Source organism: Mus caroli, unplaced genomic scaffold (genome assembly GCF_978045245.1).
Source record: "Mus caroli unplaced genomic scaffold, Mus_caroli_1 scaffold_2, whole genome shotgun sequence".
NCBI classification, from domain to species: domain Eukaryota; kingdom Metazoa; phylum Chordata; class Mammalia; order Rodentia; family Muridae; genus Mus; species Mus caroli.
This window is the reverse complement of record NW_028227257.1, coordinates 154,664,491-154,723,474: the sequence shown is the minus strand read 5'-3', so window position 1 is coordinate 154,723,474 and position 58,984 is coordinate 154,664,491. Positions and strand designations below refer to the sequence as shown.

Below are 58,984 nucleotides of genomic sequence, written 5' to 3'. Positions count from 1 at the left end.
CACAACACAACTAGAAACCGGTTTTATTCTCAGTAAATAACACAGTCTTGGGGTTCACATTGTGATCAAATATCCTGCACCAGGGAGACATGGTTGGGAGACAAATACAGAGAAGCTATTTGGTTTTTAATGGTCACCAGAGGGTGAATAAGCAAGACAAGGGACCAGAGAGACAGGTAGGGAAACTGCCTGGGGGTAGGGTGGGGGAAGGCAGTCATGAGAACGGGACTAGCTGCTTCTTCTTCTTCTTTCTTCTTCTTCTTCTTCTTCTTCTTCTTCTTCTTCTTCTTCTTCTTCTTCTTCTTCTTCTTCTTCTTCTTCTTCTTCTCTTCCTCCTCCTCCTCCTCCTCCTCCTCCTCCTTCTTCATCATCGTCGTCGTCGTTGTCGTTTAAATTTTGAGACAGGGTTTCTCTGTGTAGCCCTGGCTGTCCTGGAACTCACTCTGTAGACCAGGCTGGCCTCAAACTCAGAAATCCGCCTGCCTCTGCCTTCCAAGTGCTGGGATTAAAGGCGTGTGCCACCACGCCCAGCAGGACTGGCTTCTTGACCCTCAGTTTGTGTGTGGAAAGGATCTGGACAAGGCCAGCCTGGGACAGGAGAGCTTGATCTTCAGGTTCCAACTCTACACAGAAGGCAAGAAAGTCTGAGGCAGGATGGATAAGGAAACTTCAGGGGGCATGAGAGAGTCTGGAGACTGGCTAATGCTTGTCTCTAGCTGATAGTCAAGAATTCCAATGCAGTTAAAATTTACTGACACAGAGACAACATTTTTAAATAAGGATGTTAAAGTAGCAACAAGCCACGTTTGTGTCTTTTCGATTTAAACCTGCAGGTTTCTAGGAATTTCACAAGGAACTCATTTACAGGAAAAGTAGTTCCTTAAACTCCTTGTGGCCCAAGGTTTTATTTTACCAAATTGTAATTCCATCCAGATGGCTTCAGAACTATCTTATAATCTCACTTATTGGAAAGGAGAAAAGAGAAAGAGGAAGGGAGAGTCCCTTAGATATCTGTTGAGCAAAAAACTCTGATAGCCTCTGAAATCCTATACATGGTTATTTCAAAGCCACTTAGATATGACTCTCCTTTGAGAAGTCAACACCCAGGATTGGGTGTGCCTTATTTTTTCCTCTAAGCATCTCTCTATTAACTACTATGCTGAAGTTTTTGTTGCTTTCTTCCTAATGAACTCTGACTTCACTACCATCTGGCCCATCCTGAAATTCTTATCTGTGGCAAAGTCAAGGATCTGGTGTTACCTGGATGGGGATCTTTGAAGGTTGAGGAGACTCTGCAGGTTGCTGGACTACATGAGCTATGTCTACTGCTGAACTGTGTCTCACTGATGACAAGTCCACTGTAGTCCCAGCCCATGCAGCCAGTCCTGGGGCAAGGCTCAGACAGCAGGCAAGATGAGAATACACTTTCCAGGGAGTTTACGGTTCCCAACCATTTGTAAGAGCCCCAGTGGCCTTTGTATATGTTTTATGAGAGTGGCTGTCATGGTAGAGCAGGAGAGCATGGGGCTCCAGGGACTTGGGAAATTCATGTGACAGTTTGGCATGTGGAAAGCTGAAAGCATGGTCTAAAGAGACTGGTTTGCAAAGCACTGACAGAGACAGATCACAGGAAAATCAAAAGTGTGCTTTAACTGAGAAATAACTATTTTCTATGAAAAATAATAACTTCTCCTGAGGCTCATGTCAAGATTTATTGGTCCAAGTAGTTATGAGGAATCAGAACCAGGGCGGGTACAGCCTGAGACCTTGGAGGGAGGGACCTGGGACTGAAGCCTTACTACGGTCAATGTGTTTGAATGCCAAAGCACCCTGCTCGAACACATGGGCAAATAAAAACGTGTCCAGCACTTTCTGCAGATATGCTTTCTCTCCGCCCACAAGAGCAATTTTACAACTTGGCTCCTGCAGCTACGGCCCATCTTCAGACAGCCTGGCCTGATTCTCATTAGTTTCCCATCACCAGCTTCCCTTCAAGGACACTGTGCCAAGGCTAACGCATGCTGCGCCTGCTCTGTAGCCAGGGAAGGCGGGTCTGGGGAAATCCTGGCTGTACTGTGTGTGTAGCCCTACTGTGCCCACATTTCAGCACCAATCCCCATGAGATAGACTGGGCGGGGGCAAGGGAGGTGTGCTGTGGAACTTGAGGAAATTTTGCAAGGTTTTAATGGGGGATATTTATTGTCATGCCAAACATGTGTGTATAAAATGCATAATTTCTCTCATTCAGCCTCACAAATCCAATGGAGTTATCAACGAATAGAAAAGGAAAAAAAAAGTTTTAAAAAATTACAGATTAATTTATTCCAGAACCAGAGGGCAGGAAATAGGAAAGCCATAGGTCAGAAATGTGTCTTGAAATTATATACACAGAAGACTTCATTTTCCCTGACTGAGCCAAATCTCTTCTGTGCTCTGGGTGGGCCAGGAAACTTGGTGCAGGCTATTAGCTGGCAGATCCCTGGAGCCATGTGTTAGTTTACTGAGCAGTTCATTGGAGCTAAGAGGCTGGGATGCCCCTGAGGCAAGCTAGACTGTGGGTCTGCAAGGGGCTGTTGGGAAGGTAGCCTACTTCACAGAGGGGCACAAAGGAATTGTAAGTGGCCTCGGAACCAGCACCAAAGCAGGCAGCCGTGGGGGGGACAAATGTGGTGACCTGGCCCCAGGGGTTTTTCCCATTCATTGTGTTGTTAAATTTGGGTTTCCCAGGGGCCATAAACTAGCCAGAGGAGATCCATACTTCTGTGCATCTAAGCATAGGTAGGAGAAGCCAAGACCTGGATGGATCAGCCCTGGACTCACACGTCTCCAAGGTTAGCAAGATGCTTATCTGTCAGGAATCCATACCCATAGGGGCCCTCTGATTCAAAAAATAACTAGTTGCACACTTTTTTGAATATACTAAAAAAATCACTAATATGTACATTTTTTTCCAAGTCAGGGCTTCTCTGTGTGGCTCTGGTTGTCCTGGAACTAGCTCTATAGACCAGGCTGGCCTCGAACTCACATAGATCTGCCCACCTCTGCCTCCCCGGAGCTGGGATTAAAGGTAGGCATCATTATGCCCAGCTAATATGTGCATTTTAAGAGAAAACTTTATGGTATGTACATTATGTCACTAAAACTTGACAAGAAGAGGCTGGAGAGATGGCTCAGCAGTGACCAGCACTTGCTGCCCTGGCAGGGGACCAGGCTTTGATTCCCAGCACCCACATGGTGGCCCACAGCTGTTTGTTCCAGGGATTCAACACCCTTTTCTGACCTCTACAGGCACCAAGGCACATCCATCGTGTACATACATCCATGCAGGCAAAACAGGCACGCACACAAACTTTTTAAATATATATATTTTTTAAGTTTTAAAAAGCGATTAGATGGGCTAGGGTGGGGGACTCAGTGCTGAAGGCACATTCCACCCCAACACTGGAAAAAAAAAGAGTGTTTAAATGTAAGGTAGCTGTGCACTATAGTGCAGCCCTGTGCTACTCAGGACTAAGAAAGGAAGACTCAAAGTTCAAGGTTGTTTGGGCCAGAGTGAGCTTAAGGGAAGCCTGGGAGTCTTAGTGAGGTCCTGTCCCCCCTCCCCCGCCCCCACCCTCACCCCGGTCTTCGTTTCTCTCTCCAGGTGTTGATAAAAACTAAAAGGGGGTGTTGAGATGGCTCAGTGGGTCAAGGGGCGTGCTGCCAAGCCTGGTGACCTGAGTTTGATCCACAAGACTCTTATGGTGAAAGGAGGCCCTGGACAAGTTAGTGGGAAGAAAGATAGCCAAGCACCTGCTGCAGGCGTCACTACTATGGGTGAATGTGTGATGGAGAGATGGGAGAGATGGAGTGTGTGGTGGAGATGGAAGAGAAGTGAAGCTGAGGAGAGAAAGACAGACCCGGAGACTCGACAGTGGTGAGAACAGGCAGAGTGGGCCATGGTGTCGTCCTGGCCTGGGCTGCTGCCAAGGGTCGATGTCTGGGTCCATGGTCCTGCTGCAGAACATGTGGATATCTGAGGGCTAGGCTGCCACAGGGGACATGCTCACCTGAGTGGCCTGTGCTGCCATCTGAAGCCATGGTGTACATCCGGGCCCATGCTGCTGCCAGCTGTGGCGTTGGGTGAGCTAGGCAGGGCAGTGCTGGAGAACTCACCCTAGTGATAGTGGCACAGGAGAAGTGCCAGGCTGACCAACCCAGCTACTTCCCAGATCAGATCCAGGGATTAGAGTTGGCCTGCCCAACATCTACCCCATCTATGAACTGCTGGAGGGCATGAAGGGGCTGGTCTGACAGATCCAAAGCTGCAGGACCTCCATGACACAAGGCAACCACAGGATATCTGAGAAGAGTCCCCGTGAGGGTCCAGTATTGATAGAGTGGTGGGAGGGAGGATGCTTCAATCAGTGCTGGGAGACAGAATCTTGGTGTACACAGAAATATAAAAAATATTATTTTCCGCCGGGCGGTGGTGGGTGGTGCACGCCTTTAATCCCAGCACTTGGGAGGCAGAGGCAGGCGGATTTCTGAGTTCAAGGCCAGCCTGGTCTACAGAGTGAGTTCCAGGACAGCCAGGGCTACACAGAGAAACCCTGTCTCATAAAAACCAAAAGAAAAAAAAAAAACATTTTCTAAAGAATTTCTTCAAATTTCAAGTCATTTATTTAAGTGTTTTTTAATTAAAAAAACCCTGATATATAAGGCAAATGTGTACATATTACCGGGCTACAGTGTGTGAAGTTTTCACCTGCTTTTATGTAAGTAATTTCTCACAATCACCATACTACACATCACCTCCTATGACACAGCCTTTTCATGGAACATAAACCTTGGCACAGATTATTCATAAACATAATTTTGCTTTGTTTCCCAGACAGGGTTTCCCTGTATAGCTCTGGCTATCCTGGAACACACACTCTCTTTGTAGACCAGGCTAGCCTTGAACTCACAGAGATCTGCCTACCTCTGCCTCCTGAGCACTGGGATTAAAAGCATGCACCACCACCGCCTGACAGTAAGCATAGTTTTTAATGGGTTAAAATAAGACAAGAGCAAAGCTGAGAGGTGAAGGGGGTGAGGAGGAGAGAGAGCAGGTGGGGGTGAGTACAGGCAAAGACATGCATGAGAAACAATGGGACCCAGAAGATGAAGAGTGAGCTCCATCAACAAACAGGGGACTGTGAGGAAGTGAAGAGTGGGTGACAGGTGAGTAGGTACACACACCCATGTATAGACGTGCACACATACACATGTGACTTAAGACAACCTCTGGGAGCTCCCACCATGTATGTGAGCCTCACTCCATTACATCCTGCTCAAACCAGATTCAAAAATCAGATTTTGAAATCTGCTGCCTCTGAAAATCGACTGCCTTCTGAGTTTGCGTAAAAAGTCACTCTCAGCCGGGCGTGGTGGCACACGCCTTTAATCCCAGCACTCGGGAGGCAGAGGCAGGCAAATTTCTGAGTTCGAGGCCAGCCTGGTCTACAGAGTGAGTTCCAGGACAGCCAGGGCTATGCAGAGAAACCCTGTCTCAAAAACAAAACAAACAAACAAAAAAAAAGTCACTCTCTTTGGAGAGCAAGGCATCTCATGTCTATAATCCCATACTTGTGAGGCTGAGGCAGAAAGAGTTCAAAGCTAACCTGGGTTATAGAGCAAACCCCAGTCATACATAAGCATACACACACGGTGCCACTTCCCTGGGGACAGCGAGAGAACCCTGTACAAGTAAATGCATAAGGACGCTCCTGCCTGCACGAGGCATCCAGTCAGAGGCTAGCACAAGATCCTAGAATTCCTCAAGGCAGCCCATCCATTTGATTGCTCTGGGCCCCACCGAGCCTCCGTGGAGCTAAGGTAGAGAAGGTTTCATCACTGTCTGAGCCTGGGAACCAGTACCCAGCCACTACAACCAAGACAGCACTGTGGCTCCCGGGCAGCCAGCAGTGAGTGGCAGGCATCCTGCTGTCCCTCATGATCTGCTGAGAGAGGTAAAGGTGGTGCCTCTGACAGAAGTCACTGCTTTTAGTGGCCTGTCCTCACCCTTATACATGCCCCCAAATTGTTCTGTTCTCCTGGGGAACTAACTATGGGAGCCCATCCCAGAGTCACTCCACTCCCTATAGAGATCCTGCACCCCAGTCCCCTGGTGAGCCCACCCCTGAGCTGGATGAGGTCATGGGCATTGCAAGCTGCTCTCAGTCCCACCATTAAGCAGGAAATCCTGAGTGGTTGGATCAACAAGTCCCTGGATGTCTGTCCTGAGGGAAGAAGGTGTTCTTGTAGAGAATGGTCACACTTTCTTGTAAGAACTACCTGTGTCACCTGCCCACACTTTCAATAACCACCCAGGTCATTCTGTCCCAGAAGGCCCCCAGGGAATAAAGGAGGCAGTCTAGGCCTTGGTGTAGTCAGCCAGGCCTGCAAGAGACAAGACTTTTTGAGGCTCCCGTCACTGTTTTCCTGAGAAAATCAGTGTCCCAGCAAATACTATGAAAGCAAAAGTAAGATAAAAAATTAAGTCACAGGACAAAGAAAGAACCTCAGCCCCGGGAACAAGGTGTAGGCTTTGTTGGTCAAGAGCGACTAGTTATCTGCTTTCCGTCTCCACAGGATGACAAATGTCCCTCAGCCACAAGCAATCTGAAGACATAGGTTTGTTTTGTTTTGGTTTGGTTTGGTTTTTGAGACAGGGTTTCTCTGTAGCCCTGGCTGTCCTAGAACTCACTCTGTAGACCAGGCTGGCCTTGAACTCAGAAATTTGCCTCCCGAGTGCTGGGATTAAAGGCATGCGCCACCACGCCCGGCTCGGGACTGAAGGCATATATCAGTTGGTAAAGTGCTTGTCTTGCAAGTATGGGGACCAACATTCAATCCCCAGAACCTATGTTTTTTTTTTTTAAACAATAACAATTAAACCAAACCAAACAAACAAACAAACAAAATCCAGAAAACAGAAAAAACAAACCCAAACCCTGGATGCATAGAGTTCAGCAGGAAAAAGCACTTGTCCTGCTTGGATCCCTAGAGCCACTGCAGAAGAACCAACTCCCAAAAGCTGTCCGCTAACCTCCACACAGGGACCATGGCACCCACCCACCCACATGCACACACAGTGAACACTGGGCATTTGCAGGTTGAGGCAAAGCCCAGGATAGCTCCTCTCGGCAGCCTAATCACCTTTCCCTTAGAGGCCTCTGAAACCACTTTTCCCCCTTGGCCTCACTGACTGACTCCCACACTACCTCATACTAGCTGGAGCCTCTGGCCTCCTGTCCTTTCCTTGGTCAGCCGCTGGACACCATCCTACATAGCCTTTGATGCATGCCTCCAGAACTGGGGTTTGAGCCGTTTAAGAGCCCGACAGAAGTTGTGGGAAAAAATCAGGGAATTACTCTGCCAGAGGAAATTCAGATAGAGCCAGCCCATGATTGGCATGGTGAGAACTCAAGACTATTGACTGCTGCAGATGACCATTCTGCCAGCCAGCTGAGATGTGACAGTCCACAATGGGAAGCCCAGGTCCCTCAAATCAGACAGACAGAAAGAAGACAAACAGGTACAGAGGCAGGCAGAGACAGACAGACAGACACAGACACACACACAGTGACATATCAGATGCCCATGAGTTTCTATCATCTTTCAGAGCACACATCTAGGGACTGTCTTCAGGGACCAGCCCTGACAGTTCAGCGAGAGAATCACACAAAATCTTCCTGCTGAGCTGGGTGGACACTACATCCACTGGCCCAGCATCTCCTGTCCCTAGAAGATCAGCACAGGCACCTTCAGAGACAGGGGCAAAAGCCCAGTCTCTCCTAGGGAGCTGCTGTGTGTCCAACAAATCCTGGAGCTTGGGCTGGTCCTCTGTCCAGCAGCTCTGGCCTGCCTTCTCCTCCTCATTAGTGTGCTTGAGGGACTCAGCCTGGTCACTGGGTATCAAGGGCACTGGGCCTGGGGGTAAGCTTTCAGAAGGTGCAGAACAGGAGGGTAAAGATGTGGCTGCCCTTCTGTCTAAGATGTGTTCTATCCCTTGCTGGTGCTTTGCACTCTCAAAACACTGTACCCCTTCCCAGGGTCCACCTTGACTGTCTGAGGCCTGAAGACCTTCTCTGGCCACACAAGCCACTGGGGATGAACTCAGGGCCTGAGCTGACAGTCTTGGGGACCTCCCGGGGGCACTGACTACCCAATTACTCAAGGGAGATGTTGAATATGAGTCATCCAGGCCTCCATCCTGCCCAGGTGCTCCCAGGCAGTGCCCTGACTCCTTAGGCCCCAGGGAAAGGGCTTCCCCCAGAGCCTCCTCAGATAAGAAGGACATGTCCTCAGCAGTAATGGATGTATCCTCTCCTAGGGTGTCCAGTGAGTCACCTGAAATCATGGCCTCCTCAGGCGGGGTAGGGAAGTCTTGTGAGCTGAGGTTGGGCTCATTGATATCACTCTTTGCTTGGGGAGAGGGAGGAGGCGGGAGGAGGTGGGTGACCCTGTGGATGGAGGATGTAAGGTCCCCACTGCCATAAGACAGCTCCTCATCTACAGGAGACAGTATTTCAGCCAAGAAGCCACCTACACATGAGGGACTGGCTACCTCTGTGACATGGGGAGCTCTGCCCTCGGAAGAAACCTGCGGGGTAGTAGCAACCTTAGAACTAGGTGAGGCCTGTAGGGGCTTCCTCTCCATGGACGGGCTTGTATCAGGATTCTGGGGTTCCTCCTGGCAGCCAGCTGAGGCCTCAGCAGGCATGTCTATTTTACTGAGACCTGCCCCATCAGAGGAGGATGTGCCCAAAGGAACGGACAGTGACAGACTCAAATCACTGGTAGACGGACTCTGGGGTGGGAACACTGTGAAGGTGGCCACAAGGGACATCTGCCTGACTTTCCCTGTATCAGACATCTCACTCAGACTCCTGTGGGTTCTGGAAGCTTCTTGTTCTTCCTCAGGGCCTGAGGGGGTGTGACTGGTATGAGGCCCTGCACTGCCTTCCAGGTCCAGTGAATCATTTGCAGGCAAGGAACTCCCTGAGTCTGGCTCAACACGAGGGTGAGGCTCTACAGTGTTCTCACTCTTCTCTTCCCAGATTTGGCTGGAGGACTCTGACAGCTCTGACCCCAACCTTGGAGAAGGAGCATGTGGGAATGGTAGTGGCCAGTTGGCCTGAAGGGAGCTGTCGTCTGGCTCTGCACCTGCTGCTACAGCTACCTCCTCAGAGAAGCCACTAAGGAGTCTAACCTCACCACCTTCCAGTCTCTGCAGGATCACTTGTCCTACATTCCCAGGACCCCCCTCCAGCTGAGGAAGGCCCTGGTGGAGGCCACAGAAGGAAGGCAGGCCTGGTTCCTCCCAGGAATCATGAGCAGAAAGCTCCCTAGACCAACTTGGAGCTGCATGCAGTGGGGTATCTTCAGCTTCTAAGGTGGACAGGGATGTGGAGCTGTCAGAAAGCTGGACTAGGGTGGCTGTGACTTTCTGAAACTCCTGGAGAGATGAACAGGAAAGACTGCTTGCTGGGCTCACCGAGTGGGTGAGGAATAAGGCAGGGCCTTCAGAAGACCCTGAGTGGTTACTAGAAGCAGTCTCAGAACACAGGTCCAAGATGGCAGCAGACTGGCATGGAGGGCTGTCTAGGTGCCGGGCAGGCTGTGTTTCAGTCTCACAGGCCACAGGAGCTGCTGAGATGGATTGAATTAAGGAGTGGCTCACAGTTACCACACCCTACATGGTAGACCATTCAAGAAGCAGTGTTACACCTCTGTAGAGAGCAAGGGCAGTCCCCAAAAAGGGTATTCCAACTGACGACATTAAAAAGCAATGGTATCAATGTGCTAAGTCCTTTGGCAAATGTCAGTTAACTGTTTAGCGCCTTCCCTACTGGTGGGTCACATGTGTCTGGACTCAGCCTACAACCCCTCAGCTGCTCTTGGATCTTCTGGGTGGCACTATTTGGCTTGCTTTCAAGTTATAGACTCCGCCTGCAGCCCTGGGGAGAGGGGTCACTAGGATTTCCCCATCCCACCCCAGTCAGTGTACAGGGCAGGGCAATGTGCCATCAGAAAAGCCTCACTTTGGATAGACTCTAAGTGAAGACTTGTTGGCCTTTGAGCCAGCCCTGGAGTGGGTGTTGGGTCCTAAAGAGATGGGCACCTCACCTGGAGAAGTGGCCTCCTGCTCAGCTTCCAGGTGGGCTAAGCGGATGTCTGGGCTCTCCTGTGCACAGGCGTCTCCCCTGCAAGCATATGGTGAAGTCGTGGCTGCTGGGGAAGAAGTCTTTCCTTTCAGTTGCCCTGGCCCCAGGACTCAGCCAGTGACCCCCATGCCACACTCTTAGAAACAGCTCTGTCGGTCACCTACCATTGGAAGTGACCATTGCCACATAGGGTCACCTGGGAGTCTGCCTTTGACGGGGATGAGAGGGTGACAGATGACAGATGACATCTGACCACAGGTCACCTCGATTATTAGGTGACACTTCTAGACACCTGCAACCCCAAGCTGCACCTTGGTCCTTCACTGAGTATCAACAATTTTGATACTAAGAGGGAGTCAGACCCAGTAGGTAGAGTATAGCTGGACCCAGGAAGGGTGCGAGGCTAGGCATCGGGAAGTTTCGATGCTGACTGAGGCTGTTTCCAAGCCTCAGTGCCTTACCTTACCCACGTTCCACCCCTTCGCTGCTCTGACTGCCAGTGTGCCTCTTCCTGCAGTTCTTCCTCAGAGCTTCTGGAAACATCCAGCCCTTGGCTTGTTCTTTTCCCAGCCACCTGCTGGATATACATAGAAAGAGGTCTGTCAGGGCCTCCCACACTTCCTCTGCTGGGGATCAAAGACTGTGCTTTCAGAGACTGTCGCTAAGGAATAAAGATCACCCATTGAAGAGGGCTCTGAAAATCCCAACACCCAACACCCCCTTTCTCCCTGGGAAGACTTTCTTTCTGTCCAAGTGTTGAATTCGAGGCGAGACCCATGGAATCTGTAACTTGCAGAATTGGATGAACTGTCTGGAATGAGTGCTCTCTGAGCCCTCAACCCACAAGAGCCCTATGTGATGTACAAGGTGGCTTTAGTGGCCATACAGCAGGCCAATGCTCCCTGTAACTTGCACACAGAACATGGCCACACCCTGACTCACTCTGGCATCCTGGGAACAAGGACCATCTCCACTTAAGGACTGCCCACACTGTCCATGCAAGCTCCAAACATGGCTGTCTGTAGTAGTCAAGGGCCTCTCCACTGCCCAGGCTGCACTGGACTTGGTCTGTAGGTCTCCTATGGGACAAATAGATTGTGAATGCTGGCTGGTGTAGATGCAAGGGGGGAGGAAGTGGCCCCCATGGAGGTGTGAAAATTCAAAATAGATGCAAGACTTGACTTGGTTAGTGTTAGGACACAAAATATGTGATTTTGTGCTTCCCAAATTATTATTATTGGGTAGTTAGTGATATGAAGTCCTAGGGAAAAAGAACATAAGGAAAAACAATTAAAATGTATAACTCTATTGTCAGGTGTGATGGAACACACCTTTAACACAAGCTAGCACTTAGGAGGCAGAAGCAGGCTGATCTCCGAGTTCCAGGCTCTCTTTTCCTCCTTTGGGAAACCTCCCACAGGTTGCTGGGGAACCCTTGCTAGACTGTTCCTTTTCCTACCTCACAGCTGTGCTGAGGCCCTCTAGCACAGTGAGGGGCATGGACACTCAGGCAAGGGGAGGCCCTGGGCATGGCAGGATCTTCTAAGGCAAACTAAAAGGCTAGCCAAGTGGGCACAAAGCAGGACACAGCAGAATCTTCCCAGGTTATACCTCCATATTCCTAGATCTGAGGACCCTGGTAGATTGTTGGGTAGATCTTGGACCCTGAGGCCTAAGGCCACCAGCTTATGGACCAGAGCTATGATGCCAGAGCCAGGGATGAAGGCTGTGGTGGTGGGGTCACCACAGGAAGGGTCCTGAGGTTCTCTAATAGCCATGCTGGAGTATTCCCGAGAACCTTGTATGTACTATCTTCTGATCAGGGAGCAACCAGCACTGGGTCAACCTGCAGCTTCCCAGACCTTCGCTAACAGGCTCCATTATCATGGTCCAGGTACTTAAGTTCTCAGGTGTTTAGACAATGGATGGCTGTATATGACACACATGGCCATAGGGCAGCAGAGAGCAACTCGAATGGTGAGGGGCACCAGGCTCAGATAAATGTCCACAGAGCCCTGAACAGTGGCCAAGAGTGGTGTGACTCGAGCAGAAGGGGAGGTCATGGGAATCGGCCCTGCGTAGACCAGATCGCCATCATCTTTGGATCCCTAGGGAATCCCATCGGTCCTGACTCTTGGATAATCCTCATGCAATGGGAAGGTCTAGTTTTTCCTCTTCTAAGTGACTTGAAACTCACTCTCTTGGGCCCTAATGCAAAGAGTACGTTGGTCCAGCAGAGTCTGGTGAGATTTAACATCCCTCCTGCTTCTAAGGGTAGATGCTGAGTAGTGGGTGAGTGGTGGAGCTTCTGAAGCAAGGGCTGGGATGCAGGGGTGGGGAACTCAGAGGTGGCCTCTATTCTGAGAGCCAGCCAGGCCATGGGCAACCCCAGAGAGAGAAGACTCTCCCACTCCTACAGATCAGGAGTTCTGCCCTCAAAGAGGCCTCAGGACCAAGTACACAGTTCAGAGAGTGAAGAATTTGATAGGTATAAAACTGTGGTCAGCTAATAAGGATGCTTCTGTCAGTGCTGATTTCTAAGCTCTTGGAACTGTCTAGATAAAACCAAGCTGCAGCTGAAACGATCAGACCAAAAATTGTCTTTAATGTCCCCAGAGGAGCAGCCAAATCATCTCCAATGGGCAATGGAGTCAGCCAGCCTTCTAGCCATGAAGGGGTCTGCAGTCATGGTGGGGAGGCTATGAGCATTCGTCCTCTTCGACTTTCCCTGGGGACCTGTCTGTCCTTGCTTGATTGCTGAGCACCAGCCTTGGACAGAGTCCACTGGATGGAGGGGAAGCTCCTGGTAAGATCCATAGAGGGTGATCCACAGATCCTCTGCAGAGGCCTTACCTGGAGAAGGCAGTTCTTTGGCCTCCTGTGGCTTTGGCTGAGAGGTTGAGCTGCCATCTTTCTTGGTGGCCTGCATCAACAAGATAGAAGGGGAGATATACCAAAGGATACAGGAGCTACCTGCGGAGAGAACTCTAGAACTAGGGTGACTAGGGGCCACCAGAACCACAGGGGCTAGCACATGGGCACCCAAGAGTCCAGACCAAGATCAAGCTGCAGACCGGCAGATTGGCAGGGGATGGTTCCCAAACAGGCAAGGCTGGGGAGAGGAACTTCCTAAGGGTTACATACAAGAGCAGTTGGGTTTTTCTGATGTCCAGGGTCCAGAGAGCTCAAGTGCAGCAGACCAGGGAGAAAGATACAAGGATGTTTCCCAGGCCCTGAAAGACATAATTGCTAGGGTCACTCATACTGACCAGCCTGTGCAGAACCCCAGACTTCGAAGCAGCACACAGTTAACTGCTTTGGAGCAGATTTTCCTCTCTGTAAGGACTAGGGATCCAAAGGCCCCCACACTGTTCCTCACACCCTCCCTCCACACCTGCTCCATCCTCTGGTCATAATGCTGATTCTACCCCATGACCAAAGCTCCTCAGCATCCCTGACCACAGATGTCCTAGGGGGACCAGCTCCATCCTCTGTCCCCAGACTGTGCCTCGGTACCCTGGAGTCCAAGCTATTATGCTGTTCAAATCATAACTTGCAAAACCCCGGAATGAGCTCGTATTTGTAAGAGAGCCTTTTCAGATATAATTAAGAATCTCTAGACAAGTTCTTAGAGTTGGGCCAGTCCAAACTTTAAAAGAGATAGAAGAGCAGAAGTGGACACAGGAAAAAAGAGGCAGGCATGGGGGGAGGGGGGCCAGAGACTGGAGACAGCCTTAGGTCAAGGAACAATCTGGAGCCAAAGGAGCTAGAAGGGCCCTGCCCTGCAGCCTTTGGAAGGAATGTAGACTTGTCACTTCAGGCATGGGAGTGTGTCTATTTGTTTTGTGGCAGGCATCAGAAATGAAAACAACATTGAGGGAAATGACTGAGGTCAGTGAGGGGAGGAGTATGGTGGGAGCAGAATGGGGTACAGGCTCAGCAGTCACACCAGCTGCTCAATGGGGACAGGAAGTTCGGGAGGGATACTTCCTGGTGGGACATCGAGCAATCCTGCCAGGCCATGGAGGGGCTGGACAACCAGGAAGTCTGCTTCCCACTAAAGTCCCTGCCTAGGGGTTCTGCCTTGGACCAGGAAAATGGGCTCCCCTCATCTCAGGGAAGGGCATGCTCAGTCCTGATCCTTGCTGCTCTGATAGGTTTGTGTTCCGACCTGTCTGTGGACAGCCTCAGGCCTGCACTGGGTGGCAGGCCAGATTAGCTCTGAGTAGCTTCACCTGCCAGGAGTCCTCTGCAGCAAGGGAGCCTGTTTGGGCGGCTCCCTATAGCATCCGATTTCTGTGTCTCAAGTATTGTGAGGGGCAGGCCTCCGGTGGACCAGCCCAATGAACATGCTGATGGAACTTAGAGTAGCCCAGGTCACACACTGGCCTGGTGGCCTACTATGTAGGACTGTCTCACCCCAAGTTTAATGCTGCCCCCACAGAAGGCTGGAGCCAACTGACTGAGAGATTGTCTGTTCTTCGCTGCCACTGCCCTGAACTACCTTGGCTATCACGTCCACTCTCCATCGATGGATTTCTGGTCCCAGGTGTGACATCTGCTTGGTTCAGTCTGAGAAGCTGCAGGGACTCATCTGCAACTGAAGTTATCTGGGGAGATGTCACTTCCTTCTGACCAGAAGAAAAGCTGCAGGGCAAGACACGGTAGAATAGATGTGACTGTACGCTCAGCCCTTGTCCCCAGAGAACCACCTTGGGCTACATTTAGGGGACAGCTGTGGCCAGTAGCCAAGCAGAAGACAGGGTCTTGGTTCCTCTTCACTCAGCCGCTTCTCAAGCAGGGCCTGTGCCTCAGATGGAGTAGTTGCTACAGGGGCATGGGTGGGGCCTGGGAGCTTCTGACCCTTCACCTTGTTGCCCAGGCCTACCATCATGTGAGGCGCAGCCAGCCTGCCTCTTAGTGCCCTGGGTAAACTCTAGAGGTTCAAAAGGACCTCTGGTTGGAGACAGCTTCAGACTCCTAGGAGTTTCCCAAGCAGTAAGTGCTGTAGATCAGGAACAGGTATGCTATCCTGGCCTAGCCTGCACCCTGCTGACAGGCACAGAGAGGAAGGGCACAGAGGGTCTGTTCTTGCCAAGGCTGGTGAGAGGCACCAAAGAAAGCTCAAGAAGATCCCATCTCTTGCAGGCCATCCTGAGGCAGGTGCTTCACAGAGGTGGCTCATTCAGTCTCCATCCCCACCCTTGAGGTGGAGGGAGGGAGCCCAGGAACTAAGAGCTAGGGCTTGGGTGGTAATAGATTCCCAGGGCTGGCAGTGGGTGTCTGAGGAAGAAGGGATGGCCAGGCTGAGAACCATCGCTAGACCACTCTGCCCCGACAATGCTGCTAGGCAGGACAGAACACACTGTTTCCGGCCTGGGGAAGCCAGGAAGATCCCTATGGGGAAGGAAGTTCTGCGGCTCTTTTGTGTAGTCAAGGGACGCTCTTCACACTTCTCCAAGCACGGGCAGGAACCTCACCATCTTTTGCTGCAAATGACCTTGGTGGCCAGGCCTCGGAAAGAATTCAGATGCTACTGAAGAACCCTACAGTAGTCCCAGAGACTGGTGTGGTCACAGACATGCCGCCTGCTTACCCTATGCCATGCTGCCACCCGAGTGCTCTGCCACTTCACACCCACAGGAGCACTCTAGGAAGCTCCTTGTGCCCACACACCTGCCAACCAGAGCCAGTATGTGTGGCTGCTGCCTGTTCTTCCCTGGAGCTCAGGACAGCTCTGGTCCTCTCCCGTCCCTTCTCCCCTCCCATCCTCATGGAACTCAGGACAGCTCTACCTTCCCCTGCCCTTCCTGGGAGAAGCTGAGTGTGATGGAATCCAAAGGCGGAAGGCAAATACATGAAAGGCTTGTCGAGGCAAGTGCCAGGGCCAGCCCCTCACCCCAACTCACTGTGCACTTTCTGAGCTCTCAGAGATTTCCTGAGCGGGGTGGCTTTGGGGGCTTCCAGACCTGTGCCCCTCCATTTTCTGACTTGCCTTGGAGACCTCCTTCCAGGTGGTCTTGACTCTGGGGCTGCAACTCTAGTAAAAACAGCACAGTTATTTAAGCCTGGTGTGGCCGCTAGTCTCCTCCTCAGAAAAGCTCATTCTGCCCCCTCTTCAGAAAAGCAGGAGGCAGGTGCACTTGGCAGTAGCCAACTCAGGACAGCCTCAGCGCTCGCTGTGGATGGCTTGCTCCCATGGGAGTGGACACCAACTGAAACAAGCTGCCCTGTCCTTTTCAGGCCTACACCCCTACTGAAAGGTGCAGACAAAAGACAGAGCTGGCATTTCTGCCCAAAGTTGCCCAGAGGCATGGAGAACTCTTGCCAGGCAGCCTAGAGTCTCTTCTCCTGAAGGCTGGCCTATGGCACGTGCTAGAGAGAGCAGTTCACCCAATTTCTGTCCCTACCCTTAAGGTGAGACCCCTATCCTTTGCTAACAGAATTAGGGGGAACATAGACTAAGGGTGACGCTGCCCTCACTCATACACACTTTCATGCTCTCAGCTTTGTGAGAGTAACAAGGGACTCTGGTCCACTGACAGTGGAGTTTTGGTTTTGGTTTTGGTTATTTCATGACAGAGTTTCTCTCTGTGTAACCTAAGCTTGTCCTGGACCTTGCTCTATAGACAAGGTTGGCCCTGAACTCAGAGATCTGCCTCCCTCTGCCTCTAGGTGCCTTGTCTGAGTATCCGGCCTCTCTAGTGGACCCCAGGCCTGCTAGGGACACAGAGGTCCCCACTGCTGCTCCCTTACTGCTGGCTCTTCGGAGTGATGATACCTTGCCCCCCACCCCAGCTAAACTCTTTTTCTCCCTTCCCTCTGTTAGGCTCCCCACCCTTGGTCTGTAGTGACTACCATAGCTTGGTAGTCTGGCTCCTCTTCTGCAGGGGCCCCAGCAGGTCATCTTCTCCCTGTGCACAATCAACCAGCCCCAGACCCTTGCCACCAATGATGACAAACATGACACAGAAAAGCCAGGTGAAAAGACTGGGAGTGCCCACCTTCAGCAGCTGGGCTCGAACCTGGAGCTCCTGTTGCAAGTGGGCCATAGACCTCTGCACATTGAGGATAGACTGCTGATGTTGCAGGAGCTGCTTCCTGCCATGGTGCAGGGACAAGCACACCTTCTTCAGGTATTGTATTTCCCTCTGAAGTTCCAGAGGAAAAAATATCTCAGGACACAGGGGCAGGGAGGGGACATCTGGACCTCTGTGTTGCCTGACCCTCTCTCCCCTCCACGGGCCTTTTGCCTGGCTCTCCTTGCTCAGCCTCTTGGCTATTGCTTTCCTCTACTTTTGGTCAGGAGGTCCCAGCTGGAGGCAGGAGAGACACTAGGGTACTTATGCACCAAGTGCCTGCCACACCGAGTGGGCCCAGCTTATCCCTGCCCACACTCCATGTGTTGGCCACTGCCCTGCCTTTCTAACACCCCTTATTATAAAACCCTCCCAAGACCTAGGAAACAGACACTGCTGCTGTTCAGTGGTGACTTGAAGCCCCCAGAAGCCAGGCTACTTGTTACAGGGCCACAGCTAGCAGGAGTCTAAGCCTAGTTTAGACCCAGGGATGTTATAGGGCCAAGTGCCAGCCTAGATTTGAAGTCCTCTGACCATGGGCTATTCCTGGCACCATATGGTTCTAAATAGTATTGGAAGAGAAAGAGCTTAAGGATATTCTTTGGTCCAGGGTTATTCTGGCTTCCACCCAGGGCTAAAGGGCGCCACTTCTGTGTGACCACTCCTCTCATGCCTACCCGTTCTTTCTCAAGTCTGCTGAAGGTTTGCTGCTGCTTTTCACACAGAGTAGCCCGTGCTACTTCACGTCCCACATTACCCAGGCACCTAGGGGAAGGAAAGAGCCACAGGCTTGAGTGTCTGAGAGTCTGTTCAAAAGGAGAGTCATAAACCAGGACCAGGGCAACCCCAGTAGCCAGCTCCACCTAGACATTCCCCCATTGAGCAGACACCAGAGCCTTCCCTCTGTCAGAAGGAAGCCCTCTGTCTTCAGGCTGTCAGTCTCCCCACCACCACCACCACCACCACCATGTTAATGAGTATCTCATGGTCTAAAGATGACAGGGTCTCCCATGTGGAGACCACATGCAGGCAAGGGGTTCTCCACTAACACCAAGGCCTATGCCACCCTTAGCATGTCATGGCCGGGTGGTACTGAACTGTGAATGGAGGAGCCCTCAGAGGCTGGCACCAACAAAGCCAAGAGGCTTTTGGATGTCTCTCACATACAGGAAATACCCTGTCTAAGAAATCCTCCTAAGGAAACAGGCCCTCAGTGTTCATATGGTGAAAGTTGGGTGTATGCTGAAGGTGTAGCTGAGGACAGGTCGGGGGAATGCACAGCCCGTGTGCTGAGCAGTATGGTGACATAAGGCCTAAGCACCCATCAATGCTGAGAAGCCCTGGAAACGCTACAAACATCACACAGAGGGGAACAATATCACATAGAGGGGACGATGACTGTTTTCATTTTAGTTTTATTTGGGACACTCTACTATTTTATCTAAACTTCTGGCAAAGTCTATCATGCCTGGATCACTACAGCTGTCTAGCAGGTGTGGTAGGTGGGTGGGTGGAGGCAGGGAGCACACTGACAGGGGTGGGGCAGAACCTAGCACAAACATGAGCTCACCCCATCTGATGCTCTAGGCAGGCCAGCTCCGCATGGGCCTTTTCTTCCAGGGCCAGCTCACGCAGTCGTAGCACCGCAGTCTGGTACTGTGCACGGAGCTCTTCGTCTCTCAGACTCTGCTCCAGCATTGCAATAGTGAAGCGGTGGGAGGCTCTGGACCCTTCTGTTTCTGGCGCTGGCCTCACTATGTTCCACTGCGGAGAGGTAGACCAACCCAGTCTGATCACTGCTGGAAACTCTCAAGAGCTGGGGACAGATCCCAGCTCTCAGGAAGGTGCCACTGACTCCAAGAAGTCCTCCCGAATGCCCACCAGCTTACCCCCTCACCCTTCACGTGCTCCCTTCCTGACTGTAAGCTCCCAGAGGTCCTCATCATCCTGGCCCCATGCCCATCCCAATCTAGGCAGGACACTTGTGTATACTCTGCAATTTTAACAAGGCACTCTGGGCTATGCATAACCCTGCCTAAAGTACCCTGTGGTCATGCAGGCCCTCAGCAGTCACCCAGTATGAGAAGAACAAATGGAGCGGCTACCAGCTGCAGAGATGGCCAATGTGATGTCAGGGTGACCCTACTAAGGCCAGGGTCATTGGGGACCCACTGCCCATCCCCAGGATCATGCAGCCTCAAAACTCTGCCCCATTCTTTGTACCTGGTACGTAGGTCTGTCTGAAGGGTGGAACTCGGTTAGAACCAACAGGGAGGGGCTTGTGTCCTGCTGCACTGGCTCTAAGAGAGAAAGGAGACCTCGGTTGGGCCCTGAGGGAAGCAGTGACATGTGCTTGGGGGTCTTTCCTCCAGGAGGTCCAGGCAGTATGGGGCAGGCAGGAAAAGGCTCACAGTTGACCTGTGATGCTAGATCTTGAGGTAATGCTGGAGAGGACTGGTGGCCTCGTAAGCTGAGGCTCTGAAATGGGACAGTTGTACACAGGACCAGACCAAACATAAGCCGCTCAGAGTGACAGCCCTCGCTCTCACAGGAGACACTGAGGCCAGAGGGGAAGGATGTCCTGAGTCTGGTACCAAGCAGGGGCAGGGCACTGCTGAGCCCAGACTCCCTGCTCATTCAGCTCCCTTGCTGCTGACCCCTGTAATCCATCCTGCTTTGGTGGGTCTCATGGAGAAGGCCTTTTAATTAAAAATAATTAAAGGATATTTTTGACACCTCTTCAAGAAAAGGCAAGAGGGAGCCGGGCGTGGTGGCGCACACCTTTAATCCCAGCACTCGGAAGGCAGAGGCAGGCGGATTTCTGAGTTCGAGGCCAGCCTGGTCTACAAAGTGAGTTCCAGGACAGCCAGAGCTATACAGAGAAACCCTGTCTCGAAAAAAAAACAAAAAACAAAAAACAAAAAAAACAAAAAAAAAAGAAAGAAAAGGCAAGAGGAACTAGACTCACCATTGTATCTGAAAAAATGTGTTTATACAGACATATTTACATAACATTCTCACACATATGAAAGAGCACTTGAGACACTTGATATCAACAGCCCAGCACAGTGCTCACAGACAGAAACAATGACATTATTCCAAGAGAGTTACCATACAGTACAGGGTCAGCAAACTGAGGTAGAGCCTGGGAGACCCCTAGTAGAGCAGACAGGGATGAGTCTGGGGAAACAGGCAGCTAGGGTCCATGGAATGGTGAATTAGAGAGGGAATTATGAAGAGAACCCCAAGAAGCTATGCTTCTAATGACCAGCATCTTAGTATTCAAGTGAGAAATGACTGGATCAGTGCAGGTAAAGTATACCCAGAAAGAGGCTGTGAGTTATGTGCCTCGTGACCCATACATCATTGAGCAGTGCACAGACAGACCACCCTGCCTCATTTGTGAGGTTTCATCAGCCCCAGCCTTAGTAGTGATCTGGATTCAACTGGCCAGTTACAGAAATAAAACTTGAAAGGATCAGACTAAATCCAGGAGGACAAAGCTTAAGAATGTATATAGAGCCAGGTATTGATGGAGCACACCTTTAATCCCAGCACTTGGGAGGCAGAGACAGGCAGATTTCTGAGTTCAAGGCCAGCCTGGTCTACAGAGTGAGTTCCAGGGCCGCCAGGGCTACACAGAGAAACAAACAGGAAACAGAAGTGTATGTAGAGAGTGTGGAGATCTTGGCTCTAAATGGACAGCTGTATCCTAGCCCTCCCTCAAGGCTCGGAGATCTTCATGAAAGAAGAAGCAGCATTCTTCTCAGAGCCAGGGACGGTTCATAGCCACAGCCATCAGTGTTCACTGGGTACAGCAAGGCAGCTGCACTAACTCACAACCACTGAGCTAGCATGCACAAGATCTGTACAAACTCGGGCTAGACAAAATCCTAGTGTGTGTGTGTGTGTGTGTGTGTGTGGTGGGGGTGGGGAGGGGCGGTGAGCGGGGAGTCCAACTGTTGGCTCAGGAGCTGAGGGCATTTGATAACTCCTGGGAAAGGAAGAACCGGTTTTCTTTAAGGGTGTGACCCTTAAAGCTCCGGGGCAGGCTCCACACCCAGGAGTATTTGGGAACACAAAGCAGACTACGGTTTGGAGAGAGAGGGGAGTGGCAGGGAGAGAGAGGGAGCACGGAGAATGTGACAGTGAAGCCGAGTGGTTAGCGGGGAGAGGGGTGCATCTGAGCGACTTAGGGGGTTGAATATGATCCAAAATATGGTTTGAAATTCTCAAAGAATTTATAGCCGGGCGTGGTGGCGCACACCTTTAATCCCAGCACTCGGGAGGCAGAGGCAGGCGGATTTCTGAGTTCGAGGCCAGCCTGGTCTACAAAGTGAGTGCCAGGACAGCCAGGACTACACAGAGAAACCCTGTCTCGAAAAACCAAAAAAAAAAAAAAAAAAAAAGAACTTATAAATACCTTTTTTTTAACCAATCATGTGTATAGAGACAAAAATATCTCATGCCAAACCTGACGATGCGAGTTTAATCCCCAAGACCCACATCGTGGAGAGAGAAAACCAATCCCTGCTAGTTGTCGCCTGATCTCCATGTGCACGCCTTGCTGTGCAGCCCCTTGGTAAGAAATACATGTAAAACTTGCAATCAGAAAAGAAGTTTTCACAGCTGTATTCATATGTTTAAAAGGGCAAGTCATATGTTTAAAAGGTGTTGCAGGGGAGATGGCTCAGTGATTAAGAACACCACCTGCTCTTCTAGAAGACTTGGGCTCGATTCCCAGAATATACATGTAGGCAAAACACCCATATACATAAAATAAAACAACAATAAAGGTCGGTACAACTATGAAGAGCATAAGAAAAGATCTAAAGCCAGGCGTGGTGGCGCACGCCTTTAATCCCAGCACTCGGGAGGCAGAGGCAGGCGGATTTCTGAGTTCGAGGCCAGCCTGGTCTACAGAGTGAGTTCCAGGACAGCCAGAGCTACACAGAGAAACCTTGTCTTGAAAAAAAGAAAAAGAAAAAGAAAGAAAGAAAGAAAGAAAAAAAGAAAAGATCTAAATAGAATTTTCAGAACTGAACATTTAAAACACTCAAATGAAGACCACACTGATTAAGGGCAGATTAGACATTGCTGAAGAAAGAACTCACAGCATCAAGTGTAAAAGAAAGACCTGGAAATCTTCCAAAACTTCAGAAAGATAACCCACAGATCAAAGAATCTTAAACCCCAGCACATGAGCATGAAACTAGAGAGTGTCACTACAAACTTGCTTGAGAAACAGAAAAGCAGCCAAGCAAATGGACACAGTGCCTGCAAATGAACAAAAGAACGATAGAATGGGTTCCTTGCATATTGAGCAGGGTAAGCAAGAAGACACCAGGATGCAGATGTGCTTCCTGGGAATGGAGGCTGTAGCTCAGCAGCAGTCAAGGATGTAGGAAGCCCAGGGTTCAACCCTAGCACTGAAACACACACAAAGACAGACACACACCACACACATACCATACACACAACTCACACACGCGCGCACACACACACAGAAACACAGTGAGAGACAAACACACTCCAGACACACACACCACACTCACATATACTACACACACACACACACCACATACTACATATATACCACATACACACACATACACATACCACACACAGACACACCCACATCACTCATACCACACACATAACACATAAACACATAGACACACACCACACACAGATACACACACCACACCCACACACAGACACATACACCACACACACCACACACACATATATACCACACACACCATACAGAGACAGACAGACACCACACACACACACACACACACACACACACACACACACACACACACTAACCTATTAAAAAATGTCTGCCCAGACCCAGGCATGGCACCCATGCTTTTAATCTTAGCATTCAGGAAGCAGAGGCAGGCAGATTTCTGTGAGTTGAAGACCAGCTTGTTCTATCAGTGAGTTCTAGGCCAGCCAGAGCTGTATAGTAAGACCCTATTTCAAAAATAAATAAATAAAGAAGTCTACTCAAGTACTATGTCCAGTAAAGCGTCTTTAAGGAACAGGAAGTAGAATGAAGATGTTCTCTAACAAGTGGTTTTATTTTGTTGTTACTGGTAGATGTGTATGTCAGAAATCAGGTGAGGGATGTGGACGTGATGTCAACCAGAAATACGGATCTTCCCAGAGAAATGAAGAGTGTCAAAAACAGTGACTGAGCTGGGCAGTGGTGGCACAGTGGTGGCCTTTAATCCCAGCACTTGGGAGGCAGAGGCAGGTGGATTTCTGAGTTCGAGGCCAGCCTGGTCTACAGAGTGAGTTCCAGGACAGCCAGAGATACATAGAGAAACCCTGTCTCAAAAAAAACCAAAAACCAAAACCAAAACAAAACAAACAAACAAACAAACAAAAAAAACCAGTGGCTGAGAACTGGTTACATCCTCATTCTAGGCCTGTGTATCATTTGAAACTAGTAAAAGAGAGTCGTTTTGTTTGTCAAAAAATAAATCAATGAAGGATGGTTTAAAATATTTTTAAGATTTACTTTAAAATTTATTTTTATTATTTTGAATTATGTATATGTGGATGCATGTTGTGTAGGTATGTACATAGGTGTGCAGGTGCTCCTGGAGGCCAGGCCAGTCCTCTAGAACTGGTTATAGGTGGTTGTGAGTCACTCAGTGTAGGTGCTAGGAATTGACTTCTTGCCCTCTGGAAAAGCAATGTGGACTCTAAACCACCAAGCCTTCTTTTTAGCCCCTAGTTTATTTTTTATTTTATGTGCATGAGTGTTTGCCTGTATTTATGTATATATACATGCTTGTATGCATGCATGGGTGTATGTCTGTGTATGCATGTGTGTATGTACTATGTAAAGTGCCTAGCACCCACAGATCCAGAAGAGGGTATCAGATTCCTGGAACAGCTGCCATGTGGGCTGGGAACTGAACCCCCTTCCTCTGCATGAACAGTAAGTGCTCCTAACCATGGAGCCCTTTCTTCAGCACTCTCACCTCTGAAACATATTTTAGTGCACTAGCATAAATATAGTACCCCATGTTATTATAAAATTCTATGAGGGTTTTGTGCTGTAGGTGAAGTAAAAATCACCTGCAGCCTGTATACTATCAACCCTAAGACACCCACCATAATGTGAAGTTCTAGCTCATCATAATTCAACAGCGAAGATGAGATCATTAAAAACTAGGGGCTGGCGAAATGGCTCAGCAGTTAAGAGCACTGACTGCTCTTCTGGAGGTCCTGAGTTCAAATCCCAGCAACCCCATGGTGGTTCATAACCATCCGTAATGAGATCTGATGCCCTCTTCTGGTGTGTCTGAAGACAACTACAGTATACTTACATATAATAAATAAATAAATAAATCTTAAAAAAAAAAAAAAAACTAATCTAAGCCGGGCATGGTGGCGCACGCCTTTAATCCCAGCACTTGGGAGGCAGAGGCAGGTGGATTTCTGAGTTCGAGGCCAGCCTGGTGAATTCCAGGACAGAGAGGGCTACACAGAGAAACCCTGTCTCAAAAAACCAAAACAAACAAACAAAAAAACTAATCTAAGCCGAGGAGTGGGGTGCCTTCATATAACCTCGGGGCTCCAGGCTGAGTGATGAGTGCATGCATACAACCTCAGCATTCCAGAGGTGAAGTAGAAAGGCTTTTATGAGTTAGAGGTCAGCCTGGGCCACAGAGTTTCAGACTAGGCTGGGTTACAGAGTGAGACCCTACATCAACAAACCAAATCAAAAATTAACCCCTAAAGGAGGCAGATAAAGTTGAAAAAGCCGGGCGTGGTGGCGCACGCCTTTAATCCCAGCACTCGGGAGGCAGAGGCAGGTGAATTTCTGAGTTCGAGGCCAGCCTGGTCTACAAAGTGAATTCCAGGACAGCCAGGGCTATACAGAGAAACCCTGTCTCAAAAAAAACAAAAAAAAAAAAAAAAAAAGAAAAAGTAAATAAAAAGTAGAAGAAATCACCTGTAGACTGTATAAATGAACATCAAGGCGAATAACCTGAACCTAACTCTGAGGCTCACCCCAATCCATGTAAATAGGATAGACTTCTCAGTTAGAAGTCAGAGACTGGATTAAAAAAAAAAAAGGAGGACAAAACCCAACTTTATACTGCCCACAAGAAACACACCTCAAATACAAAGTAGGGAGCAGATGCCCTTTTTCCTAGTCACAGGAAAGCTGGCATAGTCTACAGATGTCAAAGCAGGCTTTGGAAAGCAGGATATGTGGTTCACGGCCGGATTGCAGGAAACCCAAACTCAATGTCCTGCCCAGCATAGACCAGGCATAAGCATGCACACTTGTAATCACAACACTTGGGAGACAGAGGGAGGAAGCTTAGAATTGTAAAGTCATCTTCAGTTACATGGTGAGTTCCAGGCCAGCCTAGGAGACCCTAAGATGGTAGCGTGGAAAAAAAAAAAAATGACTTACATACGAAGTGGACTCTAGAGCAAACCACACTGCAGAAGTGCCCCTATCAAAAGGTCAGTGCCTCAAGAGCTCATCAGAATCCTAAATGGCTTTGTTGGAGTTTTGTTTGTTTGTTTCTGGGTTGGGGGGGGGGTTTGTTGTTGCTGCTGTTTGGTTTCTTTTTTCCAAGATAGGATTTCTCTGTCTAGCCTTGGCTGTCCTGGAACTCACTCTGTAGAACAAAACAGGCTGGCCTTGAACTCCTGGACATACACCTGCCTCTGCCTCTCGAATGCCGGGATTAAAGAGGTGTGCCACCAGTGCCTGGCTTAGAATCCTAAATCCTTGTGCTGGTAGACAAGCCTACAACCTGACATTTCAGTAGTGTGTCCTCCCCTCCCCACCCCAATAAGAGGAAGAAGATTCCCAAGTTTAGATTAGGTTTGAGCAATTCTATGTACCAACTGGTCTAACCAGGATTGCAGAATGCTCCACCCAACAGCTGTAGAACAGAGCATATGGCATATCCTAGCAAAAGCCTGAGTATGAAGATGATCAAGTTTACAAATTAACTTTATGGCCACCAGAACTGGACAGAGGGGCCAGGCTTCCCAGGGAAGTGTCCATATCAGGCTGGGGGTGAAGCTGCAGCTGGTGTGACGAGCTCTCTGAGGATAAAAGCTCATCTGGGAGGTTTTACACTATCCTTACTCCCCCTCACCCCGTTCTACCCCAACCTGCCATCACAGGTCACACAGGACACTCACCTGCAGAAACTGCCGTTGCTTCCTCAAGATGCTTCGGGGACTTGGGGTTGTCTCTATATAGGGAGAGTGGTGATCTGAAGGGTCAGAAAACCAGCAGAGATCTTTGTCATTGCCAGCACCTGAAACCTGACATTAGGGGTCACCCCACACTCTTCTTCCCTGGGGATAGGGGATGGAATCTAGTCTCAGCCTTGGCCTCACTTGGATCTGGTTTCCACTGTGCGGAGAAAGAATGTGTTTGGCTCTGGGCCACCACACATCTGCTGCTCTTTCCATTTTGAAGTCTCTTCTGGCCCTTGCTGGGCTGAGGGTTTCTCCATCTGCCTCTGTGAGGAAAGAAAGTCTGGTTTTGTGGAATGAGAGACAAGGTTCTGCAGCCAGGCAGGTCAGGCTGGATCCCAGGATCAGGCAAGAGAGACACACAGGAGTTTGTATGTCACACATACCACAGGTCATAAGCTCTGGGCTCCAACAGAGCCCCTACTGCTCAGTTTCTAACAGGTCCTGAACTGGGCAAGTGGAAGACAAAGATGTCTACCTGTGACCCACCCAAGTGTGGATGTTCCTGGGACACAAGTCCATGTCCCCAGTTCATGTGGCTCTGTGTTCCCTCTGAGACTCTTGATGCCTCTGAGCATCCACCTGCGGGTCCGACTTTAGAAGGACCTTAGGCTGCATGGTCACCAGACCACTGTTTACACCCCCAAAACCCCCCTGTTCAGACTTGCTGTCAAGATTTCAATCCACTGAGCAATTAAATTGGTTCAATAACCCACTGTCTCCTTGGCTCCCACTCCTCATTACCCCATTACAACATTATGTTGTGTTTTATTTTGATGCTTATACCCTGCTCTATCCAATGTTTAAAATGACAGATAAATTGCATTGCAAAAATCACTGCTAATCAGGTTTTGGTTCAATACTAAGCCATCCCCAGCACAGAGGCTGAGGGGCACGATGATACTTCACCATTATCAAAATAAATTAGGGAGACATGTGGGAAAACCCTTCTAATTAAGGGAAGCCCATTGCCTGGATAGCCTTCTGGGCTCGGCACAAAATGGAGGACTCCCTTCACTCGCCGCAGGGCTTCCCCTTCTCTGACCATAACCCCCACATGCCTCTACCTGCAGAATGTCACGTAGCTTTAGTTAGATTACAGGTTTAACTTCCTGCCTGCCTATAAGAACCTGTTCAGCTAGCACCTGAGACTTCTGGAATGCCTAAGCCTTCAGTCAATGATCTTTGCCCATCCTGGATAGTCCTACCTCCTCCCCGCAAACTATATAACACTTGAATCACCCTAAGTAAAATTAATCTGTCTCCCTGAAGCTGGTCCCCGTTATTGACATTACCTTTGGTACTCATAGGGCTTCCACACACTCTCCCACCTCCCTGCTCCCCAAGCCCTCACCCCATCTGTAGTCCCTGCTCCGTTTGCCCCCGTGGACCATCCCCGGGGGCAGGGAGGATCACAGGTAGGGTAGAAGGGACACTGGGCAGGGCTAGCACACCAGTTAATGCCTCAGGTTGGGGCAGCCTGCTGACCTTCAGCTGGTGTTTGAAGAGAAGCTTGTCCAGTAACATCTGGGTCTCCCACACCTCCTGCTCTGCTCGCTGCTGCAGAAGGGCCAGTGCTCGCTCCTGCTTCTGCTGCTCCAGCTGTCATGAGAACCCACACCTCAGGATTCACCCATACCTTGCTGGCAATGGGCTATAAGGATCACCTTAAACAGACCCCATGCTTGGTCAGGCCTTCCTAGCAACCGCCTACTCTTTCTGTCTGTGGCTTCTCTATCCAGGCTGAGCAAAAGGGGTTGGGGGCTGCTTTTAAACCCTTAGTTCTATGTTATGGAGCCTTCTATTCAGCCTTGGGGACAGAGGCTGCTCACAGCTAGTCTCCAAACAGAAGACACAGTTGTCACTGGCCTGGGATCTTGGGGTAGGACATACCTTCAGTGACTTGAGAAAGCTCAAAGATTTCAGCTGGAAATTGGTCAGATGCCCATCATACAGGCCTCCAGAATGTGGCCTCTCGGGCCCCTGCTGACCTGCAGACCACGGATGAGGGCACTTGAGTGGCAGGTACGCTTTGAGCCTCTCTTCTTGGCTGAGCCTCAGTGCTTCTTGGCCTGCAAGGAAACTGAGGCCAGAGGCCAGGAGGGAAGCCCGCGGTGCAAGGACTGTTCCAGTGTCCAGCACTTCCAGAAGAGCCCCTTCCTTGCAGCCTTAGGAGACCATGGCTGCCATGTGGCTGTATTCGCCCTCTCACCCTCGCCGCACCTCACTCTGGCCACCTTTCACTCCAGAAGCCAGCACTGAACTAGCATAGGTAACAGGAGCTACCAGAAAGACCCAGGTTCCATCTCAGCTCCGTCCTGTACTTTCTAAGAGACCGGAACAATTCACTGGCCAACCAGAGTGTCTCAGGGAACACAGCTTCCCTGGGTGAGGCTCCTACAATGGCTTTACAAGGCCTGACAGGCAGAAGCCACGGTTGTTGCCGATGGTGCTCATGTAGGTATGTGGTACAGAGGGGAGTCCAGGGTACAACTTGGAATTCTGGGATGTTTCAGACTATGTCTCTTGTAAGTTACAAAGTCTTCAAGGGTATAAAGGGGGGGTTTAATGTTTCTGATGCTCCCCCGACCCAAGGCTGAGGCAAGGCACACTGTGTGTGTTCCCACCCTGTGGAGGCTATGACCTATCCTCTGCCTCACTCTAAGCCTCTTTTCTTCAGAGTTAGCTGTTAAGGGAGGGCTCAGAGGATGCCTGGCTTGAATGCTCTAGCTTAGATGAGAGGGCCTTCCTGACAGCCCTTGACGACCTTCAGTCACTGGGCAGTCATGATGTAGGAAGGGCCTTGGACAGAATCCCAGTCCTCTGCCTAGGGAGAACCATCTTCCGCAGCAGACTGTATGTCACCACCGACAGAGAAGCTTAGCTTCTTAGAGTAGGAGCAGGTAACAAGCTGTGAGCAATGGCCACACAGTCCCTGGGCATTAACAATGGCAGGAAAAGACCAGGCAGCAGCAGGGTATGGCAGGAGGTGGCACAACACACACTGAACACTCAGGTACTCTCTACGCCCTCCCGTATAACTGGGCAGAAGTCTTGGATCGGCTGAGTTTCAGTTCCCTCACTGTTATGGCTGGGCACTTAAGAGAAACTGAGGCCAGAGCAGCTGCCCAGACTATGTCACCCTTCCACAAACCCCAAAGATTGAATCCCAAAGCCTCTAAGCCGTGCCTCTGGGGTGGGAGTAGCTCTTGGTCTTCTTGGTCATGTCAGCACCCCAACATGTCGGAGGGAACGACACACTGCATGTCCCTGAGCACTGATCTGTGACCCAGAAGAAAACTAGGTCAGTCCTGGCTGAGATCACCCCTCACAAGCAGAGAATGACCCTGCCTTAATCCCTGGCTCCTCTCAAAAGGCAGTTAGTGAGGAACTCCAAGATTTCAGCACCACCTACAGCCAGCACTGTGGGGACCCAGTGAGATGGCCTCATGAAGGCCCAGCAGCAGACAGTGGACCACGACCACAGCAAGAGTGCTCAGTCACAGGCTGCCGTGCCTCTGCCCCCAGGAGAGACCTGCTGAGTGGGGGAGTGGAGCTTTGCCTTCAGAAAAGTAGCAAAAGGCACAGCTGAGGTTTATCTATGTACATTTAGACGAGAGAAACAGAGACCCAAGTTGGACCCTAAAACCCTCATATTAAAAACAAAAAAAAAAAAGCTGGGCATGGTGGGATGCACATGTAGTCCCAATGTTTCAGAGATGCAGAAAAGCAAAGCCCGGGTTTAAAGGCAGCCAGTCTAGGCTATGTGCTGGGCTCCAGTCCGCAGAGAGGAAAAAACAGGGCGGGGTGTCTGAGGACTGTCACCCAAGATTATTCTCTGGCCTCTACATACGAATGCTCACATGTGAGCGTGCACATCCTCTACATCCTCTCTCTCTCTCTCTCTCTCTCTCACACACACACACTATATATATATATATATATATATATATATATATATATACATATACATATATATATATATATATATATGTATATACATACATGTATACATACACATATAATCTACTCCACCCCATCACATCAACTACAGTTCCAGGTCTTGGCAGCCACACATGTCTGATGGCTACCACAATATCCTCCACCAACAAACATCCTACTGAGCAGAGATGCCTAGGTATTGAAGCCCTGAGAGTTCCACTGGATGTGGCTGCTTATAGTACTAGTGGTTGGAATTGAAGGCCTCCCTTTCATTGCTGTCCCTGTGGCCCACCAGCACGTTCTGCTCAGAGAATAGCAAATGAGGCTAAGGGATAAAGGCAGGGTTCCCCACCCCCCACTCCCTTGTAAGGAGTGGACCAGACCCTTGAAGGAGATGGCCTTCCTGTTGTGATGAGAAATTGCTCCTGACTCCCACACAGCATCAGACCCTGTCCAGTCAGTCTGGAGAAAGAGCAGATTTAACCCATCCAGTGGTGGGCAGACCAAGGGTATTCTGGGAATCTCATTGTCTCTAGATTACACTTTCAGGGGAGGCATGGGGCATTGTTCTGGTTTAAGTGTTCCTTCTCAAATTTACATAGATATTTAGTAGCCATGGTAACAGGGTTAGGAGGTAAGGCTCCTAAAAGGTGATTGGGCCACTAAAGCCAGGAAAGGAGTTATTATAAGGGGGAGGGGGCTGGGCTGTGGGTGTAACTCATTTGGTGCTTGCCTTGAGTTCCATCTCCAGTACCCTATAAACTGGGTCTGATGGCGCATGCCTGTAGTCTCCCATCTCTTGGGAAATAGAGGAAAGAGAATAGGAAGGCCAAGGTCATCCTTCGCTACACAGTGGATTAAATAAAAGCTAGCTTGGGCTACCTGAGTCCCTGTCTCAAAAGAAAACAAATGACCACAAATGGTTCTGCTAGCCTTCTGCTGTATGGTGGAAAATAAGAGGCCCTGGGTAGTACTCCTGAACTTCCCACCTCTCAACCGTGAGCCCATACATCTCGGTTCGACACAAGTTCAGGCTGTGCCAGCGGCTACCCAGAAACAGGCTGGAGGCCCATGTAATGTTAATGTCCCAACTTGGCAGGCTCTGGAACCATCTAGGAGACAAGCCTCTCTGGGGTTTACCTAGAGTAGGCTGACAGAGCTAAGAAGACCCACCTTGCTCTTACCATGCCATGGGCTCAGGTCAGGACTGAGCCTCCATTACTCTGTGCCTCCTGAAGGCTGCTGCCTCGAGTCCACTGCCCTGTCTTTCCACAGGAGTAGTCGCTACCTTTGAAGTGTGAGCCAAGAAAGCCTTTCCTTGCTTAAGCTTAATTCTAGCTGGGTATTGTATCACAGCAACAAGGCAAGTAGCAAAAACAACAGCCAAGGCCTTTGCTGGCTGAGGATCTCCATGTCTTGTCCTTCCTGGCTCAGAACTTTACCTGCCATCTCCTGCTGCCCCTAAAGTACAGATTTTATTGGGATAGGGCCTGACCTCTGATCAAGGTCAGATATTATGTCAAGCTCATAGGTCTGTTGTAGCCCTGGGGCCTGAGAGAGCTGGCAGCTCTTGCATGAAGCCCCCAGATATTCTATTTTAGGTGGAGAGAGTTCCCAAGAGCCAGAGCCTACTGTTTTTCACACAGATAGCCCTCACCATATATGCATATACGTCTCTGTAAGTACACATAAGAGCTGACTCACACTCACCAGTATTCCCCTGGCTCCGAGGCCAGTCAGAGACATCCCCTAACCACCCTGCCAGCTCTACCAGGGAGCGGAAGCCTGGGCCTCTGCTAACTGCCCAGGCATTCTCCGGCCTTGATGCCTATCCTGTGATTCTCTACGGCTTTTCTGTCCCATTGGGGATGTGGCACAGCTAAAGGTCACATTTACTCTCCATGTTTCTCAAAGCCAGGCATGACCACTTCTATTGTCTTTTTGCTCTGGCTTCATTGTGTAATATTGGGGATTGAACCCATGGCCTTATACATGCTGGGCAAGCAGTTTACATTTGAGCTGCTTCCCCAGTTCTGTCTCCTCTGTGTGTGTGTGTGTGTGTGTGTGTGTGTGTGTGTGTGTGTGTGTGTAATTTACTTTTGTGTTTGCTTTGCTGTTGTTTGTTCGTTTGTTAGGTCTTGCTATGTATTCCAAGCTGGCCTTAAATTTGTGATCATCTTCCTTCAAGCTCCTAAGTGTGGGGCTTACAGGATGATATTTTACTATCATATTCAAAACCCGTCCTTTGAAGAAAATAAGCAAACAGCAACAACAGAGCGAACAGGGTCTCAGACTTGTTCCAACCCAGCTCCATATCACATTGGGCAGGAAGGTTCTCACTGCAGCCCTACAGACCACAAGCAGGATGCACCAAGGGTGACACTCCTGGCTGCAGGAGTTTGGGTGGCTCTTCTAGAGACCACAATGACAACTGTCATGACAATCACAACAGGAGCAGAGTAGGTGGTAGGGGCTGGAGAGCCTCAAAACACTTTAATACTGATGTGTGGCTGCCATCCACATAGAAATAGGTCTCCTCTGCAAGACCAAGCTCAAGCTAGGCGGTGGAAGAGGCCCACGGGAGGCCCCCCTGGCCACCTGACCAGCCAGCCCAGGGCCTATCTGCAGGCTCGCCCTTACCGCAGCTCCGGGTGGTCCAGGGCGTTACCAAGCCTTCCTTTTTGACTTCTGGCATCTCTTCCTGCCAAAGGGAGCCACGGGTGGGGTCTGGTGCATCTGGCACCCCAAGCGAGCTAGAAGACAATGAATATGTGGTGAGTGGAGTCATGACCAGGACGGGGGAAGGGAAGGATGGTCCCAGTGCTCAGTCAGTGGGAATGTCCTAAGATCCGGGCAGTGTGTCTAGAGCAGACCTGAGGGCTTAAGCCCAGGCAGAAGATGGGCCTCTGACCCACAGAGCAGCAATAAGCATGTGGTGCTTGTGTGTGGATGATTTGTAGGATGGCCAGTAGGCCACAGCCTCCATCAGCCAAGTGTGGTCGCAGTGTGTGCCTGTGCGTGTGCTTGCATGCATGTGTGTGTGTAGCAGCCCTGCCAGTGTGCAGTGTTAGCTCCATCACAAGCAATTCTGCAGGTGGAATCACAGCTTGATGTGGCAACATAGCTATTCTGATCATCCCGGGTAAGTTGCTTGTGAATGGTATTCATCCACAAGGCTTTGTGGAATGAGGGTGATAAATCACAATACTACTCCATGGCTAGGACTGTGCCGCTGCCCTACGCTGTGCCAGTGAGGTAGAGCTGGGGCATCAGGAGAGAAGCAGAGCCATCACTAAGGATTCTAATTCTCTATTCTGCATGGTCTCAGGCACGTCCTCCCTCAGACAGGAAAGGCCTTTACCCAGGTCTAAACAGCCACAGTGGGCGGCAAGCTGCCTGGTGCAGGTGGACATGCAACAGCTGCAGGGATTAGAAGGCTTTGAAGCACAGGCGATGAATATAGACATGGGCTGGTGTAGGTGGTGAACACAGCCTCTGGTCACTCTACTTTCTCCCAGAGGCACCATCTGTCCCTGGTACATAGTGACCTGGACTCAACCTGAATAACCAAATATGTCACTAGTGACTTGTCCAGCAGCCCTCAAGGCCCACTGGTCTCTATCTCCAGCCTTCTTCAAGTCAGGTACTGTGCAGGGCGAGGATGTGGTATGTCCATACCCGACCCCTGCCTGGAATAAAGCTCTTTCTGAGCATATGGGCATACATTAAGGCTGCAAGGCACGATATGGGTACAGACATAGAAGCAGATTCCAGAAAGCAGGAGAAACCGGGTGCAGTTACATGTGAACAGAGGTGGGGTCAAGCCCCATGGACAGCTGGCTAGAGTGGTGACAGGCTGGGCCCTCGTCTGTCACCAAGGGCCTGTAGGGTGAGGAGAAGATTTCACCCAGGCTCAGCATGAGTCCAGACCCTAGATGGTGCACCTCAGGAGAACAGAAGGAAAACCACAAGCCTGGAAAAGTAAGCGTTGGCTTAGCTCCTCAGAAGTAAACTGGCAGGCCCGCCAAGCTGTGACTGATCACTCGGTGAGACTAGCAAACCTCCTCCCTGCTCTCCCTGAGCCCCCACCCTTCTGGGAAACAGGCTCTGTTTATCATTTCTGCCTCTTCTGGCCTCTCCTGGCCTCTTGGGATAGTACTGGTCCTGTAGAGCTCTGTGGCCCACCAGGTATGCTCATCTGGGGTAGGAACACAGCAGAAAGATGGCACAGGTGTGTCCAACCTGCAGCCCAAGATATGTGCCCCAGGATGGCTAAGAATACATCCAACACAAAACCAATATATTCTGACACTTAGAAATCTCTGTTCATGTTAGCATGAACTATATAGATGATAAAATGGCCAAGAAATTCCAACAAGTTAGACACCCCTGGAGGGGAAGCCAGGTCACGACCCCTGTGTCAGGAATTTTGGGGCCATGATCTTCTGACCTGGGTCTAGGACCTTGGGGTCACTTAGCCTGTCCATCTAAGAGCCTGGAATACTGAAATTAACCCTCCCAAAAATCTGGAACAGCCCATGTTGGAGTGGGATTACAGAACTAACAGAGGGAAATCCCGACACAATGCTGCACCCTACTGGCCATCATGAATCAGTGATGACACGGGCCTCACCATCCAGGAAACACCAAGTCCGTCACCTTCTACAGTCATTAGGGGTGGGTTCTCTAGTGCAGGGGATGCACCTGGAAAGAAGTGCCCCAGCTCCAGGAGGAACAGGGGTAGGAGTTTAGATGTCGCATCGCTTTGTGCTTTAAGTGGATACACTGGGGAGGGGAGGAAGCACGAGCTTGCTCAAGGTAACCAGACAGGACTGAGATGTGACACAGATTCCCTCCTCCATGGCTGGGCCAGCTGTGGAGAAGCAGCCTCCCTTTGGATTCTGCCATCTTAGTCACAGCCTCCTTCACAGCCTGTTCTTCCTGCTCTGAGAATGTGGTATCTGCGGCTTACGTAGCCTCTCCTCTTCTAAGACAACTAACCAGATGCCAAGTAGAAGACAGCTCAAAAGCCGGGCGTGGTGGCGCACGCCTTTAATCCCAGCACTTGGGAGGCAGAGGCAGGTGGACTTCTGAGTTCGAGGCCAGCCTGGTCTACAGAGGAAGTTCCAGGACAGCCAGGACTGCACAGAGAAACCCTGACTCGAAACAAACAAACAAACAAAAGACAGTTCAGGCTGTAGCTAGCAGTGAGGCACAGTCCTTGTGCATGGGGCCCACACTGAGGTCAGGGGTTATCCTGGTGAACTCTGTCAAGCACAGACACAGGGCCAGTTGGGCCAGTCCTCTCCAGAATGTGCCCTCTCAGTTCTGGCCACCATTCTGTTGGAGTTACCCACCTAGGATGCTTCAGTTTAAGGACAACAAAGCGAGAGAGACACAAAGCGGTCCTTCTGGTCAGAAGCACAAAGGATCACAGGAGGAGGCTGGGGTGAGGGGAGCAGTTGGGGACCACAGAACTTCTAATGTTGGAGGATGCCTTGGACAGGGCCTGAGTCAGACAGCAGCAGGCGGGGAAGCGGGGGAGGTGTTTTAGGAGACAGAGGAAATGTTCAGTCCTGGAGAGGACAGGAACCACAGCTGCAGATAGAGAAAACCTTTAGCTTTCTGGCGGGCAACTGCTAAGATCATCTGCAAAGTTCCTACAGCACAAAAGACTCCTAGACCCTGCCCACCTGGGAACTCAGTGGGGGCCGCTAAAAGTTGGATGTGGTGGGGGCAGCATGGGCCTATCTAAGAGTAGGTAGGAAACATGGTGAGATGGGTGTGAGGGCACAATGAGGGTCATAAAAACTACAGAAGGGACATTACAAGCATATATGGACTGCACCGAAAATGACTAAAGTCAGGATTAGGGACCAAGGCCATAAGTTCTGTGAACTCGACATGGGACGGTGAACCCCGTATCAAAGTCCTTAGATAACTCAGCCTGCTACCAACCAATGAGGAAAAGCTAAGACAAACTGATTTCCTAAGGCCTATGGGCCACCACAAAGGAGTGTCTCCCTGCCTGGTGAGGGGTTCAGGTCAGAGACAAACTAGATGTGTGAAATGGGCCAGTGCCAGAGGCCAAAGAGCCTATGGCACATCTAGGGGCTGTGTCCCTCTTCACCCGACCTGATGCACCCAGACTCCTGTCTGTGTCCTCTAGGCTAACACTAAGACCCTCCACAGAGGACCCGAGAGGCAGACCTAAAGGCAAACTGGACTCACCTCCTCATGCATGCACCGAGGGCCTGGAGGGTAGCCATCTCTCTCTGCAGCTTCTTCTCCAGCCCCTGTATGGCTTCTTTGGAAAGGGCCCCACGACTTGATGAACCAGCAGGACAAGACTGAGTGTGAGGGATGACCTGAGACACTGAGGCAGGGGTGCTAGAAACAGGACCTGCAGAGCATGGAAGCCTTGCTGGCCTTCTTGCCCCTTGGGCAAGCAGGAGGCTTCAGGAAGAGCCTCCTCCTCCCCCAACACAGGACAAGACAGCTATGGCCTGTGCTGTATGTCACTCCTGGAGCATCAGCTATTGTCACCACCCTCATTGTCTGGGCAACAACCACCCTGCTCTCCAGATAAGAAACTGAATGGGGCCCTGTTGCTCCTAGCCCAAGGGTCATCCAACAGGCATGACACCCATTGCCCAGCACTACCTTGGGGCTGGCTTTCAATGTGGGTCCACAGGTTTGGGTTTGGCAGCTCCCAGCTGGGGTTCCATGGTAGCATTTCACCATCCTGGAAGCAGGTGCTGAGGAGAAGGGGCTCAGCCTGCACATCCATCAAGTCCCGGGGACTTTCTCTGCCCCCTTTAGACATTAAGGTTCTGAGGTAAGAGGGTGGAACGAGTGTGGGGGTGGCAGGTGCTGTGCTGGGGCACAAGGGCAGCACATCGGAGGCCAGGTCACTAGATGTGTCAGGAGACGTCGGCTTCTCCAGCCTGGTGGTTAGGATGTCAACACGCTGCTTGAGGGCCTCAGCCATGGTCTCCAGTGCCTGCAGCCGGGCTTGCTTGTACTAGAAGTGCAGGAGGCCCGATGGGCCCAGATACTCAGTGTCCTGGGGGTCCAGGTAGATGCACAGCCCCACCCCCACCCTGGGCAGAACCTGGCATTCCATGGGGTCAGGGGAGGAAGCAGTAGATGGTAGCAGAGAGGTGCCACTCACGCCTTCAAGGGGGCGTCCAGTGTCCTGGGTCTCAGTGCGGTTCCACGGTTTGTTCAAACACAGACAGAAGCTGCAGGGAGAGGAGAGTGGTTGGGCACCCTGTCCCAGCAGCATGGTGGTGAGCAGTGTGTGCAAAATACATGTGTGAAGCAAGGAGAGGCAATGAACACATCTGTGAGGGACAGAGACAGGGTTAGGGCTAGGACACCACATAGCAGGTCACACGTGGCTCAGAAAAGAGGATCAAGTGTGGGTGCAGCACGGAGAAAGGCTAGCAGAAACAGCAGAAGCTGCAGTTCCAAAACAGCAGTCCAGCAAGTCCTCAAATATCAAACACCAAATGACCACATGTTCCAGCACGGGTAAACGTATAGGATGTGCCCAGCATCCCCACAGCGACAGACAAGGCAAAACAACAGACAGAGTGTCCACGAACAGAGGATACAACAAACAGAGTGTCCACGAACAGAGGATACAACAACAGAGTGTCCAACAACAGAGTGTCCACGAACAGGGGATACAACAAACAGAGTGTCCAACAACAGTGTGTCCACGAACAGAGGATACAACAAACAGAGTGTCCAACAACAGAGTGTCCACGAACAGGGGATACAACAAACAGAGTGTCCAACAACAGAGTGTCCACGAACAGAGGATACAATAACAGAGTGTCCAACAACAGTGTGTCCACGAACAGAGGATACAACAAACAGAGTGTCCAACAACAGAGTGTCCATGAGCAGAGGATGGAGCAGCATCACAAGGCCATGCGCACAGTGGGATGTTTCTCATATGTAAGCACAGAGAGAATGGTACCTGCTACACCAGGGGTGAACCTCAGAGACATCCAGTGACAAAGACACATGTGACAGCATTCCACATCTCTGAGTTCACCTGAGCCATCTGATCCAGACAGACAGACAGACAATGCAGGGACTGACAGGGGATTCCAGGTTGGTGTTAAGGGGAGGACAGAAGATCCATTTGAGAAGAGTGGAAGATTCTGAGGGAGGATGTGGGGATGATTGCACAGTACTTGGAGCTGAGGCCATGGCTATGCACATAAAAGCATTAGGCCAGGCATTGGGGTCTGCAATCTCAGCACCCAGGAAGCTGAAGTCAGAGCACTGTTAATTTAGCACAGTGAGACCCTCACATTAAAAACAGAGCAAATTCCTGCCGTGGTGTTGGATGCCCTAAGTCCCACCTAGCATTTGTGAAGCAGAAGCAGGTGTATCTCTGAGTTCTAGGCCAGCCAGAGCTACACAATGAAATCTCCAAACAAATAACAATAAAAACCTATTCGAACCAACAAAAATGAAGCTAGGTGGTGCCATAGGCCTGATAAGACCAGCTTCTCAGGAGGCCGTGTCAGGAAGATCACGAGTTTAATGTCTGTCTGAGCGACTTAGTGAGACCCTGTCTCAAAATAAAAGGCTGGTTTTTGTTTTGCTTTTGGTTTTAAGGCTAGGAAGTGGGCAAACACTTTTAATATTAGCACTCAGGAGACACAGGCAGATAGTTCTTTGGGAGTTTGAAACCAGGCAGAGCATAGTAAGATCCTGTCATAAATAAATACATGTCAAAAAGCCAGGGATGTAGCTGAATAGTAGAGGGCTTACCTAAGGTGCATGAAGCTCTGACTGGGTTCAAACCCAGCACAGAATACAAGAAGAGGGTGTGTAAGATACCAATGGGGAGAAGCTGATCAACTGGGTTCTAGCTGAAGTTATTCTCACCACCCTTAATAAAACATACTGTAAAACACCAAAAATTTAGAAGAAAGGGTGTTGAATATGTTTTATCATACAGAAATGATAAATATTTGGAGACGGATGCATTTAAACTAATTTAAATATCATGCAATGTGTGCATGTATCAAAACACCACATGCACTCCATCTATCCATATGTACAATTTTATGTTTTTATGTATCAGTTCAGCAAGAAGTTAAAACAAAATCCAGATGGATTGAGGATTTTAAAAATGGTTATCGTTGTAAATATTATGTGCATTTTAGCATAGTTTTAAAAAGTGGGAATAAAAAAGGGCCAGGATTCAGTGAAGGGAGAGAGGTCTACAGTTTTCCACAGTGATGGGGACACCCTCTCTATCACGTAGAGAGCTAGAAGAGGCAGGACTACCCATGGGTGTGGTAACTGATTGGACCTGAGTCCTCCTCTGTTTGGAGCTAGAAGCTGCTTTAGAAGTTCCCTTCAGACATGACATGAAATCTCAGGCTACAGTCAGGGACCAACTACGGAGAAGAAGGAAGGGAGCTGGGGGAAGGAGTCAGAAGGAAGGAGTAGGAACTGAAGAGGGAGGAGGGAAGAGGGAGAAGGAAGGAGGAAGGATAGAGGAGAGAGGAGGAGGAGGAGGAGCAGGAGGAGGAGGAGGAGGAGGAGCCATCTCATCTAGGGCTAATGGTATATATAGAGGGGTAGGAACAGACATCAAGGAGGTCAGCTCAAGTTGCTCCCAATGCCAATACCAAAAACATATTCCAAAATGTCCCTAGTGAGCCTAAGGCAGACCGTTTCTGGAAGCAACCTTTTGAGAGGAGCTGCCAATGCCAGTTTTGTGCCTCCCCCTTTCTGTCCTGGCCATGAGTACCTTAGCAGGGGACCAGAATGAAGCCAGGACAGGGAGTGGCTGGCAAGACCAAGAGGTGAGGGAGGAGAGGAGCTGTCCTGTTCTGGTGGTAAGTGAAGGGGATGAGAGTGAAGGAAGGAGGAAAGAATCAGCTCCCATATGTTGCTGGTGGTGAAGCCACCGTGGCAAACAGCATGCAAATTCTTCAAAGAACTCCATAAAGAAACAGTGCGTGCAAACACCATACATCCCCTTGGAGTGGGGCTTTGTGTTCCCCTTGCTGGGTCTGCTGTTATGGAAGCATGTGGGGCACCTGGGGCAGGAGGTAACAGATTAGGAGCTAGACACCTAGGTCAAGTCCTCTCCCTGGTACTCGGGGCCAATCATAATGTCAAATGTTGAAATCCCCAAAGAGTAAATTCCTCAAATTCTAAAATTCTGATCCTGGAGTATTAAAATTCTGAATGTTGAAACCAAAACCCTGAAAGCTGATGTTGTGAACACTTCAGTTCCCAGGAAAAAGGCCTGCGTGAGAGGGTGGCAAGCAGGCTCTGTGGCTGGGACCCACCTGCTCTCTGCACAGCCTCAGCTCCTGAAAAATACCTAGAAACCTGGGGACATATTCATGCCTGCAAGGGGCTCTCCAAAGACCAGTATGCCCTCCTCAGAGATCCTCAGAGGGTCCCCAAGAAAAAGAGCAGCCTCCCACCATGACTGTAAACTCCAAAACACAGGCCAAGAACACAGGACTGTATCATATCTCCACCCAAATCAACAAGCCAAAGATCTCAATAAGACACCCTGACTCAGATAACCAAAGTGAATATTTTGTCAGAACCAATATCTGAGATCAACCCTGGCCTATCCGAAGTGACGTTCTCACCTCAGCAAAACCCAATAGTGTCTCTTCTCTGTCAACACTGGGGTGCCATGACCAGTAGGAAAGAATGACCCCAAGGAGTCACACTGTCATGAGCAATGTCAGAGAACCCTGAGTTCACCCGCCCCTCCCCCACTCTGAGCTCCTGTATTTTGGCCCAGAAGGAGCATCCCCACCTGTGGGGAGCAGGTGTGGCAGCAGTCCCAAGAAGGCGCCAGGGACTGCAGCTAAGTCGTATGACTTGCACCTGACTTCCTCATATAAACCACAAACATAGTGAGAGCTGCGCAGGTGTACCAGGTTACTGGCGAAGCCATTTTGGTGGAGATATGCCCCTGCTGCCCTGATTAGCTGAAGCTGCGTACCTGGTGAGGTGATGTGGCCTGCTGTGAGTGGATGGGAACTGATAGTATATAAAAGTGAGAGGCCCAGGGCTCGGGGTCTTTCGCCTACACAGTCAATGCTCTCCCAATAAACGTGTGCAGAAGGATCCTATTGTGGTGTCTTTCTTGCTGGCGAGTCAGGCGTCCCACACCCACCCACCTGTCTGGAGCCTCTTGGTCCCCAAGCACCATGCCAGATGTCACTTTGCTCCACGTCCGCAGTGGTGAGCCCAGGCTCCCAGGGGCTTCCATGCCCTAAAGCAGAGAGTACACATAAGACCTGCAGCCACATTTCAGTTCAGAGCTGGACTCCAGTCCCTACCAAGGGCTTCAAGCTAGACTTTCAGAGCATTTCAAAGAATTAGGGGTGAAGATGCAAATGGGCCCCTGTAGCCCTGTCTACCTGTGCAGACATTGTGCAGGGACTCTCCCAAAGGCCCAAAGAGGAACCAAGTTCAGCTAGGAATATTTCCCAACATTGTCACCACCCCAGCCAGGGACAAAGGTACCCCATGCCTATCATTTTCGCCCTAACATGGTCTCTGTCTCAGGTAAATGCCTGCAAGCTGCCCAGAGCCAATGCCATGTCTACCCTTGGGCCCAGTGGCACCCAGCCCCCACCTGTGGGTGGGCAGTAGGCAGCCAGGGGTAGCACAGAGCCTCAGGCTCAAGGGTTGCCTGATCCTCTTTTTGTCAACCACCCAGCACATACCCCAGACTGCATGGGAACAAAGGTGACGATGCCAGGATGCCTCTGGGAGACCACAGGGATGGCCTTGCCAAGGACGGCCTCTCGTTGCTTCCGGTATACCTCCTGCAGCCTCTGGTTCCGCAGTTCCAGAGTGTGTGCAGCCAAGGCCTTCTGCTCCAGGGCCTGCTGCCGTCGAGCCTGAGCTTTCTGACGCATGAAGTCACGTAAGGACTCAGAGCTATGTTGCTGGCCCAGAGACCCCCGTGGCCTTGGACAGGGTGTGTCCTGTTCCTTTGCTGGTTTGCTTTGCAGCAAGTCTTGGGCAAACTCTGGCCAAGCTGGCTTGACTTTTGAGGGAGGAGGGACAGCACTTTTGCCCTTGCTGGAGGGACTGGACCTCTGCACAAAAGAATTACTCCAGGGATCCTGGAGAGCAGAATGCGGCCGACTCAGAGAGTTCCATGGTCTGGGCTCAAATACCTCCCGATCTTCATAAGCTGAGTAAGCTCTGCCGGCCAGGGCACTCCAGGGCCGCTGTGAGAAGGGGCTTGGCTTTTTAAGGGAGCTCCCAGACTTCTGGACAGAGATGTCCTGGCCCTGAGCGTCCCAGGTCCTCTGTGGGTAGGTCTGCCAAGCCAGGGCACTCCAGGGCCGCTGTGAGAAGGAACGTGGTTTTTCTGGGGTGCTCCCAGGCCTGGGGAAAGAGGTGTCTTGCCCCTGTCCTGTCCAGGTCCTCTGTGGAAAAGACTCATGCTCAGCCAAGGCTTTCTTCCTGTGTTGCTGGCTGTGCAAGTTCCCAGCTCTGTGCAAGGAAGAGTTCTTTCCTTCTGTCACAGTCCAAGCAGTCTTTGAGGAGCCCTGCATGTCCTGGGTGCTTTGGAGTTCCTGATCCCCCTTCCCTACCAGGTTCTGTGGCTTTGGTTTCGATGGTGAGAGCTTCCTGTCCACTCTGGGGCTCCTGGCAAGCTCCAGCCCAGCCTGGATTTGTTGGCGCAGGTCTTGTAGGGTCTCCATAGCACCATGGATAGTTGCTGACTGATCCTGGAAAGCCAGGCTGGGTGTATGCTTGGAAACCTGCTGGTCACTGTGGGCAGACATGGGTTTACACAACCAGGTGTGGGCAGATGAGGCCTCGACAGCTGCTGCTTTCCTGTCAGAGCCTGCAAAGACAGGTGACGAAGTAGTGTTGGGGTCTGAGGGCTGGAGGAAAGAACAGACCTGTTCCTCCATTCAGGAGACAACATGGAGTGACTAGGGAGGCCCTGGACTCAGCCCCAAAAATTTCCTCTCAGCCTCAGCCCTCATGATCAGCACACAGGAGAATAGGGGCTGCTTTTGAGTGAGCCACCTGTTCTATGTGTGTTAATGGGGTGCACATGGAGGGGTGACGGGTGTCCACCACATGAGTGGTCTCTCCCATCTGCTCCCTTCACAAAAGATCAAGTAGTACATCTGTTCCCAAAAGCTGAGAAGAGCCTCTCTCTTCCAGTTTGTAAAGATAATTATACCCAAATTTCCATCTCTGAGGGAAATCTTAAGAGAGGCTACCCAGCTACCACCCTCCCAGGTAGCAAAGAAATGTTCTCTGTGCCCACCCACTAATGCCACAGCAAAACAGACCAGGCCAAGGCTGAGGTGTGAGGTACCTAATTCCGTGTCAGGGACCTTGCTCTGGAGCCGGGAGAGGGCAGCAGGGGGCCCAAGCAACCGCCTCACGAGGGCTTGTCCTTTTCGCCAGGCGTACACACCAGCCAACTCAGAATCTTAAATAGAAAACACGCAGTAGGACCCATGGCTCTCAGACCACTGGCAAGGGGCCATACCAATTCCGGAGACAGCTTGGCATGCCCCGCAAGGGTCCACAGAGAAACCCCTCATATCCAAACCCCTGTGGGAACAAAGCCAATCATTTAGTCACTAGCCAGCATGGTGCATCTCTGTGATAGTGAAGTCCCAGGAGCCTGCTCAATGGAGGTTATATAAAACCTCGCCCCTAACAGGTCTACCTGTGGGCTGTTCAACACCAGCCCAGGCACACAGCCTACACTTGACCAGGAACAATGACAAGGCCACAGCCCCAGATGACACCTGCAGCTGGCCACTCAGCCATGGGCTCACACCAGGGCCACAACAGCCAGCAATGTCATGACCACACACCTTAGCAGAGAGATTAATGTGCCCTGAAGCTTGTTAGAGTCACAGCAGTGGAATCAGGATCAGAGACAAGTTTAGATGGCCTAATGGTACAGAAATAAATGACCAACCAACCAAACTTCCCTTAACACTGTCACATGGGGACATGTGACTTAACATGTCACATGTCCCCATGATTGTTTCAGGTTTTGCTTCATAATCTCAAATTGCATCTAATGCCAACACTGAGTGGCCACCTTGACAACCCCAGTTACAAAGCGCCACAAAGACAGGAGGCAGGCCTTCCACCCACTCTCACATACTCATTCCCACATGTTCACAAGGCTCGTTCTTACACACTCACAAGCCACGATGCTCAGTTCCACACAGACTCACATACACTCACAGGCTCACACAGGTTCCATCCTCTATAGAAGCCTGTGTAAAAGAGCTGTGAACTGACCAGGTGTGACGGCACACACCTTTAATCCCAGCACTCTGGAGGCAGAGGTAAATGGATCTCTGAGAGTTTGGGGCCAGCTTGATCTACAAAGCGAGTCCAGGACAGCCAGGACTCTGTTACACAAAATCCCTGTCTCGAAACACAAACCAAACCAAAGAAACAAATAAGCTGTGAACTTACTGCAAACTGGATGTGGCAGAGCACAGGATGTTCATCCTGCAGAGAAAATGTGGGCATTCCAGGGCATCCCATCATGCCTTTGCTTCTGAGTATAGTCACGTATACTTTATGCAATTCCTTCTAGAAGGCCACCATGTAGGACACACACTCTAACCTATCCACAGTGCACAGTAAGTTCACAGCGTTCTTACACAGGCTACCACAATGCTCACACAGATTCATACATCCATGTGTTTACACACACGCACACATTCACATGGGCTCATATGTATTCACATTCTCAAAGCTCCCACACAGGCTCACATACATTCACATACACTCATTCACATTAGCACACAGGCTTACATGTTCGCATGCTCACAGATGTGCCCCCTCATACAAGAGCCCACACTCAAATACACACAGGCAACCATATACAAATGCTTGGTACACTCACACGGGAGCAAACGCACGTTCACGCATAGGCTCTTACACAATCATGGTCACAGGCACAGACATACCACTGTGTCCAGTCCGCTCTGCAAAACTGAGATTACACTGTATGGTTCAAGTCACTCTACCCACACCCTGCTTCAGGTGACACCAGGATCATCCATGTAGACCAAGCCAGGACTTGCCCTGTGCCCTATGGGCAACACATCACAGGTCAGACTATGCAGAGCACAGACCCCTTCGGGCAGCCTACCTGAGTCAAGCCCTTCTCCTCCCTCCTCCCTCCTCCCTCCTCCCTCCTCCCTCCTCCCTCCTCCCTCCTCCCTCCTCCCTCCTCTAACCTGACCATTGTGAATCAAATAGCAATCTGCCATGGTTTAGAAATTTTAGCCATTGGGAACTGGAGAGAAGGCTCAATGGTTAAGAGGCACTGGCTGCTCTTCCACAGTCCCAGCTTTGATCCCAACACCCATGGTAGCTTACAATGCCTGTAATTGCAGTCCCCAAGAATTTGACAGTCTCTTCTGGTCTACTCAGGTACCGGACATGCAAAAGGCTCATGGACATATATGTAGGCAGACTACCCATACACATAAAACTTAAAAATAAATATTTTTTAAAATTTTAAAACATTTTGAAAAGTAGTTAAATCATGATAGTTGAAAAATATTCACCTATCCAGGCCAAAGGAAAACAAAGGCCGATGTTGCATAGTCTGGAGAAACTCTACTGGGGTGAGCTGCTCCAAGTCATCCAGTGTTCCAGGCCTTAAACTCCCTTTCCTGGGAAGAAGACCGGCATCATCCAGCCAGTCCCTCTATGGGGACAGGCTATGCTTTCTCTAGGCCTCAGCTGCTTCCTCTATTTTGTTTGTTTGTTTGGTTGGTTGATTGGTTTTCTGGGTTTTGTTTTTTGTTTTTTGTTTGTTTGTTTGTTTGTTTGTTTGTTTGTTTTTAAGACAGGATTTCTGTGTAGTCCTAGCTGTCCTGGAATTCACTCTTGTAGACCAGTCTGGCCTCAAACTCACAGAGATCTGCCTTCCTCTGCCTCCCAAGTGCTAGGATCAAAGGTGTGAACCACCACTGCCCAGCTTGACCCTCAACTTCTTAAAACTGTAGGTTTTGACCCCATATGGGGCTGTGTAACAGAATGTGGGGCAGGAAAAAAAAAGGCAAAAGTAAAAAAAAAGTTTCTAAACACATAGCAAGCCAGAATCGATATAAATTCAAATGCTTCGTGAAGACGTCTATCGGCGCTCACCCATGTTACATCACAAGGACTCACATCTGCCTTAGTTCTGAACACACAGCACTCACCATCACATCACACAACTCCAACACACACACCTCGAACACCTCAGCTAGACTCCAGGTCAGTGCACGTCGTGAACTGCCATGACTTCACTACCCATAAAAATCTCCTGCTTTTATTGAGACATGCTGGTTTTGTTATATATATTTAAAAAAAAATTGTTTTCCTGTGATCATGTCTGAGTATGTACGTCTCAAATCAGTCCTCTTGACTATACTGTGCTTGAGTGTTTGATTTCTAAAACTGCTCTTTGAGTTACTGACTTAAGTTTCACTTTAAAGAATTCTTAAGGGACTGGAGAGATGCTTAGTGCTCTCCCAGAGGACCCAGGTTCCGTTTTCAGCACCACGCCTGGTGACTCGCATGTGACCTGTAACAGCCATCAAGGAGTTACCCGCCCTCTTCCAGCTTCAGAGGCACCAGGCATATTTATGGTGCATATGCATACATGCAGGTAAAACACTCGCATGTAAAATAAACTTAAAAAGAAAAAGAAAGAAAGAAAGAAAACAACTGTTAAGTGGACACTGGCTAGGGATTAGGACAGAATTCCCAACAATTTCTGAAATAGCCCTAAACACATTCCTGACACATCAATTAACTCTGAAAAAAAACTTGAGGATGCTTGTGCACCCTACAGTATCAAATATTCAGGAAAGATTTAATCCTTTATGCAAAATATGTAAATAAATTTGCACCAAGAGTATGCAAAAGTGCTTTTGTTTTAGGAGATGGTTGCGTTGCTGAATGGAGACACTTTAAGACATTCCCCAGAAGAACAGGACCCTGGGCCAAGAAAGGTCAAGACTGGAGTCTCATAGTTCCAGACCCAAGTCTAAGCCCAGCTGCTGTTCATGAGATACGACTGTAGGACCAGTGCCTAGACTTTTCCATCTATAAGAGAGGGTAACGTGCCAGAGACTGCTGCTTTCACAGCTGTGCAGGTGGAAACCCAAGCAGAACTCTGGAGTCTGGGGTGGGGTTTGGCTGTGCTGAGCACATCCAGGCCACAGCAGGATCCCCAAGCACCTCAGCCCTGCCCTTCGGTGATGCACAGAGCTGATCACACTCTCTCTCTGCGCTCCAGGCACTGGGCCAGGGCCAGGCACTGGGCCAGAGGCGCCATGTAGGGAGGATGGCCCCACTGGCCTCCCTCACAGCCACCCAGCCTCCCCATTAGCCCACCAGAGGAGTCCTGGTCGATAAATGGGTCCTGATGGGCACATTTTTTTCTTCTGCTGAACAGTTTAATGGCAATTAATTTTTTTATGGGAGGATTTTTAATCTGTGGAAATGGATGGAGTCCCCAAGTGCCCTGTCAAAGCTCCAGGCCGACCTAATCTATGATAAAAAATGCAAAGTGAGGTGATATAATCTGAAATTAAATATCGGGCTTCATTTTCCTTTGGCCCGGATGGATGAATATTTTATAACTATTGTGATTTAATTTTTTGTTAACTACAGCAAATTTCTAATTCATCCAATTCCCAAGTCCTGTAGCTCTGACCCCTGAACCCAAACTCATCTCTCCTTAGCCCAGCTGTGGCTTCGTCACTGACAGAAACTAATGGTCACTACCATCAGGGTGACATGGTGACTACGATGATGAATGCTGCTGGTGGCGCGCCCTCTGACCCTGTGTCAGGCAGACGGCAGGTCATTTTTCAAGCAAGCCATTAAAACAAAACAACGGAAAGCTGCGAATGAGGGAGATGATGATGTGGAAGATGGCTGTATTGTATGCCTGTTCGGGGGACCTTCCAGAATCTTCCTGTAGTTTTGCTGTTTCTCAGTCTTGGATTCTAGAGGTGTTTGTCCTTCCTGACCTGTGTCACCTCTGGCCAGCTGGAAGACTCACGTGCACCCTCTGCTGAGCATAGTATGTGCTAGGCAGAGACTCGTTACTCTAGAAGACAGAGACTGCTTGGGAGCAGGGGAGGCAGGACACTGAACAGAAATGGAGGTGAGGTTGTGCACAGTGCACATGCTACCCATGCTGATGGGTCCAGAATAGTGGCCTCATGAAGTGGGGAAACTGAGGCAGAGACATTCCAAAAAGTACCTTAAAAGTTCTCCCAGACCCTGTGTGGCCTTTATGCTCAGTCCTGCCAAACTGACCACAACCCATCTCCCTACCTGGGAAGTCTTAGTGGATTTGCTGAGGCCAGGCGGGAGCAGGAGGCCTCAACAAGGGCTCAGGTACGGTCTCAGAATATGCCTGGTGCACTTGTAAGGAGCACAGGTCTAGAGCCAGAGCTTACCACCCATAGGGTCTCTAACTAGATCCCCTGAAAACTTGCCATAAAACAGACAGCCACGTAGGCCAGGGTGGAGCACTTGCAGGCAGCTCATAGTGCCACAGAGATACAGGTATCACCAAGCATGCTTCCACTTGTAGTCCTTGATCCCAATCTGCAGGGGCATAAGGACAGCTCACATCACTTGGGGAGTTACAGACTTCCATTCCATGGCAAGGAACCTTCAGATCCCAGGATCCCAAGCTCCTTGTATATAGCAAAGCAGGTGGCCTCTAGTAGCCAATGTCCCCAGCACAGAATCAAGAGCAATGTGTCGCCCTCACCAGCTAGACTCACAGACTCTGGGGTCTGAAGTAGCAAGCCTCACCTCTGCCTTTGGCAGTTCTGCGAAGGATAGATGACTTCGAGATCTCTCTTTTGCAAGAAGCATTTTTGACCTTTTTGAAGTTTGTCCTTGGAACTGAAAGAAGAAATGGAGAGAGAGGAAGGAAGGAAACCTTAACCAGACGACATTTTGCAAGTGGGCAATATACTCACCTTGACACTAGGGCCTGGGTTTACATTTGCTGAGCAAATAAATGACTGAATGAGCCAAGCCCCAAGGGCAAGTATAACATCATTGCCCTGGACATAGTTCCCACCAGGGAAGGAAGATGGAGGGTGGAGCTAAAGGGTCCAGTCTCTGACTGACAAGCATGATGACATCACTCTGATGGGAGAGCCCCTTCAATATCCCACAGCAAGTTCAGTGGCCAACTAGGGTCGAATTGTCTGTTTGGGAGGCTGAAGCAGGAAGATCTAGAGTTCAAGGCCAACCTGAGCTGAATAGTAAGGTCCTCTCTAAAACAGAAAGAGGAAGAGGAGAAGAAGAAGAGAAGTGGTGGAGAATATGGGAGGACATATTCTGTGGGACTCCAGTCATGTGACAGTTCCAGCATCATCAGATCCACAGCGACAGGAAGTCGGATAGTGGGTACAAGGCTTTCTTGCTTATCCTATCCTGCTTCCAGAGGAAGAAACAGGGAAGAAAGTATGCCAGCCAAGAGCTGGGGACCAACGGGCCTGGAAGGGCTGTGGCTTCTACATTCTGAACTTGACCTGTAGCCCAGTGGCCACACTTGTGGTAGAGAAAGGACGATAGGTTATCAGACAAGCTGAAAGGACAGGATCTCATGGAAGGCAGAAGAGAAGATAGGACTAAACTCAAGAAGGTTCTGTCTAGCCTGTCCGTCAGCCAGCTTGGGACCCTGCCTACATCTGCCGCTGGCTCACAATCACAAGGCAGGGCATGCCCCTGTTGTCTGCTGTCCAATAGGTGTCAACTGGAGCACTGAACAACCTTCACACCTTGCTAGGGACCTGCCTCTTACCACTTCCTCTTTCCATAAGAAACCCTCATATTCCCAAATTGTCCAGGGTCTCCATGATCTGAGGAAATCCCAAAGTACCTGTTCTCCTATACTTCTCTTCCCCTCCCTTGTATCTCGAAAACCTCTAGTCTCTAACATGCAGTCTAACCGGCAACATGTGAGCCCAAAGTCCTACATGGATGAGACTCCTGCCATCTCTCCAAGCCTCTTTCTTGTTGACCAGAAGAGTAAGCAAAACCATAGCTGTCAAGATCTAAAAGTTTTCTGCCTCTCCACCCATCATTCAGCATCTCCAGGGGCCAGTCAAGGGTAACTTGAGTGTTGCCCTCCATCTACAAAGTGGAACAAGCCTCAGGTCTGGCAGGGATCTAGAGGTGTGGGTTCATAACAGGGCTAGCATACAAGGATGTGGGAAGGGCCTGAGCCTGGCCTTCTCTACAGACGACGTCTCTGCTAGGAGACAGCCCTGCCTTACACTCCTACTTTGATTCCTTCTCTTGAGAGGCATAGCATGAGAACCCAGACTCCTAGGAAATCCCTTCATGGCTCCTTCCTAGCCAGGGTCCTTATTAGAATCAGGGTCCAACCCAGAGCCACTCACCTGAAGTATGATGCTGGGGAACCTTTGAGAGCTCCCGTCTCAAGCTGAGAGATGCCCTGTCTTTGCCTCTATGCTCAGCTGTACGAAGAACGCCTGATCCTGAAGACGAATCAAAAGAGACAAACACATAGTGAAATGATTTCCAGAAGGGAGTTTCAGTTTAGAGCCCCTGGAAGCCTTCAAACTATTCTTCCACTCAACACCTCAAGCCAGAAAACACATCCCACAAGGCCATCTGAGCACTGTGAACATCTGAACATTGTGATTTAAAAGTCGCACATCATTCTTATCAAGCCCAGCACAAACATCTTGCTCTGGAAGCTTGCTCAGGCCAACTATGAGCAAAAACATCTCATGGGTACACTTTCTTCTTTGTATGCAGTCTAGGATCCAGGCCCAGGGAATGATGCCATTCACAGTGGGCACCTGACTTATATAATTAAGATAATTCTAGGGCCAACAAGATGGCTCAGCAGGTAAAACCGCTTGGTGACCTAAATTCAATCCCTGGAACCCACATAAAGATGAAAGGAGAGAACCAATGTTACAAAGTTGCCCTCTGATGTCCACTTGCAATGGCACAGGTGCCCACTACACACACACAGAGGACTATTTAAGGTCATTTCTGATAGGCCTGCTGCACAGGTGACTCTGCAGCTCATCAAACTGACAAGTGAGATTAGCCCTCCCTTAGGTGACGTTGGCATAAGTCCAGAAGATCAGATTACTGACAGCAATGCAGACGGTAGAACCTGCACTCTTGAGGATTTAGGCTCTGCAAGGAGTTGGACTCGAGGCCTCATGTACCGCATGGTAGCAGAGAACTCTGCATTTTGTCTACCTTTGGAAACTGTGTACGAGGCTGAGTTTAAGGTGGTAGCTTATTCAATTTCACAGAAGAAATTCCAAGGCAACCCAGTGTTCAGGGTGCAGCGTGGGTATTGCTGGCTTTTTGGTCAGTGAAAATCAGAAGCAAGAAACAGAGGATTTGTAAAGCCTTCAGTTTGGCCAGAAAAGAGCCTACGTAAAGTTGGAGCTGAGGGTGATCTGGACAAAGATTAACTTCAGAATAGAGCTGCTGGGTCACCCTGCTTGCAGAAGGACACCTACAAAACTGTTTCCACAGATTCACCTCATTGTTCTCAGGTGTCCAGGCACTCAAAGGCCACTGCAGCCAGCCAAAGTTCAAGTGGGCCCACTCACTGCTAAGCAGACCTCAGCACTGTCCACATGATGCGGATTTTTATGGCATATAGAACACAGAGATAATGAGCTTGTGGAGGCTCCTGCTGAGATTTCAAAAGAGAGCCTTGGGAGTCAAGATCCCCACATATTGATTTCCCTTGGAAGGACAGAGCCTGAAGCTCTGAAGGCGAAGTATAGCTATAAGCTGACCCCGGTAAGTTAGAGACTCCAGGGCAGCAGACTTGCTGAGGAAAGCCTGTCAGAAAGTACAGCCAATCCAGGGTAGACAACATGGGCTGCAGCATGGAAGGATTGGGGCTGGGTTTTCACAAGCCCTTGGAAGCTCATGTCATGTTCCCATGCACCCCAAATGCTGGTCATATGCCTACACAATAACAGGGGCTGGGCACATGGCTCGGTGGTTTGCACATCTGCATATTTGCTGTTCTTGCAGAAGATACTGGTTTGATTCCCAGAACCCACACCAGGCAGCTCATGTTGCCTTTAACTCCAGATACAGAGGCTCTAAAGCCCTCTTCTGGCTTCCAAGGGCACCAGGCACACATGTGGTGCACATTCAAATGTATAGGCATACATTAAAAAGTATTGCCGGGCGTGGTGGCGCACACCTTTAGTCCCAGCACTCGGGAAGCAGACGCAGGCAGATTTCTGAGTTTGAGGCCAGCCTGTTCTACAAAGTGGGTTCCAGGACAGCCAGGGCTATACAGAGAAACCCTGCCTCGACAAAAACCAAAAAAAAAAAAAAGTATTAAGCTATAGGATAAAATGATTTCCCTGATGGTTTCAGTCTCCATTTGGACTAATACTTCCTTGATGTTTCTCTGTTCTCTTTTGAAATGAGCATGTTTGGCCCTTAACATTGTATCTTGGAAAAACAAAACGTTTTGCCTTGCATCTCTGAGGAGAGCGTGACTGGATCTTTTAGCAATTCCAAAGTTCTTTGAGCTTCTTGGAGATGGGCTAAGTGGATTTTGCACCAAGACGAGTGTTCGGTGTACAGGGCAGAACGGTATGGTTTTGACATTAAAAGGTCTCAACGGCTCCTGTGTTGAGGGCTTGATCCCCGATGGTGACCCAACATGAGGTGACCAGATGCTAATTCTAGCAATGAGTGAAGCCACTGATAGGTTTCTAGCTGAATGGGCGAGGGGAGCCCCATAGGAGGAAGGTAACCCTTATCATCTCTCTCTCTGCTTCCTGTTCACTGTGTGGTGTGCAGGTTGGCTCTGTCGTGCCCTTACACCATGAAGCCTGGCCTCACTGCAGGCCCAGAGTCAATGGAGCCAAGTGAGAACACTCCAATACAGGAGACAAAGAAAATCCTTCCTCTTGTAGGTTATTTCTCTCCGCTATTTTGTAACGGTGTAACTAACACAGGGACAGAGATCAGAGAACTGGCCAGGACAATGTGCTGGGAAAGGCTCCCGGCAGGCAGTTAGTGCTGATGCTAGTGATGAAGTCACCACTCCTCCTCCGTATTTATCTGTACTTTCCAAAAGATGTTCTCCTTTGAAGAGAGCCACAGAACAAGTCCCGTGGGATCCCATTTCTATGAGGTGCCCAGAGTCATCAAACCCATAGGGACAGGAAGTAGAAGATGGGTGCCAGAGACGGGGGAGGGGTTGGCTGCTGGGGTTAAGGTGAAGGATGGTACTTGTGGAGAAGGATGGTAGTAATGGCTTCATGACAAGGACTGGCTGCCTGAAATGAACAGAACATTTTAAAACGGTAGAGATGGGGGCTGGTGAGATGGCTCAGCAGGTAAAGGGGCTTGCTGCCAAGGCTCATGTCTTGAGATTGATTCCCTAGGACCTACATGGTGAAAGGAGAGAACCTGATTCCTGCAAGCTGTCCTCTGATCCCCACAACTAGGCTGTTGTGGGATATGGGCACATATATGGGCAATACTCCCCACATACAGACACGTATATGCACAAATAGATAAACAGGATGCATTTTAAACAGTAGTAGTGACTAATTTTATGTTATGTATTTTACCACGGCTTTTAAAGAGAAACCGCTGCCTTACAAACAGATCCCTTCCTCCTTAGAAAATGCCTAGGCAGCCACCTAGCTTTCAGCATCTCTAGTGGGCAACTCTTCAGGTATTTGTTTAACTCACATCCACCTTCCCCACTCCAGAAAATACAGCCTATCTTGCTTGTGGGTGGCAGGCAGGCCTTCTAAATCCCACACTGGCCGTGCTCTCTACACCTGACAGTGTCCAGGCATGCTTAAATGGCCCCTAAGGCTTCAGGGACAAACAATAAGTTTGTCTCCATCCCTCCATCCCTCCATCCCTCCATCCCTCTCATCTCACGGTATCATGTGACACCACGATAAAGCGATAAAGCGTCTTCACCCTAAACTCAGCTCAGAAGCCCCACCCCAAGCTACACTGTTCTCCCAATCCTCAAACCCTTGGGGACCTTCTGCTCATAACCTTACAACTTGCCCTCCACTTTTCCCATAGCTATGGCCACACCAGTTGGGCATAGCAGCCACTGACCTGGGAAAGCAGGCACTGGAAGCGCATTTGTCACTTTGGGGGTCTTCCGCCGTAGCATCGTCGAGGTTTTGTAGAGGCACGAGGCACTAGAGGGGGCAGAGGTGCCCAGGGAGGCACAGCTAGCCTGCCACCGTGCCTGGGCTCGGATCTTGTCCCTCAACTGCTCCAGACGAGGGTCACTCTTCCTGGGCTGGCGCTGGGGTCCCAGTATCAGGGGTGGCCTTTCCTTCCAGGGCCCATGGGAAAGTGTGCATGATTCATGCCCCCCTGAGGAACCAGACATTCTGCCAGATGACACCGAGCTGTCCACGTCCTTAGTGTCCAAGCATGGAGACCACATGGGCAGGCTGTAGCCCTTCATGTAGGGGCTTGGATCCTTGATATTGCCAGACCAGGCCACATAGGGAACTGTTTGAGGTGGACTCAACTGCTGGGAGAGAACAGGCCACCTCAATGTTGTGGCCAGAAGGCTGTCCTTGTCTGCATGTGGATGTAACACTTCATCCCTTGGAGAGAGGGACAACACAGCCTGTCAGAGCTCAGTATCTCATATGAATAGTGAGTGTCCTATAATCCCCAACACCCCTTTCTCCCTGTTTCTATCTCACAGCCTAAGACAAGAGGAACCAGAAAATTCCTTCACCACATGGACATCCCCTGACATTCTCCTTCAGACACTAACCACAACCTTTTAAGGTAGGTACCATGATCAGTTTAATTTATGCACGAGAAAACTGAGGCTAGAGTAGCCATGTCAAAATCAAAGGTACAAGCAAGTTTTGGCCAGGGACCCACACACTCCACCTCTGTATCCTCCTACCTCCCATGAACAAGCTGCCCCTGGGGAAAGGTAACCACAAGACTTCTAGCATGGCTGGTGCTCTTGTCCTGTCCACACAAACACTACCTGGGCTTGGTGCTGTCCTTCTGACCAGCCATTCTTCCCATGGCTTTGGGGGAGAAGAGGCCTTCTTGCTGGTTGCCCCTGGAACAGTTCTGCAGGGTTGCCCTTAAGGAGGTGGGCATCACACCCATGAGCGGAGTTGTCATTGCATCTAAGATAGGAGAGTACAGATGGCAAGCCACACCACCTGGGACCCTGGGTCTAACAGTATAATCACATGGTAGTCTGTAGGTCTACCACACAGCACCCATCAGGGACTGGACACTGCTTTGTTCTGGGTATTGTCCAGTGTGGGTCCCTTGATGCTCAGGACAGTCATTGAAGGAGGGTAGGGACAATGAGTTAACTAGCCTTGGGTAGACAATGGCTGTGGGATTTCCTGGTGAGCTATTTGTCATGGGGTGGGAGAGAATTCCAGGTGGCCCATGACAGCATAATAACCCCGTGTCACTGAGTGTTAGCCTGTGGCTTCAACTCCTACTCATGGCTCTAGCTAGCAGACAGCTGCCCCTGACACTCTAGGGAGCACACACCCAACAGAGACTTCTGGAAGTCGATATGATGGGAAGATTGGGATTCTGGTCAGTAAGCCCTGTGGTCAGCACAGTTCCAAGGACAAAAGACTCAAATCCCAGCTCTAATCCCAGTATAAGGCTAACCTTGGACACTAGAGGCCACACCCCACCCTGAGGACTGTGAACACCTCATAAACCCTCTGCTCTCTTGCCTCCTCCCTGTTGGCTGGGAAGCAAAGGTGTGAACAGAACCCTGCTTGGCTTGAAGCTTTTCTTCCCAAGCATTTCCAAAGAACAGAAGACTAGGCAGCATGAAGAAAACCCAAGACTTGATTTTTCTTTTCCTTAATGGCACTGGAGATGGTTTGGAGATGGCTTGTATATGTTAGGTGAGCCTCTTACCACTGAGCTAGCTAGCCTTCATTCTTGAGACTGTTTCTAAAGGGTCTGATCTAGGGAAGGGACATGAATCCCTGGAGACAATAATCCAAGGACAGACCTCCTGAGTGTGAGAGGAGACTATTTTCGTGCCACCAACTCCTAGGCTCTCCCTCATAGCCAGAACATTCTAGTACAGAATAGGTAGGGTCCAGAGTCAAGTTCCAATATCCTGGGCACATCTGGTGCCAACTTTTCTACCTATCACTTTCCCCAAGACTGAGGGAGAGGAGGCCTTCCAATTGACTGTCCCTGGGGCAGGTCTGCAGAGCTAACCTTAGGGAAATGGGCAGCATGCCCATGACGGGGATCTGACTTTGCTGAGGCAGGAGGATGTGGGAGGTGAGCTCTGCCACCTAGGGGCCCAGATGAACTTATGTGTGTGTTCCTATTGGCAACAGTATCTGCATGGTTCTGCCTTGACTGCCCTAGCCTAGATCAACCCTGCTGGGGCTCATCTCCTCCCATGGCCCTGGAGCAGATCCCACTCATATGTTCCCTAATGGCACCAGTGGTCTCTGAAGTAAACTTTAAGACAGCATCAAGTATATTTTGTTGTCTAGAAAATACAAAGGCCTTCTAGATCCCCATGCTCCAAGGGATGGCATACACCTCCTAGGACAAGACAGTCAGCTAGGCTTATACCAGACTGCTGCATTCTAGCCCAAGTCAAGACATGAGCAAGCTGAATCACCCAACTCTAGGGTCTTAAGAGAGCTCTGATTCAGACTTCTCTGCTCCATAGATCCTTGGTGGCCTTTGCCAGCCTGTCTCCCACCTGCTGCCTGCAAGATAGGGGTCACCCCTGGGATGCCAGGGCTAAACTCCCAGGGTTTGGACCTTTATTGTGAAATGGTTTCCTTCAAGATTGAAACATTCCAAACTAAAGGGAAGCTCCTAAAACAAGGAGGTGAACAACTCAAAATAGCTTCAGGAAGTCCCTGAAACTGACCAGATTTACTCAGTGGTCTGGGAGGCAATAAAGACTGCAGAGAGTCACTCTTGCCTACTGAAACCAGACCAACTTTCTGGGAGAAGCAGAAACCAGTCGAGCAGCCTAGAAGCGTTTTAGACCAGAGGATACTCTCCGACCTGTTGAGCTGCCTGCAGACTGTACAGATTCCCAGCTATGTGAACTGTCACCCATGCCGGGGTGGACCTTGGTCATGCAGCTGTCTTTGAGTCATTTCTGCTCCTGTAAGTAACCCCTTACCCATTTTCCTGTAACTAACTTCAATAAAACTCACTGGTTCACCAAGTTGGACTTGGTGGTATCCCTATTTTTGTCTGGCATGAGTCTGACATGGTCTGTCTATCTGGAGTGAGTAGAAGGAGAATGTTGCATCTCCCTAGGAAACATTTTGTCACACAACAAACAACCTTGAATAACAGTTACCTTTGGCACAAAGGAGCTGATAAGGTCCTGTTAATGTTCTCCTAGTGGCTAGGAACAGGGTGCTTCTGAGAAGGGGAGACAGAATTTCCTCACTGACTAGCAGCCTTGCTTCCCACCCACAGGAAGCTGCTTAGGGGCTGAGCTGTCTCTACCAACTGAGGCATGACTTGTCTGGAAAAAAAAAAAGCCACACCATAAGCAAAACAGATTAGCCAGAGCCAGTACGTGGCTGTCGCTCTGAACTGAGTTATTACAACAAAAGCCCGGTGAGCAGAAAAATAATACCCAGGATGCAAAGCAGCAGCAGCAGCCTGCAGACTGGCTCCCACACACCCTGTCTGAGGCCACCATCCTTCAGGCTGGGAGTTCCTATCCTTCTGTGTATCCCATGCTACCCCACAGGCTTGGCACTCTGCCCTTCCTAGTCTCTTTCAGCGTTGGCATACAATGGCTCAGTAAAGACGGCTGCCACATCCTTCTCACAGTCCAGGCTCACCAGAGGCCTCAGCTGCACCTCACAAACCTCTGCTGATACCCAGACCATGGCAGGATAAAACCTGCAGACTGCCCACCCTGCCACAGGACTGCCACAGCAGCTGGCATGACAGAACTCTGTACTGTGTGTCTGCCACAGGGTAGTTAGAAGCAAGGCTTCATGGCCTCTGGGCAGACCATAGCCCAGGAAAAAGAGCACACACGCCCCATTCAGGCCAGGCCTGTGCTTACTGCCAGCAGCATCTCAGCCAACCTGGAAGCTCACTACAAGGCTCTGGAGGTCTGAGCCCCTCAGGACCCTGCTCCTGGGCTCCTGACACTTACCAACCTACCATCCTCTCTGTCTCCACAGGTATAAAGCAGCAGCTTAGCTTCAGAGGCCACAAAGGCCCCCACTCACCCTGCCTCCTCCTTCACCTCTCTCGGGAGGGTAGTCCTCTACCATCCTACTGTGTGACCAGGGGTCCCACACTGATACCACACTGGCGGTACCTGCCAGCTTCCCTCTGCCATCCTTAAAGGGCAGGGCTCCTCAGGGACGTGCACAGCCTTGCTAGCAGCTAGCTCTGGCCACGTCCCTTTCA

At 50.1% G+C, this 58,984-nt stretch overlaps 1 protein-coding gene across 3 annotated transcripts; it reads right to left on the bottom strand.

Annotated features, from left to right (window-relative positions):
• Positions 1-4,664: 4,664 nt before the first annotated feature.
• On the bottom strand, positions 4,665-55,924 carry Ccdc187 (coiled-coil domain containing 187). Of its 3 annotated transcripts, none has more exons than XM_021157080.3 (27): positions 55,560-55,924; positions 54,653-55,158; positions 50,938-51,036; positions 49,334-49,426; positions 43,836-43,952; positions 42,211-43,349; positions 41,659-41,753; positions 37,644-37,713; positions 37,133-37,493; positions 36,701-36,872; positions 33,110-33,222; positions 28,421-28,518; positions 28,016-28,129; positions 26,669-26,793; positions 26,468-26,541; positions 19,496-19,572; positions 18,843-19,036; positions 17,950-18,037; positions 17,198-17,344; positions 16,103-16,233; positions 14,698-14,840; positions 13,338-13,426; positions 13,047-13,116; positions 11,136-11,272; positions 10,655-10,770; positions 10,156-10,232; positions 4,665-9,678 (listed from the first exon to the last, which is right to left on the bottom strand). In XM_021157080.3, the coding sequence occupies exons 1-27, from the start codon at positions 55,700-55,702 to the stop codon at positions 7,658-7,660; spliced, it is 6,609 nt and encodes a 2,202-aa protein (XP_021012739.2). In that variant the 5' UTR covers positions 55,703-55,924; the 3' UTR covers positions 4,665-7,657. The 3 variants fall into 3 exon arrangements, with proteins under 3 accessions (XP_021012739.2, XP_085691223.1, XP_021012740.1); XM_085835097.1 differs by having other exon boundaries at positions 4,665-9,675; XM_021157081.2 differs by lacking the exons at positions 4,665-9,678; positions 10,156-10,232; positions 10,655-10,770; ... (12 more) ...; positions 28,421-28,518; positions 43,836-43,952 and having other exon boundaries at positions 32,633-33,222.
• Between the last annotated feature and the right edge of the window lie 3,060 nt (positions 55,925-58,984).

Bases quoted from the DNA above. Each gene is read 5' to 3' on its own strand.
- Ccdc187 (XM_021157080.3), bottom strand. From the start codon at position 55,702: ATGACAACTCCGCTCATGGGTGTGATGCCCACCTCCTTAAGGGCAACC. The intron at 26,542-26,668 runs GTGAGGCCAAGG...CTGACCCTTCAG, and splicing joins ACAGTGGAAACCAGATCCAA to ATCACCACTCTCCCTATATA. The intron at 10,233-10,654 runs GTAAGGCACTGA...ATATGCTTGCAG, and splicing joins AGGGGTGGAACGTGGGTAAG to GGGAGACGCCTGTGCACAGG.